This window comes from Xyrauchen texanus, chromosome 24, assembly GCF_025860055.1.
Source record: "Xyrauchen texanus isolate HMW12.3.18 chromosome 24, RBS_HiC_50CHRs, whole genome shotgun sequence".
Lineage (NCBI taxonomy): Eukaryota > Metazoa > Chordata > Actinopteri > Cypriniformes > Catostomidae > Xyrauchen > Xyrauchen texanus.
In genome coordinates this window covers 7,907,048-7,969,959 of record NC_068299.1, presented here as the reverse complement: position 1 = coordinate 7,969,959, position 62,912 = coordinate 7,907,048, and the positions used below count along the sequence as shown (strand labels likewise).

Genomic DNA, 62,912 nt, shown 5'->3' with positions numbered 1-62,912 from the left:
ATAGGAATGAAATAAAAACACTAAAGCAGAGAGGCAAAACTGAAAGAGTTATTGTTGGTACTGTCTGAGAACCATACGGTAATCATATAGGCTGAATAGATCCCATTTGTTTTATACTGTGTAAGGTCACTTTAAATAAAGTGACAATCAGTTTGAAACTATTAGGAAATGTTCTGCTCATAAGATTCCAATATCTGACAGGAGCACAGACAGATGCGCCAATAAACTGCTGAGATGATCTCATTGCATGTCTGTGTTCTTTCTAGTTTAGATGAAATCAGCTCTTTCCATCAGGGCTCAGGGTGAAGCTGTTCCTACAGTGGCAGTGAATAGAGCGGTGCTCACATACAGCACTTTGCTGACATTTGTTAACATCTGGACATTCACAGAGAACATGCCAATGGAACAGACATATGGCCTAAGAGGAGAGGCCCGACCATATATTAGTTCTAAAAAGCTTTTAGAGAGCAGGTGCTTTAGTTCAATTAAATATAAATACGAATTATATTCATATTTCCCTTTTCAGCTTTCTCATCTACTTTTAAATGAATAAAATGTAGTCAAATAAGTAAATTATTTCAACGTAACTAATCTCGGATCATGGCTTCATGTCATCTACACACTCAGGTGAGGCACTGTCAATAATAAGTCACCTTGACTCTGTGAAGTATCGGCACTATTGAGCCACGTGTTTTTTTTTTTTTTTTACTTTTACAAATGTAATACCTTAAACATTGCACTACCTGCTATAAATATACGCTGATGTGAGTGAAAACACTAGAGACCGGAAAGTGAATACAGTTGAATCGTGGAACAGGAATTCAGGAAAAAAAAAAAAAAAAAAGAGGATAGAACATGTAATATTACATTTCTATTCTTTGTCATTTTAATATAATGGAGGAAAAAACGGCATAACTGACATGAAAGCTGTAAAAGTGGCACTTTGTACTGTTCATGATGAGGTGAAAAACCTCCACAATGCTTTGAAATCTGCAAGCTTTGACTTGAGACATCGGTATTGTATCCATTAAGGCTGCACAACTGACTGATTAAAAGAATAAAGAAATCGCCATATGTCCTTGCACAATTCCAAAACGGCAAAAGGCTGCGTTTTATTAAACAGTCATAGTTCAGCACTTCCGCGAGTGTGCTGGGGCAGCACAGCCATAACTGGTCATGTTTATCATATTACAATTCAAATAGTCTTCCCTAGAAAGACATCTTTGATAGGTCCCGGTTTCCTTCTCTCCTCCTCCGTGCGAAACATAACTGTATGTCAAACCATACATTCTTTGCATGCCTTATGTGTGTGTGTGTGTGTGGAAAGTGCAGGTGCATTCTTAATCATCTCTAGGTAAGAAACAGTTTTGTGATGTGATTGTTAATCCGGCTTTGAGGCTCATTGCAGCGCATGCAACTTCCAACACACGTCCGGAGGTAGTTCGACCAGAGGCATACATCTCTCACAATGTTTCATTACTGAGGATAGCAGAGTAGGCACATTAATATAGACCAGTGATTAAAATAGACCGAATAGACCATGGCTGACTATGCTTGACAAAGCCAAAATACTGTTATTCTACATAGTATAGGGTTTTTTCAAATTCCCTAAACCAAGACCAAAATTATAAATTCTAAATATCAAAGATTTACAGTCACAGAATGTTTATGATTTCCAACTAAAACGGTCCTGCCAACCAATGGTCCACATGTCTATCCAACCAACCAGACAAACAACCATCCAACCATCCGGCCGTCCATCTGTCCAACCAACCATCCATTCCAGCAACCAACAAACCAATGGTCCCACCAACCAAGCAAACGTGCAACCAACTCTTTAATCAACCAACAATCCCTCTAACCAACCAACCAACTGCTCTACCAACCAACCAACCGGCCATAAGTCTAACCAACTAACAATCCATTCAATTGTTCAACCAACTGTGCCTGTGTGTTTGTCTGGCCTGTATAACCTTCAAACAAAAAAAAACAACTATTTTTAAAACACATTTACAGCTTTACAGAAATTAGGGCCTTAATGGGGTACTATTGTATATTATTTTATACATTTTCCCTCAGACAATTAACAAGTTGTTAATCAAACAGGTTTTTTTGTCATACCGGTAATTTAGTTTTATTTCCCCATCGTCTCTCTGAGCCTTAGAATAAAATGTTTTGGGTTTTTTTTTAACATTGAAAACTAAATAAATGCACGCACGCACGCACGCACACACACACACACACACACACACACACACACACACACACACACACACTTTGATTGAAGATTAAAAGGGTAAACCATAAAATAATATGCACGGATAAATCGTTTATAATAAAAACAGCAACATCTAATATGAAAATAAGAGTAGTCAATTTTGAATTCATTGTGACTAAGTAACGGATAATGTATAGTCAGCTAGTTATTATAGCCCAATAAATCGCAACAGGGTGACTAGGACCCTGACCCGTAGCTATTGGCTACTTACATTTGATATTGATTTGCGATGAAATTGTGTAATTATGCAAAATGAAATAGCTGAACAGCTAAAATCCACCTCCTGATTTCTGTTGGTGTTTATTTTGTGAAAATGTCTGTCTGACCATTATTTAGCCAATTAAGACAACTTGCCAAATAAACTACTGAACAGCTGAAATCCACCTCCGTTTTGGGTTGGAGTTTATTTTGTAATAAATGAACGTCTGAATGGAGAACGCACAGTGATCCGAGAAGCAGAAAATATGGCTCACAGATACCAGTATGAGCTGTCTGATTTGTGAATATGCGGTTGTTACAGATAAATATCAGACCACTAGATGGCGCCATTGACCAGTCAGAATAGTTTTCCAGACAGCCGAGTGATCAAAGAATATAGGGCATGATTCGTATTGACTACTTTTACTGTGGATTTATTGTGAATATAATTTTTCAAGCAAGACAGACCAAGTTCTCTTTTTACTTACCAATAAACCATGTAAAGATCTTAAACTTTACTTAAAATTCCATAGAAGAAATATATTTGTACGAGTTTGAGAGACATTAGGGTGAGTAAATAATGACAGATCTTTCCTTCTGGGTGAACTATTACTTTTAATATTGTGTGACCATTTTTAAGAAACATCCACCTTTAGAAATGTAGTGGTTTACTGTTGGTTCCCAGATCTGGTAAGTAACTTAACAGATTTACTTCCTACAGTGTAACTGGTAAGGTAAAAAAATTAATATATAGAAGATCAGGTAAGTGTCTAACCCAGAGCACTTAACCAGACACAGGCATGGAGCATCCTCGATAAAAATCCAGACAGTGGCACGACTTTCAAAAAAAAGCCATCTGTATTTACACATTTCTGGATGAATTTATTGAGATCAAGGGATCATACAGTTGCGGAAGAAACAGTACAGAGCAAGCAAGATCTTATTAGAGGGAAATCTTCATGTTTCTGCTTGTTACGTACCAGCTTAATCTTGAACATGATTCTTTCAATCATTATACAGAGGAGTACATTTATTATTTAAACAATCATCCTGCAGTGCTTTCAAAATAATTTTTTTCAACAAAAAGAGGATGAACATGATTCAATCTCCATGACTTACTCTTTGGTTCCTGGCCGGATTTAGTTACTTCAAATATTATGGTTTGACTGCTTTTGGATCACTCCTCTCAAAGCTGACCATGTTGGCTTTGGCTAGTGGTGTTTAACCTCAGAGACTAACACTGTTATTTTGGTGTATGTTGCAGGATGTTACATCCAGCTCACAAATCTAAATATGTGCAGTTGCAATAAGCTGTGTTGTAAGACATGCTTAGCAATGTTAAGAAAGGTTTCAGAGGGTACAGTCCAAGGATACTGCATGTTGTTTGGTGATCTAAGGAAGATATTGACCTGTTCAATGCCTTTGACTCATTCTATCTAATTCATAAATAACCAGCCCGACCACACACACACAGTCTGAAAAACCTTGCACAAACCCATACCTTCTGAGTTAACCACTTAACCACTTCTGAAATGTAAAATGTCAAACTTAACCAATGTCAAATGGGATGATAATTCTGATTAAGGGATATTTACTAAAAACAATTATTAAAGAAACAGTTCACCCAAAAAGGAAATCTCTGTCATCATTTACTCACCATCATGTTGTTCATGATGTGTAAACTAGCCCTTTAATAAATAAAAACATTACTGCTGTTAGAGAACTACCTGTAAGCTAACCAGAGTTGTCAAATCTAACCCGAATTTGACAAAGGATATTTGTATCAACCCATTGGGTTTCATATTTGTCTAAACAAATCAACAGAGATCTTAGTAAAAGTAAAATGTCACTTTTTTATTCCATTGTTGCAAAGTTACGTTGTATGTCCTCCAGTTTTTTGATTCTCTGAATCAAGCCATTCTGTTTTGAGGAACGCCAATGGCAGCAAACACATCAAAGTGATGTTCAGACCTCCCAAGCGGAGTTATTCATCCATCAAGAAAAGATGCTAAATTTCAGTTCTATTTTCTTCTTTTCCAATCCCATCTTTAGTTTAGTTTATCGGGCCAGTACTGAATTGAAGCCAAAGTGTCTACAGAGAACAGCTAGAGGGAATTTAAGAAAAAATCTGTCCAGGAGATTAATGATATATTTTTATTAAACAATTGACTTGACAATGCACAACGGTCAAATACATCCATCTAGAGCATGTTTAAATAGAGAGACAATTTAAAACAGCAAAGATGGATGCAAAAGAGTGTTCGGTTAAAAAAACATTGACCAGTTCATTTGAGTCTATGCACATGGACTATGAGACAATAAGGCTTTTTACAAAAAATGTTAATAGCAAAAACATTTTGCTCACCATTATGTTTTCAGTTTATATTAGTGTTTTTAGGTTTATTGGTTGCATTTAGGGTAAATTCTCTTTAATGCTGTCCTCCACATTGGGATTCTTGTTTTTTTGTTGTTGCCTAGCTTTATTGTTATCGTTTTACATGCAAAATGTTGCTTATACAGTATACCATCTATTATTTACCACAAGATTTAAAAAGACATTACCACCTTAAATGGCTTTCAATAGCTTAACATTTTCTTAGTAATAATGTGTAGTGTAATTACTGAGAAAACGCTTCTTTAAAAGGGTAGCTTTACTGTTGTTTAACAACTTGTACAAGTATTTTGTACCTTGGAAAGCTATAGTTTCCAAAGTTGCTTTTTGCCACTGGTATAAATTGCCAATGTTGCAGCATTCCTCAATTGTAAGTAGCTTTGGACAAAAGCATCTGCTAAATGAATAAATGTAAAATGAAATGAAAACAAATGTCATTTCAACAATGATTACTTTGAATGGTTAAGCAAACATTCATAAATGTTTCACCATTTGATCATATAGCTGAAACTGTTCCCAACTTTCCACAGACATTCAGATGCTAGAAAAGGTCAAAGTCACTGTGCAGTGAGAAGAATTCCTTCATGTATTTATGATAAAGTTAGATCATTCTCACTTCTCATGAAACCATGTTGATGTATACAGTGCGGCTGGTTACTTCGTAAATGGAAAAGACATTATAACCATCCTGATGAAAAGTTGACCTGTGTGATGTCTTTCAGTCTAGTATCTGCATACAAGGTTTCAAATGTACCTTGTTGGCTGATCGCCCAGTAATAGCCAGAGGAGAGCACCTGGATAAACAGGTACGTCAGTGGCGTGAGCGCTATGTTCTGCTATATTTAACCATGAGGTGCATGGCCCAGTGCATTCCTACATTCACCCCCAGCACAGTGCTCTTTGAAACCCTGACCCAGCAGTAGGAATCTAATGTTGCATTTAAAGACAACAAACATGCACAAACCTCATCTCCACAGACTAGGACCGTTTGCCTTCCATTCAAAGATCCAATCTTGCTCATTTTCTTCTTTTGATTTCTCTATGCCTGGTCGCTCTATTTTTCTCTTAGACTAACTCCAAGTCTGAATATCTGAAATGTCTTAAAAACCATTTCAGAGCCCTTACCAGAGATGAATTTCAAACAGCCTCAGATAACCTGGCTGAGATATACATTAGACATGCCCTTCTCATAATTACCCAAGCTATATTTAGTTTTGAGAAGCTGAGACTTCCAGGCTCATTTAGCACTTAATAAACATTCAACTCTAAAAGCCTCGGGTTACCCATATGCCCAACCTAGTCTGAGATATGGATGTGCTCTTCTTGAACGTACACTAGCTCCATTCACCTGTTGAAGTTTGCATTTGGCTTTGAGATGTTCAGGCTTCCTGGGTCAGTTAGCACTGAATGAACATTAAAACCACTCATGAATGTACAGATTTATGCGTTGTTTAGAATTTGAGATTAATGACACAAAATGAAAACTAACACTGAAAAGTTCTCAACTTTATTTTACATATGGATCTGAATTTTTTGTGAATTCAGCAAAAAGTAACAACAATTCATTAAAATAATGAAAGGTTGAAATAGTTTACAAAAATATGAAAATTCTATCAACATTTACTCACTCTTATGCCATCCTAGATGTGTATGACTTTCTTTTATCTGCGGAGCTCAAATTAAGATTTTTAGAAGAATTTCTCAGCTCTTTTGGTCCATACAATGCAAATGAATGGGTGCCAATATTTTAAAGGTATGATAGGTGTGCATGAGAAACAGATCAATATTTAAGTCCTTTTGGCTATAAATTCTCCTCCCTGCTTAGTCAATCTCCACTTTAACTTACACAATAATCTTCTTGTATTTTTGGTGATTCACATTTGTTATGCATATCGCCCCTACTGGAGAGAAGAATTTCTAGCAAAAAAGGACTTCCATATTGATCTGTGTCTCAACCACACCAATCATATAATTTCTGAAAATATGGATTAAAACACTGGAGTCATATGGATTACTTTTAGGATGCCTATATGTGCTTTCTGGAGTGTAAAAATGTTGGCACCCATTCACTTGCATTGTATGGACCTACAGAGCCAAGATATTCTTAAAATCTTCATTTGTTATCTGCAGAAGAAAGAAAGTCATACACATCTGGGATGGCAGGTGAGTTAATGATGAGAGAATTTTCATTTTTGGGTGAACTATCCCTTTAACATTGCCACCTTTTCTTTGAATATGATTGACTTGCATGCTATTCTCGTATAAAATATTCCGACATAATGACCCAGAGTTGAGGTGATGTAAACATCGGTAGCGGTACATTGTATAATCTGATAAGGCTCTTCATTCTGTAATGATAGTGTGTAATTTCTGCGCCACTTGTACAACCGAACAGAACTGCAAAAATAAACATAGTTTTCAAATAGCTTTCCTAATATGCCCCCGTATTTTGTGTTCGAACAAACAGATAGCCCCTCCCCCAGCTCACAATCATCAATGCTCTTCGACAAGCCAAGATCTTCAAGGTCAAGAATTTCAGGATCTCCATGAACAGAAGTATCACCAAACAAATACCTTAGACGAACAAAAACATCAGTGCATTACATCATAACTTTTAGGCGAACTAAATGAAGACTGTTCGCCCGCAAAGTAAAAATTGGTCTTCAACTAGCTTCATTTTCTTGGCCAACCAGTTGCACCAACAAGACCATGTTGGTTAACCACCATTTTTGCAGTTTAACAGCATTGCTTTGCTGGTCAGCCAGCTAGACCAGCACTAACCAGCATAAACCATTCATGCAAGTCTTTTTAGCAGGGACCGTTATAGCAGAAAACATGAAGGCAGAGCAGTTTTAAATATCATGACACGTGTTTGAGATTCTACAGTCTTCCCTCTCCTAATAAACATGACACTGAAATAAGCTGTAAACTTGACTTAATCTGCTCTGTACTTGTACTATTTAAAATATGATTATAGGTGTCATCCATCAGCTATTGTTTGCTGTAATAGCTGCCATATTTTGCCCATGTCTTGCCTGAACCACAACATGAACATTTTTTAATAAAATACATTCAATTCACCTTGGAGTTTAAGGAATATTTAGCCAATGCATTTTCTTGAGTTATGATATGCGTGGATGTGGATTCTGAACTCTTTGGCAACCCGTATGCACAGAAATTGAATCTCCTGTCCATCTAGTCCAATTCGGTTGTTAAGAACAACATTTTCATCCAAAGCTAACTGGTTGGCAAGACATTTTCATTGCACATATGGTTCATTAACCTATGGTGAATGTTCTGCATAGAGATCTGTATTATCTGACAACTTTAGGAACACCAAAAGAACTAAATTAACAAAAATGAAAAATGTATAAAACAAAATGTCTAACATAATTATGCATTTACTATTTAGTCTAATGGTTTGGAGCAAGGGGGAAAACCAAAACAGATAAAATATTGAATTTCAGTCAAAGCAATTGTATGGCTTCAGAAGACTTGGACTATGACACACAAGTTGGTCTATTTGTATGTTACTTCAATGGTCCTTATAGGAGCTTTGCATGGAAAAAAGTCATTTGGACACTCAACAGCATCTCTGTTCCACAGAAGTTCGCAAATCACATGTTTGTATCAACATAAGTGTGAGCGTAAATAAGGACGTTTTTTCATTTTTTAGGTGAACTCTCGCTGGAGAAAGACTGTATTAAACTTAAATATTAAACTTTTCATGACCTGCACTCAAATGCTGGCAACAGCTCTGTATTTTATTTCAACCCACCAAAGTAATAATCAATCCTAAGAATTTATACTGTAATATTTAAACCTGAGAATGTCTCAACTGTACTGTATGATCAAATAAAAAAAATATAAAAAATAAAAGTTTTTGATCACAACATGGTTGTCTGGTTTTATGGTTTTGCAGCAAGATCACGGTGGAATTTAAATTTGGTAATTGAAACCTTATATGTGTTCTGCATATAAAAAATATGCACCAATACTGACAGCAGTCACATGTACTATTGAGGGTCAAAAGTGTGTGGTACAATTTTCTCGTGAATGTATTACTACTTAGAGCTCAAAGAATGTAACCCTGCATGAAACAGATGGCTGGGCATATGCTCTTCTGAAAAGCCTGCTAACACGCGGTTGCCTGGCAGGACTCGATGTGTGATTGAATTTGCTAGAATTCATGTGAACCCTTGACCGATTGTTTGCGTGCTTGTCCCACGCAGAGACACTGCCTTCTATAAAGATCATTCCAATTCCAATTTCACCCCACATCACAGCTGACAAATCTGATGCAAAAAGGCTGCAGAGTGCTATGTACTGTATTTGGTCAGTTTTTCTCGGTGGAGTGAGAATGCTTTGTCCTAAAACAGGAATCATTTGAGGCTAAGAATTATTTCAACAGATCTGATTGGCTGTGTTTAGACTGCAGCAATTAAATTTTTTTTTTTTTTTTGCATATCTGACATTAATTTTGTTTTTTGTAGTCTGAACCATAAAAAAATATAATGATTGAGATATATATATATATATATATATATATATATATATATATATATATATATATATATGATACAAACCACATCCGTGTGTGGTTTGAAATCAGATTAAAATAAATTTTTTGGAACATGTCGTTCAGATCGGAGTAGTTTTCTCACTTGGGATACAATGTATATGTAACATTATACAAAGTATGCAAGAAGTGTGCAACTAGGAGACGTAAAAAGCATAGTGTAATAAAAACATTATGTGTAAAATGCCTCTCGTTTATGTTCTCTCATGTACCTCGTGAGTTCAGCATTGTGGCTGGTCATTATAGACATGAGCAGAGGCAAAATTTCCAGTTTTATTGACAGTTGTTGTACGAGTAAGTCACTTGGCATTGCGTTGACGTTTACGTAATCACTATAGCAACAAATATACGGATGTATATACAAAAGTTATTGACTTCACTGTCTGAACAAATGGATCAGATTTCATCACTTGCAAAATGCCAGTGTAGGTCAGTCGGTCAGTCCTAAAGGTCAGTCCTAAAGATCAGATTTGTGTGCATGGTGAACAAAGCCTTTAGAGATGGCAGTTCTTAAGTGAGCCATTGCAGGAGTGACAGGGGATGTGACACGTCCATGGAGAGTTCATTTAATAGTCGACCCCCAAACCTCTCAGTGTAGAAAAAGAAGGAAAGCAGTGAAACAGAGACCAAGCAGGGTGGCAGATGTCAGGAGAGCCTCTGTTGTTCATGCCCACAAGCAGGGAGTGAAGACAGAGAATAGAGCATGTACAAGATGTCCCAGAAAGGGAGCCCAGAGTTTGGAGGCTGAGGATCTGTTTTCTCCAAAATAAGCCACCTGAGCTGCAGAGTGAAAAAAGGGAAAAACTTTTTTTGAGTCACTATTTTCAATCAAGTCTAACAGTCTGTGAAATAACAGGAAGAATTTAAGTAGTATTAAGAGGAAAAACTGATGGCAGTGTACAAACGGGTGCCTTACAAAAGCTTTTGGCAGTTGACCCAGAGGAAATTTTTATTTAGTTGTTTTTTTTTCTTCTTTTTTTTTGAGAGGAAGAGTCATACATCTGTGCGCTCTATTAGCTAACCCTAACCCTTTTATCCAAAGTGACTTACAGTGCTTTCAAGGTATACAGTACATTTTATCAGTTGGTGTGTACCCTGGGAATCAAACCCATGATCTTGGCGTTGCTAGCGCCATGCTCTACCAACCAGTTGAACTAAAGGATTACAGGATTACTAAATGCATTACATACTTCTATAATAGCTTCTAATGCAATAATGTTTTTCCTAAAGTTAATTAGGAGATATTCGAAATTAAACAAATTTGACACTAGTTAACATACAGTAAAAGAACGGAACTATAACATTTATATACAAATGTAAAACATACAGATCAGATAATTTTGCCCTGGACAATTTGTTAAGAAGCTGATGAATTGAGTTCATATTGAAATCTCAGATTTTTATTGTGACATTGTTGAGATCTTTTCTGAAACTCTTGAGACAGACAGACATGTGACACTACTAGTGACTTTTTCTTAGGGGACAATTAGAGTAGGAGACTTCAGCAGTCTTAATTTGCTTTCCATTTAATCTCATTGATGTCCAGGAGAAAGAAAGAAATCTCAATTGTGATTATTCTTTCATTTGGGAATGTGTAATGCAAACACAGGTCTAAATTCAACTGAAGCAGGCCAAAGTTTGAAGACTACATTACTGGGAAATGTGGGCAAACAGCTTTTCTCAGGGACTTCTTAATGCCCTAAAACATCATTCCACTTAAGTCATCTGGCTTTAGTTCCAACTCACCTACACATGCTGTGCCCTCATCATTGGGCTCGAATCCCTGGTTACACCTCTTGTTTGCACGGCACTTGAAACTCCCGTAGGTGTTTGTGCAGACGGGTCGCTCAGGGGGACAGACAGACGGGAACTGTGTGCACTCATCTCGGTCTAAGGAGAAAAGGGGGAATTAAACATAAGGTAACCACAAATCAATCAATATACACTGCACGTTTTCAGGAAAAACAAATGCATTGATTACAGGAGTGAATCCCCAAGTTATCATTCTATGTGTGAACTAAAGGAAGTACAGACTACATGCGTTGCTCCACTGTGATCTTGCCAACTGACATAGGCTCTTTTCCAAAACCAATGGTATTAAGCTGTATTGGTGTCTGCTGCCTTCATAGGCAGCTACTGTACTTTTTAAGGCAGCTTCCAAAATGAAATGGAACCTCATAGGTGACCAAATACTCTACATAGGCAGCAAATCAGCATCATGCAAATGTCGCTCCTCACATGAAGAGCACAGGAGACTATATTCCTAATTGATTTTAATAGGGTTTAGCTTAGCATGTTGCCAAGCGAGCAACACCGTACTCTTTAACAAGCATAACAATAAGAATGTTGTATTCTTTTTTCCACTGATTCATTCTTGGATTGCTTCTCCACAATGGACACACATGATGCTGCCTTAAAAATAAATACATTTGAATGTTTTTTGGAACATTTGTCAGAATTGTAAAATTATGCTTTACAATGCTGCCTATTTAGGCCAGTTTTTCCCAACCTTTTTTTCACATTGCGTTAGACTTTCCTCATCATCCATCATTTTGACAGACAGGGTTGTAAAACTTCAGTCATAATCTATTATTACCAGTCATTTTAATTTTCATATTTTAATGATAATAAGACATTTAATAGCTTTCATTTTCATTCACATTTCATTTTTAATCATGAACTTACAGGACGAGCATATAACGGAGTATGCATTTATTTATTTATGAAGAGAACAGATGAATAACAGAGACGCCACATGAAGCAGAATAAAAAAAAAATGTCCCTGCAGTGACAGCAGAGGCCACTAAAACACGACATATGAACTACGCACTATTAGAAAAACAAATATATATATATACATTTTTTTTTATTATTTTGTGGAACTTGCCATGGCACAGTGGTTGGGAAAACACTGATTTAGGCAGCTAACTAGGTTTTGGAACAGGGCCACAGTAATAATCATACAGTAGCAACATTTTTGGACTGTAAACAAGAAACATAGATACCAATAGTTTAACATGTGTGGTGTTATTTTTGACCAAACTAAAGTTTGCAACTGGAAAAATATTATCATCTAGCAAATGTAATCAAACTGCTCTCAATAGAGATGCCATGGTTTATTTATGCTCTTTAAGCTATTGCTTTTAAAGCATGTATATATTGTCTGGACATAACAGACCATTTAGCAGAGATGGACCACTTGTATTAAAATGTATGGGAGGCCCAAAATGGTGGGTATAGAAAATAGAAGTCCTGCCTTATGGGTAAAAGAGCCAATCAGCTTTTTGATAGAGACATTGCCTGTCAGATAAGTCAAGAATGTGCATGTGTATTACATGGACCAGCGTAAAAAATATGTTTTCTTTCGTGATCTGAGATAAAACACACTTTATTACATATTACTCTCAGATTGAACTGCTGGTTTGAAATATGTTATTTGATCACAATCGTGACCAAACATTTTGGAGATTTTGGTGTTTCCCCATTCAAGACGTTAGGAGCTGTACTTGTACTTGTATCCCAGGAAAATAACTGTCCTAGAGCGTTCCAAAGATGGCCACCGAGTGGACTGACTTGCCTTGAAAGAGCCTTTAACCATAATGTATGTTCAGTCCTACACCGCAGGTCTAATATCAAAATGTGCAAATTAGTAAACTGTATTTATTGTACTAGTTACAATTTGGTTCTGTACACACTACATGGACTTTGTAACAATTTGGTTGACTCTACCTAATTTTATAGACAGCGAATTCAGTTGTACATGTAGTTGTTCACTACCTTGAAAAACGAAACTGTGTGAACAGAACTAAACAACATTAACATTCTCAGCAGAGAAGTGAAAACCATACTTAGCAACAGTGAGCAGCCTATGAGAGATAAAAAATGTTTACCAGTGCAACGGCCATTTTCATTTACTTCAAATCCTGGTCCACACTGTACAAAAGAAAGAGCATTTTTATGAGTACAACAATTGCATCTTTCACAGAAAAGAAACATGTGAGCAAGGCAAAGTGGTTGTGTACCTCGATCTCTAACGCTGGGGTCGCAGCCTCCTCATTTTCAGGGTAATGAATCTCCATAACTCTGTTCATATCACTGGGTTCAAGTGGCCTGGCCAAAGAACGTCCATCTGGCCAGAACACTTCCACACTGGTGGCCACATCTTTCCCTGCCAAGGAAGCAGGCAGGAATCCTTTCAGTACTTCATGAACAGTCTTTCTTTATAACTTTCCCTCAGGCTTAGGAGACATAATGAATGATTTCTTTTCTTAACGTACAGCACTCCATGGAAAAATACCATTCTGGAGAAAGAACTCTCCCAAGAAGTTTCTCGGCAAAGGCCAGGATGGAATAGGCACTGGTTTGGCAAGGAGGACGCAAGCTCTTAAACAAATGCACAAGAATGCTCTCTGTCTGAGCCATGGGCAGCGCTATGAGCACTGAGGCCTAAACAAGTCTCATTTGATAGAGGGAGAACTGTTTTTCCATAATTGCTGGTGTGTGGGGTTCACAGGCCAAAGAATTACTGGCATAGCAACCACTGAGGCATTAAAGCTATGAGCTACTCATATACCAGACTTTATACTTAATCTGTATTTTTTTTACTTATTTTCCACTAAAATACATATTAAATTTGTATTGTTTTAAGGATTTATTTATAACAAATATATAAGATTCTGTAACTTACTAATATTAATGTCATTTCAAACACAAATTATATTTTTCCTTCAGTGGAACACACACAGCTATTTGTTTGACTTCCAAGGACTTCGAGTATAGTGCAAAACGTAATTTAGACACATTTTATAAAAATTTTTATGGTGCTTTTTTTGTCCTTTTTGAGCTTGACTGCCCCAGTACTCATTCACTTATTTTATTAAAAAGAGTGACTGGGATTTTCTTAAATTTTACTTTTGTGTTCCACAGAAGAAAGACACATGAGACTTTCATGAGGGTGAGTAAATGATAATGGGATACTGGGGTGGCTGTGGCTCAGGTAGTAGAGCGGTTTGTCCACTAATCACAGGGTTGGTGGTTCAACTCCCGGCCCACACAACCCCACACGAACTGTCCTTGAGCAAGACATTGAACCCCAAGTTGCTCCCAATGGCAGGCTAGTGCCTTGCATGACAGCTCTGCAGTCATTGGTGTATGAATGGGCGAATGAGATGCAGTGTAAAGCACTTTGAATACCACTAAGGTTAATAAGGCGCTATATTAGTGCAGACCATGCCATAATGGTAAGGATATATGTTTAGGTAAAATATCCTTTTAAAAGGGAGCAACATCCAATTATTGACTGCCCTCAGGTCTCCAGAAAGAATCGGTTTGTAAGAGACATGGCAGGAACAGCAGGTGACAGTTAGAGGAGACATTATAGCAGTGTCATGATCATCTGAGAGACCATTCAAGGGAAACAAATGTGGTGGACGAGAAGGCAAAGCTTCAAAGGGGCTGAAATGAGGAGGGACAGAGTGCACCGCTAGACTTTTTTTGACGTTATAACCTTTAGTCAAGCAAAATAGAAGCTTTGACTGTGTTCACAGATCTTAATTAAACCAACATTTCTTAGGTAATCAGATCCACAGGGTTCCTGGCATAGCCCATGCTGGCTCGGGTGCTTCTAAAGACAAAAAGGATGACATTTCAACAATGGTTAGTAAAAGAAACAGTGTAGCTGTGGAAGAGAGCCATACTGAGCATCTGCACGCACTGTATGATTTTTATTTTATCAGACGATGTTGACTGAGGAAAATTATTATGCAAGGTTTTGGTCACTGCACTTGATAATGCTGCACTTAACTTGACCTTGTCATTGCTAGTGCCATGCTCTACCAGTAAAGACACAGGAATGCTCAATTTAGAAACACTTTTACTGATAGAGGCCATCTATGGCAGCCATGAACATGTACACAATTATTAATAAGCCTGTGGGGATTTCCTGTAACAACTGATAATTTTGTTTTTGACAGCACATTCTGGACGATCAGAGCTTCTAGCTGGCAGTCTGTCCCTGCAAAAAATGTGTCCCAATAGCTCCTTCATGAAGCCATGTGCTGCCAAGCATCTGTAACAGAACCGACTCCAGGGGAAGGTCTCGGTTGGCTGCCACCGGCTGTTGCACCTGCAGGCTTCTCTTTGCTTCCCACCGGGACTCCAGTCTATGAGGATATTCAAGGAACCGACCTCCACATGGAGGATTGTGTTTCTGCTTTATAACAGAATGTGACCCGAGCCCCCCACTGAACATGACCTGGAGTTACATCATAATTGTCTCTCTGTAATGAATCAGCAGAGCGAGCGCTTGTTTTCCCTGTGCTCGCCAACCCTGAACATTTCCGTGACTGATTCTGCACAGTGGATGCAATTACAGAATGGATCTTTCACATGTGTGGTCAATTTCATAACTAACTTTTTTTAGGTTTGCTTTAGTAGGGATGTATAGAACTCCATCATTTCAATGAAAGAATATGAATTTTCAATTTGCTATCCCTTTAAGGAAGCCCTGTATTATTAGGATGTTTTTGGGTTCACCTGTTCCTGACTTGATGCGTTTCTCTGGGGGCATTTGCATAAGATGTGTTCTTGCATTCCAATACAGTTAGACAGACCACAATGGATTTGAACCGATTTAAGGGATTTCGAGAAAGTTAGAATATTTTTAACTTGCAATGGGATGCTCAAATAAACAAAAAGCATTCACCTGAAAGTGTATGGTTGTAGCTCCGATGTTTGTCCATAGGGTTTTATCTCACAAACTGTCTAACAGCTAAAGCAGTGCATGCTAATTACAGCACCATCACTAAAATTAGCAAATATATATATATTGGTTCACAATTCTTGAGACAGTGCTGTAATTAGCATGCTGACAATGATATACACAGGGCTGGGAGGGTTACTTTTGAAATGTATTCCACTACACATTACAGAATACATGGTGTAAATTGTAATTTGTATCGAATTCCATCAGATTACTCAAGGTCAGTAACGTATTCTAAATACTTTGGATTACTTCTTCAGCAGTGGTAGAATTTTTTACTTGTTTTGACTATAAACCTCTTGTTTTAAGGATGTGTAATGATATTTTTACAGGAAAACAATACAAAACTTATTATCAAGAATACGATTTTTGCCCTAATATCAAAAGGTCTTCCTAGAAAAAAAAGAAAATTATGATCTAAAGTGAATATTCTTGATTAAAAAAATATTATCATACCTGGTAACATGGCATATAAAATGGCTAGAAATAGCATTTTAGCTTCGCGTAAAGCTGACAATGTACACAAGGTTTATTTCTATTTCTGCTGCCCCAAACCTACTTCAAACTTACTTCTCTGTCTGCTCGCATCATTTATATGTATAAATGTTTTCCATCTGAAAGGACTAAATATTAAATGAAACAAATGACAATAAAATGCAAAGTAATCTCTTTAGTAATCAAAATACTTTTTAATGTAACTGTATTCTAATTTCTAATGATTTAAATTGTAACTGTAGTGGAAACCGTTACTTATATTTTGTATTTTAAATACGAATTCCCATTACAGGTATTCCGTTACACCTCAATCCTGGATATACAGTATACTGTATTGTAACGAAGTTCAATGGAAAGGAGGAGGCGAGAACCGGATTGTTAATATAAATAATATTTTAATGAATAACTTAAACAAAAGACAAACACACACACACACACACACACACACACACACACACACACACACACACACACGACAGACATGTCCGTAAACTATCTCTCTCTCCCGCACCACCGTCCGCAATCAGCCTTTATCCCTATCAGAGGCTTAATTAGCTTGATAAGTGACCGGGTGTGTAGAATCACGACCCGGCCCGCCCTCCGCACTGCCACATGTATGTATGTAAATAAACGCTGAGATATATATACATTTTAGGTAGACAAACTAGTCTTCACTAATCAACTAGTCTGTTGTTGGACAATCATGACACTTGTCCATATTTTTGTGCTAGACTGAATAAGAAATACTTACCTAGCCCAAAGTGAGCCACGGGCTCCATTTCACACAAGTACCCTGATCCTCCATCTATGATGCGTGTGTGTGGGCCGTTTCTTTTGGTGTAAACTATCACTTTAGCCCCACGAGCAAAAGCCCCAAACTGTGTGCGTGGAATCACACGGAGCCATTTATTAGATGAACCCTACAATAAGAAACCCACCATTAGAAACTCCCTGTCCAAACAGAACCTACCCTGCCTACCACTCCTTGTGTTCCCGGGTCAAATGACCGACCCATTTACAGTAAATGGCTTATCAATCTCACATAATCCATATAGTTTCAATATATATTGCATTGATATTTTTTCAACTTGATTTCTAGTAACTAGAATAGGTTTTTGGAATTTATTGAAAATAGGCCTAAATTAAATGAGCTAATGGATCTCAATTTTAAATTTTATAAAAAAAAAAAAAAAAACATTTAATGTTTTTTACTATAATATCATACATACAATTTTCTAGTATGTTTATCGCACTGCTTTGTTTTAATGTTTTTGTTTTTTTTATTATCATTTAATTTTTCACTTGTAGTTTACCCAGCCCATTTAAATATACATAAATCTCTCATTATGAATATATTTTCACTAGATATCTAGTAATTATAACAGGTTTTGAGTGTACATACACATGCACATATGTGCTCATCAGATGTTTGGACAGGCTCCTGAATACTTTTTTTTTTTTTAGCCCCACCCATTTATTTCCAATGGCCGCTCATTTTTGACCGGGAATACAACAAGTGAAATAAAACCTAGAAAATGTAAAGAACATGGTCTATATCTGCCATTGCTCAATAAAACAGATAGTCTTGCCACACACCATTGGTTGATCAATTTTTGCTCTGTTGGGCGATCCCATTCACATTAAATGTATAAATATATTCAAAATTCATGTCAATCATCTAATTTGTGTCTATTTGTATTTCTCCCAAGTAATTAAGGAGACAATGCGGAACCAATAAAACAACTGGATCATAAAGGAATAGTTCATCCAAAAATTTTAATAATCGTATTTATTTACACACCCTCATTCCATCCTAGATATGTATGACTTTGACAAATTAAGATTTTTAGAACAAAAATATCTCTGCTATGAAATTTGAAGCTCAAAAAAGCACATAAAGGCAGCATACAAGTCATCCACATGACTACAGTAGTTAAATCATTGTCTTCAAAAGCGATATGATGGGTGTGGGCAATTTTAAAATGGTCATGCTTACCTACAAGACTTTGCATGGTTTGGCTCGGTATGTGTCTGATCTTTTAACTCTATACCCCAAAACCTTCGCTTCTCCAAATCTAGTCTCCTAGCTGTCCCTCAGACACATCTACCCTCTATGGGTGACAGGGCTTTTTTTTTTCCTATGCTCCTAAACTGTGTAACTCAAATCCATCAGATATTAGACAAGAACATACCCTGAATTCATTTCAATCATATCTTATCTCTATTGTGTATATTTTATTTATTTTTTCCTCTTGCATTTTTATTCTTATTTCTTGTACTTTTCTGTATGTAAAGCGCCTTGAGAAGCTACCTTTGAAGGCGCTATATAAAGATAAAGTTTATTCTAATATTGAAGTCCTCTTTTGCAATAAATTCTCCTCCCTGCCCAATAGGTGGCAATAATATGCATAAAAATATTTATTGCCAAAAACAAAAAGAATGTGAAAGTGAAAGTGGTCAGTTATTGTTAAAAAATATACTTAAATATTGACCGGTTTCTCTCCCACACCTATCATACTGCTAGACTTAACTACTGAATTCATATGGATTACTTTTATACTGCTTTTATGTGCTTTTTGGGCTACAAAGTTCTGGTCAACATTCAAATGCATTGAATGGACCTACAGAGCTGGGATATTATTTTCAAAAATTATTCAGTTGTGTTCTGCAGAAGAAAGAAAGTCATACACATCTGGGGTGCATGAGGGTGAGTAAATTATCGTTTTTGGGTGAACTATTCCTTTAAGTCTCATATGCTCTATAATATCAACCTCTGAGCAATAACATTTTCTCTTTGAGAAGCCTATTGTGCACTGCCAATTTAAAAGTGTCGAAAACATCACCAGTTTAAAACGCATGTCCTTACCTGTGTGACTCTATACAAAGAGATGGGCTGAGCCGCACTTTCCCCGTGTGTAATCAACAGATCCAACTGTCCATCTCCATCAAGATCAGTCACAGCTGCTCCTGAAAGAGAAATATATCTCCTCAGACAGGAACTGAATCACAGATATGATAACAACTGTTGTTTCCCCATCTTAAACAACATATAACGTAAAATCTTACACTTTAGACTGATTCTAGCATTTCAATTATTCCAGTGACTTTCTTATAATGATGACTTGATCAAGGGTGGTGTTTGCGCTCAATACTAAATGCTGACTAAAGGTGTTATTCACAACTACAGTAACACACAAAACTGGATTTATAACGCCATCTAGTGGCAAGAAAAAAAACTCCATAAAGCTATTTAAAAAGAAAAACCTTGGAGGAACCAGACTCAGGCAACTGTCTGTGGAAGCTCATCCTCCTCTACTAGGCACATATATATAAACACACACACACACACACACACACACACACACACACACACACACACACACACACACACACAATGTATAATTTTAACCCAACACACACACACACACACACACACACACACACACACACACACACACCTTATGTATAATTTTAACCCAACAACAACACACGGAATATGTGCAGTGCAGGCCAGTCCCTGCATGTAACCTGCAACATTTAAAACAATTATTGATTGACAAGTGAGTAGGCGGTTCTCCGCTTTTATCAAGAATGTATTGAGACATGAGAGTTTACACAAAAAATGTGATGTGGTCACCATCATTTAAACAAAAAGTGTTGGATCCTGTTTAGCGCTGACCACTTGTGATCTGATCACCTGAGACGGATTTTAGCACCACATCAATCTCTGTTATATAGCTCACTCCTAATCCTTAATAAATCAAAATGACATTACACATCCTGGATCATTTTCAAGTGATTGTATGGGGAACCATCTTAAATTTATAAATTCCAAAACTCATGGATTTTATTTATTTATTTTTTGGCAAAAAATTTAGTTTTATAAAATAAACAGCCCTAAATTTCGATGGAATGACTGAGCCAAACCGTTCATACCAGTTCCACGTCCATCTGGTTCCGCGGCCTCCCCGATGTTCAGCTCCTCAATCTGTGGATCTCCATGTTCTCTCCGTGAAACTCTGCCATGGTAAAGATGAATTGCTTATTCTGGCTTTTGGTTTGAGACAGCTCCACACAAAGAAACAGTCAAAGACAAACGCACCTTGTCAGCTCCATGTTATACAACAAGTCCCAAAGGAGAGATTCATTTACAGACTCATGAAAACCCTCACAGTATTGAATTAATGAAAACATTTCTAAGTCTGGTAGTTCATACTTTCTAGTATTTGAATGACTAAAAAAGCTAACAGAGTTGCTTCTATGTTTTTTTATACAAAGTGCTAAAGGCTATGCTTTCTGAGAACTGGGGGTCTAAAATGTTTGAGTATGGGATTAGAATCAAATTAGAAAAAAATATTTTGTTTAATATTACAGTGTTCTCATTAGAAAACATGTGTAATGGTGAGGGTTAGATGTACAGGGACTTTCCCATCAGGTAGAGTTGAGGTCGGGGTGTTGGACTTTAGCATGTTGTACAGACTGGGCTTACCACCAAATCCTCAAAATGGAAAGAGTTTCCATAATTATTTCCTGCCTTACAATGTAAATGTTACAGAAATACATATATTACATAACTATTATAGTGTGCTTTGGAAGATCATTTTGGCTGCCAATGTATATATATATATATATATATATATATATATATATATATATATATATATATATATATATATATATATATATATATATATATATATATATATGCAGTAAATAAACATATACATTTACACACATTCATATACACACACACAAATACATCTCTCGCTCCTTCTTGCTCTCTCTCACCAAATAGACATGCAAAGTTGTAACCTCCGCTAATGCACCTGTATGGCTCTGTAGATTGACACACACTGCCTGTGTTTCAAGTGGGTACATTTTCTACAGAGAGAAGCTGTCCTATTAACTGTTAGTATGTTAAATCAGTTGATGACATCACAGTTCTGCACGCGTTAGTTGGCAAAATGGCAAGCGGAGAAAACAAGCCGCAAGAGAGAAACCCCTGCGTCATTTAAATCTCCTATCTGGGAGCTTTTTCTTTACGCAGTCAATTACAACAGCGATGGTCAAAAACGTTTACAAAACAGACACTTGTTGCAGACATTGCTTAACACAAGTGCCGTATACCGGTAATGCATCGATATGTGATTAGCTATTTATGCTGACATCACCAGAGGATATACAGCGCGCGGTGCGCACAGAGCCTCAGGTGAGCCCGAAACTGCACACAGACACACTCCCTTCTCTTTAAGCAGGCACTCACTGCTTGTTTGGACCGATAGGAAACAAGAACTAAAGCGCTTGGGGTGTTAACAGCCAATGTTATGTTGCCCTTACTCTGTTGATGAAGATGTGGGATTTCTGCATATGATTAAAAAAAACTAGTAAAGCACTCACTTTTTTTGATGGAAAAAGAGAGGTATTCACATGGTGATAGTTGAAGAGTTTGTCAGGTTAGAGACATGAAATCTTTTAAAGATATTCTGTTTCATTTGAGGCACGTCGAAGCAAGTAAAGTGGACATCCATGAGCAGAACTTTATATTCTGCTTTGATTACGTAGTTATATCTGTGAAAGTCTAATCTAAGGTTTTCTGTGCAGTACTTAAGACTCTGTAAATGCAGTACTTCATTCTGTGCAATCGCTCGTGGAGACTGTCATGCCTTTTATTGCGGTACAAAATATCTCAGATAATCCAGCCCTTAAACTCAACATAATGACACAATTGACTGTGACCGATCAGATACATGTCAGTTAGATGGCTCTTTCTGTCTCTTTGGCCAGATCAAACTGCAATATATTCCAAACCTTTGTCCTTTTAGTCATGAGAAAATTGTTCTGGGACCACATAATTTACAAATCAAGCTAGATGTCCTTGTAATGTACCTGAACAGTCTGTTGGCTGATGGTCCTCTGTAGGCAATGTTGTTGAAAAAGACCTCCAGTTCATTGTCATTGTCAAAGTCGGCTGCGATGACTGTGCGAACAGGAGAAGGCGTGGAAAACTTCTGCGAGGCTATATCCTGGAACAGAGAAACAAAGATGTCAAAATATCAAACAGGCACATTGACACAGTCCCTTTTATCCAGGACTAGTTCAAGCTATCTCTGCCAAGGAGAACAAGTTCACAAAAGACAAGCATTGGCAAAAAGTGCCATATCACTTTAAAAACATGCAAATGAGGTTGGGTCAATGTTCCTACACTTAGACAGGCTGGTCGAGATGCTGAAAACAAGGGGTCAAGGTTTGGTTTTGACAAATAGAGCAATGTTGAAAATGCCACAGTATTTACACATTTTGGATAAATCAACCAACCAATGGCTTACTGTTAGTTGCCTCTGAACATTACACTGGGAAAGGCGAATGTATTGTACCATCAACAATTACAAAAGGTCAGCTTCAGGAATGGGATAGTCAGATCTGTGATGTCTATGACACAAATAAATAAGCTGCAGGTAAATCACAGCCTAAAAACTTCAGGGAGTGGGAGCAGAGGAAAGTAACTGCTGTCATCACGCTTCAGTAATGCAGCAACGAGTCATAGAAGAGTTATTGAGCATGCCTGCACTTTCTCAAGTATGAACCCCAGTTTTAATTATAGGGCTCATAAAACCTCCAAGAGAAAGCCCATGATGTGACCTTCTGCTGTCTGTTTGAAGAAGACGTGATGGCCATCTCTAGACAGAACCCAGAAGAGGAGTGACAGTTGAGACTGAGTAAATACTGATCATCTCTATTGCTAATGGTCCGCAATGGATACACTTATTTCGGAGTGAATATTTGCACTAGGTGTAAATGGCATCTGCCAAACTGTGTGTGTATTTGCACTCCAATAGTATGATGTAAAACACAGAAATTAAAGACAAACTGTTTCTCTAGCAGTGTTGTTGCAGTGGTGTGGATGTGTTTTTTTCGAGCATGATGACCCAGGTTCGATTCCACCTTTTGTCCAACTTTTTCCTTTCTCCACTGTTAATGTTCCCATTAATACTACTTATAATAATACATGGAAATAAATATAAGGGTTGACCCTACGTCTTAATGCACACTCTGTATATCATGTTTCGTCTTCTATATAAGCCATGCATATTAATTTAATTTAAACTGATTGATCCAAGTTCAAGACATTCTGGGAAGTGATTAAAGAGTTAAAATTATGAGGCACCGAGTCATGTTACAAATAAACATTGCACTGATCTCAGCAGAGTTTGACTTTGGGAGAAACACCAACTCTTCATCTCACATGAGTGGTCATGATTTTATCCGTATGTTTCAAAATTACAGTTTATGTAATTAGAAGTAGTAAAAAATATAAAAGAGGAAAAAATTAGTGTGTGCATCTTTAAGTTTATCTTTAAGTGGATCTGAAACCCATTTGAGTCAAAAGACTAGAATTTCAAGTTTTATACTATATGTCAAGTTTTTAAATTGTATTGCTAAACAGCACGCTGTTAAACACAATGATCGTGGAAGTGGATTATAGGGCTTCCTTTCCATAGAAATCCTATATTTACTATGCATTATCTCATTAATGGAGAATAAATGGGTTCATCCAAAAGTTTACAATTTTGCTTTAAATGGAGTTAGGCTGAAAATAAGTTGCAATTTAAACTGTTCTGAGGCACAGCACACTGGCGGTTAAGTCATTCTAGAAATAGGGAGCATCCTATAGCTTACCCAAGCAGCTAAGTGCATACACTCAAAACTTCATACACTTCAGTTTCAGGCTGCAGAGTATGTTTGCACCACTCAACATGGTTGGCAGACATGGGAAAAATCAGTAATTAGAATAAGAATTTATAATGCAAAAATTATTTTAACATGTTTGGCAGTGAATGGACGTTGCTGGCCATTACCTTGTATAAGAATTATTTATGCTAATTTCTGATTAGTAAAATGCTCCAGCACTGGCTATCACTTCTTTGCTTGAATGTGCAAAGAGAAACCACTGATATTTTGTAGCCAATTTAAAAAATAAAATAAAAATTATTGTAACAAAAAAGTTCAAATCAAATGTATTTTTTGTTATTTATTATTTGCATTTAATTTTTTTTTTTTTTTGCTTTTCCTAATAAACATTGTTCTAAAGTGGCTTAACAGAAAATCAGCTGCAATGTCTCTTGGACACATAAACAGTATCTGACTTTCTATTTCTTGGTTTTATGAGGACATCAATTTTTAGGAAAACTATTTGCTCTTCAAATAATTTTATATATGTGGAGCGGAGGGGGGCGGGGCCGGGTCGGAATATCGACCACCTTTATCCACCTTTATCCCTCACGCGCCTCATCAGGCCGATTGGGGACCTGGCGCGCAAGGGATAAAAGTGGCCGGTGACAATGAGAATTACGGGCATGTCCGTAATGTGTGTGTTTATGTTTGTGTGTTTTGGTTTTTTAGTTTAATTAAATATCATTTATATTGACAAGCCGGTTCTTAACCCCCCTTACAATATATTGTTTTGCATGTTTATTAATGCCTACTAGTTGCAAATCAAAAAAGGAAAATGGAAAATGCACACAGCTGTTGCACTCAGGTCTCAGGAGTTTAAAAATTCTACGTTTTTTTAGGGCCCAAGCACTGAAAATGCAGGTACCCTATTGTTCTTCTATGGATTATTTTTTAGGGCCCAATCACTGAAAGTGCAAAGACCCTTTTTTTCTCAAAAAGATTATTCTTTTTAATATTATTCAAGGCTTTGGAGGGTTTTGGGGCATTTAACTTGCTCAAAACCTTATTAAATTTTGCACAAGCATCAGAGTCATCAGCCATTTGGACAAACATTCATAAATGGGCATATAGAGGGAGCTGTGTAGCAGCAACTAGAATATGGGCATGTTCGGAGGGCTCTGTAGCACATCCCTTTTGAGCTACAGTCACCAAACTTTGTACATGTATAGATCTCATCAAGTCGGACAACTTTCATGCAGACACTCATAAGCTCTGCCCAACAGAAAGTCATCCATTTTAGAGTGTTTGAAAAATGCATGCTCTGAAATTTGAAATACTCCTCCTAAGTGATTCATGTTACATGCACCAAATGTGGGCAACATCACGCCAAGACATTGACGATGCTAAATGCAAACAGATTTTTGATATATTGAATGGTGTTGCCATGGCAACACGATAAAGTAACATAAAAAAAAGAGAAACAGGATGTGTCTCATATCTTCTGCATGCATTGTGTGGTTTACATAAATATGTAACAGTATGTATGGCCTTGCGAGCTGATCACATTGAAGTGGCTATTGTGGGTCACGGTTGTATGTATGCAGGAAGTATGGCACTTAACAGACTTTGAAATGGCCCTTTTATGTTTATATTAGTTGCCTAAAAAATCTTTAGAATAATGTCAAGACAATGTTGATGTAAATTTGTAAAGGGATATTTGATATTGTAAAGAGCCCATATTATACACATTTTCAGGTTCATAATTTTATTTTGGAGGTCTACTAGAATAGGTTTACATGCTTTAATGTTAAAAAACTAAACATAATTTTTTGATACTGTAATTTTTTTTTCCCTCTCTCCTTCCTCTGGCTCAAATGCTCTGATTTACCTCCTGTTTCTTTAAAGCCCACCTTTCCGAAAAAGCCCAGTCTGCTCTGATTGGTCAGCTGGCCTAATCTGTTGTGATTGTTCAAACGCATAGAGTGTGTGTCGGAAATGTAATGCCCCTTACCATAAAGTTTCAGATCCTGAGTCTTCGTGAGCATCTGTAAACACTACTGTAACTATGGTAACAGTGCCATCCAGCTCTAGCCCAAGTCCAATAATGAATGAAATAAGGAAAGCTTGAAAGAACAAGCTGATCGACCCGAATCGCCTTTGCAAGCACGGCTTGAGCAGGATGTTTCACATTGGCAAGTTTTAACTTTGTAGCTTTCTTACAAGTACACTGTTGATTATTGTGAACCTAACAAGCTAGTAGACAAGTTAGTCATCTTTTTCTGGAATGGGTTAGCTGAATTTTTTTTTCGAGATCTGAACAGAGGCTTACTCCCAGTTGGCCATTACCGGAGGTATTCGAGAGTTAGTGAGCAAGATAGCTCTGGACTACCAATAGTGGCCAAAACATTACAGCTGGCAATTATATAAGACTCTTGAGATCAACCATTCTGTTACACAGTTTTAGGTAAAACCGGCCCAGAGCTGAAGAGTAAACCCTTACCAAAACAATAACATTACATGGCACGTTAGCAATACCGTTGATTGCAGATGTAAAATTACCATTTCTACAAATAAATTCATCTCCACACTTGATCACCATTCATGATAGTAAGAACGACAAACAATCTGCATAATTCTAATTAATTGTATGTAAAAGTGGACCCCCAGCCAATTAGCAAAACTATTTAAACACAATAACATTAGCTAGCAGGTTAGCAGAGCCCTACAGCTGTGCACTGGGTGGACACCGTAGCTACAATACAAAACTCTGAATTTGAACTCTCGGTAGCAGATAAATCCACAAATAATCAAGCCTACATACAGGTTGTGATCCTGAAGCACCAGATTGTCCCAACAAAGTGGGAACTGCACCATCTTTCAGGAGTAACCATCTTGAAAATGTGGCATTGGTTGTAGTTTTACTGCTAAATAATGAAAATACATTTTAACTACTGATTCTTCAATTTGCTTCAGAATTCCAAACAAATAGGTTTTGCTTTTGCATTGAAGAAAACCGCATCCTCTGGCATGGCGACAACACTAACCAAACTCATCCTGGCCTCGGCTATAACTACATTTGTTTGAGGGCGGGCCAAAGTAGCCCTAAGGCAGGCATTATGCAAATGTGTTACACAGTGACGTAGATACTTTACGGAAGAAATGGCTGGACTACAAACCAGTTGTTTCGTGTAGTTCTTGAGCTGTGTTTTCTTTGGGAGAGAATAACTCCCTTTTGCATAGACTTTGTGCTTTGTAACTTTGCAGACCTTTGACATGTACAAAGAGCTATGATACACACTAAAGGAAAGGTAAAAAAAAAAAAAAAAAACACAAAAAGCATAAATACTGTTGCCATGGCAACACATTCATTGTTATTATTCCTTTCTTCCTATATTTGGGTGTTAAGGCAAATTTCTTAATTTTCATCATTGAGAGTCATTGGCCATTACATCTGGATAAAAGTTAACTTATGGGCCTGTGTGTGTGTGTGTGTGTGGGGGGCTCTATAGTGCCCCCTTTGAAATGGGTGTGTAAGATGGCCTCTGTAGCACCCCAATTTTCAACTAGTCACCAAAATATATACATATATTCACACACTTCTCATTACAACAACTTTCATAATTACAGTCATTAGGTCCAACCAAACAGAAGTCGGCCATTTTGGATCTTTTAAATATGTTAGTCTCTGAATTTTCAATACTCCTAGGTGATTCATGAGACTGTCACCATATTGTTATGCCACACATTAAGACATTGAAGATGCTAAATTAAAAAAAAACAAATATATATTATATATATAATTCAAATGATAATAAATAAAAAAAAATTAAAAAATAAATAAATTGCACGATGTTGCCACGGCGAGGCATTAAATTAATGAGGCTAATTATTAAAACATATCTTCTGTGTACAATGTGTGATTTCGATAAAAGTAGAGATGTATGTTTAGTCGTAGGGGCTAATCACATTGCTTTGACTATTTTGGATCACAGTCATAGCACCACCACCTGTCAGCAGGAAGTGTGGCTCTTACAACAGACTTTAAAATAGCCCTCTTATATTTACTCAAATTGCTTCAAAATAAAGTAAAATGCCAAATGCATGTGTCCACCTTGCATTATTTCCAAAAGCCCCCGGGTGGAAATGGAACAGTTGTGCTTGAGCCAGTCATCAGTGCTAGCAGCTATATATATATATATATATACACACACAGGTGAAACTCGAAAAATTAGAATATCGTGCAAAAGTTCATTAATTTCAGTAATTCAACTTAAAAGGTGAAACTAATATATTATATAGACTCATTACAAGCAAAGTAAGATATTTCAAGCCTTTATTTGATATAATTTTGATGATTATGGCTTACAGCTTATGAAAACCCCAAATTCAAAATCTCAGAAAATTAGAATATTACATGAAATCAATAAAAAAATAAAATAAAAAAAAAGGATTTTAAATACAGAAATGTCGGCCCTCTGAAAAGTATAATCATGCATATGTACTCAGTACTTGGTTTGGGCCCCTTTTGCATTAATTACTGCCTCAATGCGGCGTGACATGGATGCTATCAGCCTGTGGCACTGCTGAGGTGTTATGGAAGACCAAGATGCTTCAATAGCGGCCTTCAGCTCTTCTGCATTGTTTGGTCTCATGTCTCTCATCTTTCTCTTGGCAATGCCCCATATATTCTCTATGGGGTTCAGGTCAGGCGAGTTTGCTGGCCAATCAAGCACAGTAATACCATGGTCATTGAACCAGGTTTTGGTACTTTTGGCAGTGTGGGCAGGTGCCAAGTCCTGCTGGAAAATGAAGTCAGCATCTCCATAAAGCTTGTCTGCTGAAGGAAGCATGAAGTGCTCTAAAATGTCCCGGTAGACGGCTGCGTTGACTCTGGACTTAATAAAGCACAGTGGACCAACACCAGCCCGATTACATGGCTCCCCAAACCAACACAGACTGTGGAAACTTCACACTGGACTTCAAGCATCTTGGATTGTGTGCCTCTCCATTCTTCCTCCAGACTCTGGGACCTTGGTTTCCAAATGAGATGCAAAATTTGCTCTCATCAGAAAAGAGGACTTTGGACCACTGAGCAACAGACCAGTTCTTTTTTCTTTAGCCCAGGTAAGACGTTTGACATTTGAAGCCCATGTCCAGCACCCATCTGTGTGTGGTGGCTCTTGATGCAGTAACTCCAGCCTCAGTCCACTCCTTGTGAAGCTCCCCACACATTTGAATGGCCTTTTCCTGACAATCCTCTCCAGGCTACGGTCATCCCTGCTGCTTGTGCACCTTTTTCTTCCACACTTTTCCCTTCCACTTAACTTTCTATTAATGTGCTTTGATACAGCACTTTGAGAACATCCAACTTCTTTTGCAATTACCTTTTGAGGCTTTCCCTCCTTGTGGAGGGTGACAATGATGGTTTTCTGCACAACTGTCAGGTCAGCAGTCTTCCCCATGATTGTGAATTCAACTGAACCAGACTGAGAGACCATTTAAAGGCTCAGGAACCCTTTGCAGGTGTTTAGCTGATTAGAGTGTGACACTTTGAGCCTACAATACTGAACCTTTTCACAATATTCTAGTTTTCTGAGATTCTGAATTTGGGGTTTTCATAAGCTGTAAGCCATAATCATCAAAATTATATCAAATAAAGGCTTGAAATATCTTACTTGGCTTGTAATGAGTCTATATAATATATTAGTTTCACCTTTTAAGTTGAATTACTGAAATTAATGAACTTTTGCACGATATTCTAATTTTTCGAGTTTCACCTGTATATATATTTATTTTTACCTTGCTTATTCCAACTGAGATATGGAATATTTGTACTTTTAAAAAAATCAATTTGTTACACTGCAAGATTAATGGCAAACAGCTAAAAGGTTATTCAAAATTGTGAAAAGAAATGGTGACCAATCCCAGCACCAAATAATAATAATAAATTCCCTTAATGCATATTGTAAAAAACTTTAATCCAAAAAAGTTTGTTGTTTCGTTAAATACCAAGTTGTCCAAATCTACAGAAACAATGTGCTGTTATTTGAAGCTATTTGCATTTGAGTTGGTTCAAAATTGAGCAAGACAAAATAAAACTGTAGGGTGTTACCTAGAAAGAGGGCACCTAGGCTTAAAACACACTAGACTTAAACTAAAGATGTGGCATTATCATTACCATAAATACAATGAAATAAACTAGTGTTAATCCAATCATAGTTTGAAATATGGGTGGGTGGGAACCTCCCACATCCCATTAAAAATTCACAGTTCTAAAATAATCTGGTCACCCAGATTGTGTGATGACTTAAAATCGAATGTGCTTGGGCACATGAAACAGAGTATCTTCATCACATCTCAATTATAGATGGCAAAGGTCACAATATTCCGTGCTGCATTTCACCAGCACAGATCCCTCTGTAAGTGTTCCCATGAGACATTAGCCCAACAATTGACCCCCATAAAACAACTCCCTGCTGACATGTATCTCTCTGCTAAATGAGTCAATCACTGCTGCTAACACAGGGATAAACCAGAGAAGAGAGAAGTCAGAGAAGATTTACACACATAGCCCTGCTCCATCCATAACACACACACACGTCAAACATACTGTACATTCTTCAATGAAATATACAGTCAGTCACAGACAAGTCAAATGGACACACACTGGGGCATTCATACTTTCATCTTGGGCATTGAAAGTCATAAATAGCCTGCACACACGCATCTGTAACCACACATCTTGGCAACCTCCAGGTAAACTTAGGGGTTGTTCACACCGAATGAGTCCTTGCGTAATAGCTTCAGTTCAGCAGTTCAACTTTTAACTTTTCTTTTAAATTGACATGTCATCTAAACAATGCTACACAATGGTCCGCCTAACACATGTAAACATACAGCAAAAACACACATTATAAACCGTGCAGGGGATGCAAAAATATGTTTGGTGTGAACGGTCCCTACAGAACTGTTCTGACAGATAAATTATTATAATTCCTACAGTCCATAGCCAAATACATTTAAACTAAGTTTTTCACAATTCCAGACATTTAATTGTAGAAAACATTCCCTGTCTTAGGTCAGTTAGGATCACTACTTTATTTTAAGAATGAGAAATGTCAGATATACAAAATAAAGATAATATATAATAAGATATATCTCTAATTATAGAGATAATTATATATTTCAGCTATTATTTCTTTCATCACATTCCCAGTGGGTCAGAAGTTTACATACAATTTGTTTGCATTTGGTAGCATTGCCTTTAATTGTTTAACTTTGGTCAAATGTTTTGGGTAGCCTCCCACAATAAGTTGCTGGAATTTTGGCCAGTTCCTCCAGACCAAACTGGTGTAATGGAGTCAGGTTTGTAGGCCTCCTTGCTCGGACATGCTTTTTCTGTTCTGCCCACAAATTTTCAATCAGACTGAGGTCAGGGCTTTGTGATGGCCACTCCAATACCTTACCTTTGCTGTCCTTAAGCCATTTTGCCACAACTTTGGAGGTATGCTTGGGGTCACTGTCCATTTGGAAGACCAATTTGCGACCGAGCTTTAACTTTCTGGCTGAAGTCTTGAGATATGTCTTGCTTCAATATATCCACATCAATTTCCTTCCTCATGATGCAATCTATTTTGTGAAGTGTACCAATCCCTCCTGCAGCAAAGCACCCCCACAACATGATGCTGCCACCACCATGCTTCATGGTTGGGATGTAGCCTTTATTCCATCATGACAGCATATTGGCTGATGGCACTTAAGCGATGCACCCTAGTGTGCTACATCACAGGCTCCAAAATGTGCTAGCTTTCACGCCATCGAGTTAGATTTTCTGTTCTTCAGTGCACGATCTTGTCTGGCCCGTGTTATACTAGCAACTCACGTTGAAGCTAGGATTATTATTTTTCCCTTTTGAGTGGCAACACAGGATCGATTTTAAGAAGTTGTCGGTGAGGATTCCCACAACGCGCGTTTCCTGTTTGGGGTTTCACCAAGCGGAGGCCACGTTGGAGGTTTAGGATTGCCCGCAGTGTGATTTGATAAATGTCAGGACACCCCGCAAAAGGCTTGCCTCCTTTGAAAGGGATTCTGTCAAGCTGAGTGCTCATGCTGGCCGCGTGTCTGCCAGCACCATGTGGCTGTGTGACTTGTGGGAGGCCAGCGTGGATGCAGAGGAGTTGGGAGCTGAGCAGCAGGCCGACCTTCGGTCCGCTCTGTCACTCCTCCCTGATTCGGCTCGATGTTCTCCCATGGAGTTTACACTTGGGCATTTGCGCCCTAGCCCTGAGGCCTGCACAGTGGTTTCCTTTGATGACCATTGCAGCTCCAGTTCACTCAAGTTCAGGCTCTTCAAAGTCATACCAGAGAGCCGCATAAAGTTAGTTTTGCACCCCTCAGAAGAATTGGGGTCCTCGTACATTCCCGCCATAATGGGCGCATCTGCGTAGGCATTTGGATGTTGGCCCGGCACCTTTTAAATGGCCGACAGGACACTAGAAGCATGCCTGATGGACTTGGGGTGAAATATAGGGTGAGCCCCCATTCAGTGAATGAAACAGGACCATACAAATGTATCGGTTTCGGTCTTGTTTGCCCTTCGGAGAGTATCAGGATGTGTTCACTGTTGTACACCCGGCAGCCAGAATATGGTTCAGTATCCCCCCACAGCTTGTGCTTTGTCTCTAACACAACCGCAAAAAAAAAACGCATCCTGAATTTAGCCTCTGTATCCATGAACAAAGGTCTCGAGAATTCGACGTTCTTCATGTACAAGTGTACACAAAACACACAGTGAACATAAGCACCACACGTTGTCCCCCCATAAAAAAATGCTGGGGCCTTTGTGGCGCACCAGTTTTCTCAAATAAAGATCCCCCAATTCTCACACACTCTTCCCCATTCAAAATGCTGTAAATGTATTTCAGGGTGCTCATTATTTATGCCTGAATAAAATAAAAAGGCAGAAACATTATTAAATCCTAATTCAATTCCATTGAACCAGCCACATTAGTATAGGCATGAAGGCCATTGCATGCCATGTCGGTCAATCCTTTGTGTATGGATTTTGTGCCAGGGTATTCAAAGGTTGTGTTAAGACCTCGTTTGGGCTATTTACCCAAGGTTATTTCTACATTGTTTCACTTGCAGACAATTCATTTTCAGGCTTTCTGTCCTCCCACATTTGAGTCGGATGCGCATGAAAGGTTACATATGCTTTGCCCAGTTCTGGCGCTGCAAGTTCATGTTGACCGTACTAGCCAGTGGTGTAAGTCAGAACAGTTGTTTGTGTGCTTTGGTGGAAGCAACAGAGGTGTTTCAGTGTCCAAGCAAAGACTGTCTAATTGGCTTATTGATGCAACCGAGTGCTTACAAAGCACACGGTTTACCTTCGCCTTCAGGTTTTCAAGCCCATTCCACGAGGAGCATGGCATCCTCATGGGCTTTAGCTAGAGGTGCATCCTTGGAAGACATTTGTATGGCAGCAGGGTGGTCCTCTCTGCATACATATGTTAGATTTTTAATCAAGATGAGGGACTGACACCTGCTTCTCAGGTTCTCTCTGGAACAGGAGCAAATTCATAATTCCTTTTTATTCAGACACTTTAGCTCTCTTGCGCACCACTATATGCTTGCCACACTGGCTTAGACATTTGGCAGCTACTGTTTGCAAGGCATGAATGGATTCATTCCTGGGTGTTTTCTCCTGTGAGTCTCAGGAAACATAGGGAGGTCCGAGATCGTAACCTGTGAGATTAATTACAATTACTGTGATCTACCAGCTGAAACAAGGGTCTTGTCATTTGCAAACAATAGAACATTGATTAGAAAATAATTTAATACTCCAATCAGGCAGCAGATGTTATTCTGTCTTCTGTCAGAAGGATTTAATTATATAGCACAAACTACAGGGATCACGTCTTGTTCTGCATGACACTATAAATAATTGCACAAATGAAAAGTGAAGGCTACCAATCAGTATATTCACATCTAATAAAAGCAAAACTAGATTTGCATGTGATTAAGGAATTTTTTTTTTTTACCAGTGCTTGCAATTACATTTTAAATGCATAACTTTCTATCAATCCATGTCTGGGGTGGATAACATCCGGTATCAGGGTCGTATAAGTCCTGCGAGACCATTTTAATTTGATAAGCAAAAAAATATATAAAAAAAATTAATAATAATGATTACAATAATTTTTAAATAATAACAAACGCAAAATATTGTATAATACAAAACCTTTTTACAGGTTTTCTTGTTGCGTGAGCATGTAATTGAATGCATACGTTAATTTCAACCTACAACCCCAAATACAAACAATTGTATGACCCGCAAATAATTTGTAAATACTCAAATGACATTTAATAGGAAAAAGGTTCCCCATCCTAAAGTCAATGGGAATTCAAACTTTACTATTACATTTATTAAGTATTAAGAAGTTTCATACTTAGCACTTCTAATTATATGGCTAGTTATAATTATTTTATCAGCATCATTTGATCAGCATTTGATGAATAAAGCCCAAAGTATACTTTGCACAGACGCAGATGTGTATGTGTGACGCAAATCTAGTCATCAGCCGAGTGCCCGAGCACTGAACGCGGGCAGCCAGGTTTTTCTAACCACGCATCTTTGAACATGAAGAATGCGCATGCGCTCACGAAGAAATGCTTAAAGATGTAATCGCTGGTAAATAACAGGAGATGAATTTAAAAACAACAACAACCGTCCAAGCGCACATTTGCCAACTGCCTGTGTATCTGCGAACCATCAAATGGAGTATACTTGTCAGACTCTCGTTCGACTGTACGCAGAGCGTTCGTGTCAAAATCTATCAAAAGTATCAGACATGTGGACTTGTGACTTGGTGACTTGGACTCGAGTCGACTCGAGTCGCTATTTTTATGACTTGTGACTTGACTTGACAAAAAATAAAATACTTGAGACTTGACTCGGACTTGGAAGTTAAAGACTCGGGACTTGACTTGACTTGAGACACGAAGACTTGAATGACTTGAGTGTTAATCACATCATGTTTTCAGTTTGAATATAAAATATATAAATTATTTTAAAAAATAAAGTTGATCCAGCTGGAGCGCAGGCTGAGAATAGTTTTGTCATGATTGGATCATGACACTATAGGCTATCATCAGCCATGCCCTCTCGTACCTTACGCACACCACACCCACTTAGATCAGATAACATCAACATGTCAGCCGGAGGAGTAACGTTACCGAGGGTCATCGCTTTCGGCTTCAAAAATTATTATCAAGATGGCAAAAGACGAACAGCGCTTTGCAAGACATGCAACGTTAAGATCGCGGACAGCCAGACGACAACCTCCAATTTCGTCCGCCATTTGAAGAGCCATTCTGCCCAGTAAGTGCTTGTCAATTTGTTAATTTTATCTGGTTAGTTGGTAGTTAGCTAATGTAATAATAGCAGGGTTCCCACGGGTCCTTGAAATCCTTGAAAGTTTGTGAATCTGAAAAATAAAATTCAAGGCCCTGGAAAGTTCTTGAAAATAAACATACATAGATACAGGTCCTTGAAAGTGCTTGAATTTATTTTGTGCAAGAAGTTTTCTGGAAAAAAAAAATCTGTCCATTAATTTTTATATTTCGCCAACACTTCGTGGCTTATGCTGCATAGCCTGCTTGATTTACGTTAGTTACGCGCATTTATGTTGTGTTTCCCGCGCGAGGTACTTTGTTTTGTACGTTGCCATGACGTTCACGCGCGCTGGTACCTCAACGTTTCCCACTCACAGACACTGCAAAAATAGGCTTATGGATATACTCTGTGTGAGTGAGTGTGGGTGTGGGAGTGTGAGAGCGCGAAAGTGAGTGTGTGTGTGTGTGAGCGCGAGAGTGAGTGAGTGAGTGTGGGTGTGGGAGAGAGAGTGTGTGTGAGTGTGGGAGAGAGAGTGTGTGTGTGTGTGTGTGTGTGTGTGTGTGTGTGTGTGTGTGTGTGTGTGTGTGTGTGTGAGAGAGAGAGAGAGTGAGTGTGTGTGAGAGAGAGAGAGAGGAGAAATGTAACAAAGTTTAATGTATGTAACTGTGTTTGAGAGAGAGAGAGGGAGGTGTTCAGAGAGGAGTCTGTTGGATGTTAAGCTGTTATTTGTTTTATGGACTCAATGTTGAAAATTTAAAACATTTCAAACACTGTTGGCAGAAGTGAAAAATAAATAATTTTATGAAGTTACAATTTTGTTTGATTCCATGATGTATTTTACTGAACATGAGTATTGTAATTTACTGACAGTTACTTATATCTTGTCTTTTCACTTTATTATGATCAGATTCTGCAGGTAAAATTACAATAATAAGGTGACTTGACTTGGACTTGACTTGACATAGCCTGTGACTTGACTTGGACTTGACTTGACTTAGCCTGTGACTTGACTTGACTTGACATAGCCTGTGACTTGACTTGGACTTGACTTGGACATAGCCTGTGACTTGACTTGACTTGCCCAAGAAAAAAATACTTGGGACTTACTTGAGACTTGAAGGTTAAGACTTGAGACTTACTTGAGACTTGCACATGTGTGACTTGGTCCCATCTCTGAAAAGTATACTTTGGGCTTAAAATGGACATGAAACAGAAAGTTGTGACCGACTTCCGTATCATGACGTATTTCCAAGTGAAACAGCTTATCGAACAAGTAAAAATTATTTGGCAGGTGATTTGAGTTTATCCATTGGTTGATGATTGGATTGTGAAAATATGAGTGTTGCATAGTGGAATGGAGGCAGATGTGAATTAGAGTTTGCAGCAGACACGCACACCCCTACCACCATGCTGCTAGAGTCAGAGCCGGTAATCAGTGAAACAGAGCTGTGATCTCAACACATTTATGATCAAAACTTTAACAAACGCACAAGCACATCGCGGTCTTTGCTTACGAAGAGTCTGTAGCAGTTGAAAAACGAATTAATAAAAGATAACCATATTTTAACATTTTGAAATCACAATACACTAAATATAAAATTAAAAAACGAAAACACTTACTCATGCTGCACATCCCAAGATAACTGCATTCAAAAATGTAAATAAACTCCAGCGGCATCCAAAGTGTTGTTTTCATTAGTTATCACCTCAGCAAATCAGACGTAAAATGTTTCTAACACAACCGCAAATTTGCCGTTAATCCTCCTATTCTAAATGTCAATTCAAGTCAGCTGACCTATAACCAAGGAAGTTTGGGTTAAGGAACAATAGTTTTGAAGGAAAAGAGATGAAAACACCTTGCCATCTTCACCAACATGCGATTGATGCTTCTTTCAACTCTACGCAAGGTTGTGGTATTTATAAGACAGGGGCAGGGTTTAAGCGGACTAAATGATTGAAGTCCTGCATACATCACCAGAGAGAAGTCTGTCGTTTCACTGGAAGATCAAGTTTTTAAAATTTGATTAAAGATTAAGAGGTAAAAAAAATAAAATATTAAAGCATATGCATGGATTAATCATTTCACAATAAGATCAATAATATGCATTTAGAAAATAAATAGAGTGAATTTTCATTTCATGCCAACTTTAAGGGCTGCCATGATCTATGGACATTTGAGGTATTTGCAGAATTTTGTGAATGAGACAGGATCTATAACGGGCTTAAATTTACAAATAAAGTTTGCGCTAAAAAAAACAATTTCTTACTGTAATTGAAATATTCGTGGGGCAGCACTATTTCAGCTATTTAGTGTTTGGTAAACTGGGTTGCGTATGGTTAGTGAGGAAAATCGAAAAACCATGCTCAAAAGTGATGCAACTGTTTTGTGAATCTCCCCTTACAATCTTCATTATAGCAAATGGAAACTTAAGTTGTGATTTCACCAACCCCACCTTAAACCTTTGCTTGCGATTGTTGCCGAGCTGTAGGAACAGACGATGCGGCCCATTCCAGTTTCCATAGACGATGTCTGTCTTCCCATCCCGATTAAAATCTGCTAACGCCACTCCACGACCATGCTGCATCGGGTCATCGACCCCTGAGACAACAAAAAGCAAAACATCCCCCATTTCCAGTGTACTGCAAAAAGGTTTAATGCATTCCAAATTTGTCCAAGGAATCATTAAGAAATAGAAACGCAACAGCTCTCGCTTACCTGCTTGTGCCGCCACGTCCGTAAATGTACCATCTCCGTTGTTGCGGAACAGGAAGTTCGGGCTGTACTCATTGTCGCAGAATATATCAGGTAGAGTCTGGCTGAGGATTGGGCCAACCACGACCCCCCGTCCCCCTATAACACACGGCAGAGACGGTCATCATCACTACACGCACAGCAGAAATCGTTAGTAGCTTTCCAGCTCATTTCCTCAGCTCAGGCTCTCTGCTGCTTTTGCTGACATGGACTCTTGCTGCACACAATCACATTACAGGGAGTGCGAACATATGCATTTAACCAGCTTTTCTTCAACACATCTTACATGGCGATCACTATTCCACAACTTTGACATCTAGCTGACATAGAGCAGCACGACTGGCTGTTTTAGCATGATCGTAACATTTATCATTGCTCTCATTTTCATTCATATCCCATCCCTTCCTTAAAAAAAAATAAAACGTTTAAACCAGCCTAAGCTGGTTTGTTAGTTTGGGCTGGTCTAGCTGGTCTCCCAGCCTCACCAGCTGGAAAATTCCCAAAACCCCTTTAAACCAGAAAAAAGCCCAGGCTGGAAGATCAGCTAAAACCAAACGTTAAATGTTTTTTTAGGATTGTTGTTTAAACCACAAATCACACACAGTTACAACCAGGGCTGCAGTTCGAAATTCTTGGACCTGGTACAAAATATATTCAGTGGCCCCCCTCCAGATGTGTATAGTTCATCCATCAATGTGCGCTGCCCAGCGGCTTAACACGTTATGATGCTTAGAAGACGATCCAAAATGGCCTTTCTGTAACATTTGGAGGAAAACCTTCCAGCCTGACCACTTGGGATCACCATACTAAACACTAGTAGCTTACTGTACTGTACCCTTTATTCCCTACTCAGTCTTCCACAAGAGTGCTTCCCCTGAAACAGTTCGGAATGGTGGTTCAAAACCCTGCTCTCCCATAGTGATAAATAGAATGGTTGCTTCATTGAGTTAGTCAAGAGCTGAAATACGGCTCACTCGTCCTTGTGCCTTCACATGACTTTCAGTGCTGTAAACAGCCGAGTAGGCCAAAACCTCCATCTTTTTTTCATCACTGCCTTCCAGGACCCTGTTCTCTCTATTACTGGCTGCTTTAGCTGATAAACACTGCCTATAATTCAGTGATTCAAAGCCGATATGAGCACTGAGCTCTGCTGTAAATCAGCCACAAGGCAAAAAAACTCTGATCCAACAGCTCATGGCCGTTAAAAGAGTCTTGTGTAATATATTCACTGACATCATGCTTACACACCAGAGTACGAGAGTGCAGTGGAGTGCAAGCACAGTTGCTTGATTTTGCCAGGAGCATTTTTTTTATTTTATTTTCCAATAATGTTCCATCGCGAGCATATAACAACACATGCTAATGCATAATGCAATTGCACGTCAGCAAGAATTCATTACACATTAAACACAATTTTAAAGACCCCATGAAAGTGGCTTGATGAGTGAAATGCCCACTGTTGAAATGTTTAAATAGACAATAGGCTTTTGTTTCATCACAGCCATGAACCAACTAGCTGTTTGTAATGGGGTAAAATGGAAAGGAGGCGAGAAGCATCGAAGTAATATTTCATTAAACAAAAACACATAAGTATAAACACATACAGGGCAGCGGCCTGTAGCTCTCTCTCTCCCAAACTGCCTGCTCCGGTGGCCTTTAACCCTCTCGTTGGCTTGCTTAGCTTGATTAATGGCCAGGCGTGCGTCACCATTGCCTGGCCCTGCCCTTCTCCTTGCCACACTAGCCTAGATTCCTTCCACCTTTCGCGCCATTTTGTTATCAACAAAGTGAAAATGCATACAAATGGCCTTTTATCAATAAAAATGGTGTGCGTGATGACGTCATGCCTAAAAAAACACTTTGTTGAATAAGTTTTGGTTTATCGCAAAAGAAATATGCGCTTAAGCCGTTTCCATACAGAAATGTGTTTATTGCTAATTCGACTCCAGATGTCCCAAATTTGTTTCCTCCTAAGTTTTGGTAAAATATGAAGAGTATTGAGAAAATTCATTGAAATTAGCCAGCTTAATGTCATTTTAATTTCACAAATAAAATAAATCAGAAGACAAGGAATTGCAATCAAAAGGGAGCACTTGCCCTTCTGATAGGACTGTAATATTGTTCTGATGTTGTGCCTATCGCAGGTTACCACCGGTCCCGACCCAAAAGCGAATCATCATGGCCCCGTGCAAGCTGGCAACCTGCACCAAGTAGTGGGGGAAACTTTCAGTCTTAGTATAAGGACCATCCATCAATGTCTACTGTATATGCTGGGTGTACAACTATTAAAGAAAATTTATTCTGAGAATGTCATTCGACTTTTTCGTCTAGAGAACAGGGAAAGGCTAATTTAAATGTGTGTTAAGAAAAGGCATATATAGGTCAAATAAATTAATACATTTAATTTGGTAATTAAATGTGTTTAATTTAACGCTTTTTTCATTTGGTAATTTAATCTAATAAGAGATATTTTTGTTAGCACTCCTGGAAGTGTCATGTTTGCAGCATCGGATCTATATGCCCTTAAGATCAATCCATAATCACGTACAATAAATTGGCTTTCAAGGATGTATACCGTCATCATGCTTACTACAGGCTAAGGATTGGGGTAAATTCTGTCACGTGACACGTGGCAGTAATGCCAATTTTCTCAACAAAAAGTGTTTCCAAACCATTTTTTCGCGACATTTGAAGTATCAAAATTTTTTACGTTTATGCGCTAGTTAAATGGAAAAATATTATGTCGACACTTACATTTTTGGGATAATTTGCATTTCCATCAGCTTTATTTTGATGCAATAAAACTTTGCAAAAAAAATAATTGGATGGAAACGTAGTTACTGTTCCAATGTGGTTACATTAATGCACTTACAATGGAAATGAATGGTCTCAGTCCAAACATATTAAAATAAGTATCGTTTCAAAAGTGCTGACACAAGATGTATACATTACACAGAAAAGGATAGTAAGCAACTATCACACTAAATTTTAGAGTGATAAGTCAGTGTTTTCCAATGACTTATGACTTGATGAATTTATTTACTGATAAAATTAAAATAATCAGAAATAAAATTGGAATTATGCAATCATCTGTCACAGTACCACAAAAAAAACAGTATCTCATAATTTTCCTCACAAGCAACTACAATCCTTCACTGCCCAAACTTATTGAAACATCAAAAGCACAACATGCATTTTAGATCCAAGACCAACCAACTAAGAAACATTCCCTGTAATCTCAGAACCACTTCTTAATATTATAAACTCCTCATGTCCCAAGAAACTTTACAGTTATCAAACCATTTATTAAGAAGCCACAGCTTGATCCTGGAAAACTGGATAATTATATACAGATTTCAAATATCCCGTATAGGTCAAAAATACTAGAAAAAGTAGTGTCCTCTCAACTATGTCAAATTCTACACAGAAATAGTATACAAGAACAATTTCATTCAATTTTGGCCCCATCACAGTACAGAGACCGCACTTATCACAGTTACAAATGACTTGCTCTTATCATCTGATCGCAGCTGCATTTATCTTCTAGTGCTTTAAGATCTTAATGATGCATTCAACACGATAGATCACGACATTCTCTTGAATAGGCTGGAGAATTATGTTAGCATTTGTGGATTTGCATTATCATGGTTTAGGGTCTATTTAGCAGACCGCTACAACTTTGTGTAAAAAGAAATTGTCAAATCAAACAAAAGTGTATGGAGTGCCACAGTGATCAGTTTTAGGGCCTCTGCTTTTCTCCTTATATATGCTTCCCATGGGAGATATTATCAGGAATCGTGGAATAAGTTTCCACTATTATGCTGATGATACCCAACTTTATATTTCTTTGAAACCCAACAAAATTTCACAATTCTCCAAATTAGCAGAGTGTATCAATGAAATCAATGATTGGATGGCCAGAAATTTCCTTCTACTCAATTCCGACAAAACGGAGTACTAATTATTGGACCAAAAACCTCTAAAAATAAGCCACTAAAATATAATTTGACTCTCGATGGATGTACAATTACATCGTCTTCTGCAGCGAAGAACTTGGGTGTTATATTTGATACCAATCTGTCCTTTGAAAATCTAATTTCCAATATTTGTAGAACAGCATACTTCCACCTCAGAAATATTGCTAAGTTTCAACACATGCTCTCTGTTATGAGTGTCAAAAAAATAATTAATGCGTTCATGACCTCAAGACTAGATAATTGTAATGCATTACAGGATGTCCTGCCAGTTCAGTAAATAAACTTCAATTGGTTCAAAATGCAGCAGCCAGAGTGCTGACGGGAACCAAGTAATATGATCACGCCCCATTTTGTCATCGTTACATTTGCTCCCTGTTAAATTTCTTATTCATTTTTTTACATTTTGTTAACTACAAACAAAGCTTTGAATAGTCTAGATCCAAGGTACTGAATTGACCTTCTCCAGGCTATATTCCATCACGTTCATTATGATCGCAAAATTCTGGCCTGATAATAGTTCCTAGAATATCAAAATCCACAAAAGGAGGTAGATTATTTTCCTAATTGGCTCCTCAAGTATGGAATAGTCTCCCCAACACGGTTCGGGATGCAGACATACTCACACAGTTTAAGTCTAGACTAAAGACTAATCTATTTAGCTAGGCAAACTCCTAATTGATCCATCAACACACAATGAGACTGGTTTCTCCCAAAGCTAATTTTCTCTATTAACCAACATCTTATGGAGTTTTGTGTTCCTTGCTCATACATTTTTATACAACATTTACAAAAAAAATGTCATCCTACTACACAATGATGACTCTTAAGACATTATAGATATTACAGGTTTTATTTTCTGTAACATTTTCTGCATTAACAGAAAGCTGCTTTGAAACAATGTGTTGAGAAAAACGCTATACAAATGACTTGACGTTACACTAAATGTATGCATTTGGCAGATGCATTTATCCAAAGCAACTAAGAGTGTATTCAAGAAATCTAACACATGACTGCTCCACTCACATATTCTGTAAGTCATTCAGAAATATTTTCACACACACACACACACACACACACACACACACACACACACCTGTAAGCTTGTTGACTCCAGCTTGCTCAGCCACGTTTGAAAGTGCAATGATTCCTCTGGACGGGTCACTCGAACTTTCATCCATTTCAATCAGCGCATGTGGACCTACAGTCCCACTGGCATAATTGGCGATGTAGATGGAATACAGACCTGTTCCCTAAGAAAGGAAATGATGAAAACATTGAGTTTATAGTAATATCTGCAATAATAGCTCTATTCCAAAACCTAGTGAGCTACCTTGCAGCATTACTGCCTACACTGGCTGCTGCCTTCTAAGGAAGCATCTTAGCTGGTTTGGAATGTTTTACTGTAGGCAGCTTCTCCGTATGCCACCTCACAGAAAACTTGAATTGCTATTGATTTCAATAAAGTTTGACATCAGCATGTTGACACAGCGTTCAAAGAAGCACTTATAGCCAGGCTTATACAGAGCACAAACAAATATTAGCTAAACTATTACATTATTAATTACACAAGTTCAATACAATCAGTATTTAATTAAATATATGTTTATTTAAAAATGGTAATTTCTCTTGTCTCAATTGCATTAAGAGCATGCTTATGATGTCTTAATATGCTGCCTACATGGGCAACTCACTAGATTTTGGACCAGCTAGGGCAAAGGTGTAATTTTATAACCAATTCAACAGAGACTTTTTAAAAGTCCACATACCGCAATCACATCACATCACATCCACAACATACACATACTCACACATTCCATAGCATTCACACACACACACACACACACACACACACACACACACACACACACACACACACACACACACACATATATATATATTTCAGCCGCCTCCCTTGGATATTAATTTCACACCCCATTATCAGAAAGATTCCCTGTGGACATGAAGTCAGTGAAGTAGCCAACCAAATGAACTTACGCACACAGTTTCAATAAAGACACCCACGATCCAACAGCATGGAAACCGTGAAATAAAGAAATATATACATAAGTATATAAATATCAGAAGCTCATGACCAGAATCCTAATGAGGCACAACAATGAAAATGTCAAATGCTCTGACTTACATACAACTGCCACTTCAGGTCAGGAAACACAGATTAAAGAATAATGTTACAAGAGTGACAACACAAGCTTGCACATAGTGTAGTAGCAGTTCTGGTTTTAATCTCACTGTATTCATGTTTTACACACATAATTTATTAATTAAGAAGGAGATTTGCAGAGGTTTTGCTGGTATCATCATCAAGTATCTGATGTCAATTAGTATGTAGCTAATCCTAATGTTCCCAAAATATGTTTTGGGCCAACAGTGTTCCACTTGGGGTTGAATGTTATGGGGTGGAAGATGAGTGCAAAAACAGCTTACCACTAACAAATAGTGTATCAACACAACACAATATTCACGGTCTACTTTTTTTGTTTTCAAGAAATCAGCAAAAAAAAATATAAAAAATCTGGATGGATGGATGGATGGATGGATGGATGGACGGACGGACGGACGGACGGACGGACAGTGAAGCACTTACAAATGGAAGTGAATGGGGCCAATACGTAAACGTTAAAAATACTAATTTTAAAAAGTAAATAAATTAGACATTTACAATGTCTTTTAACACGATTTTAGTGTGATAAAGTTCAGAAAAGTTTAACATAATTTTGTTATGACGAATCCTAAATAAACCATAAAAACAACAATTTAAACAACTTCACCACTCAAATAATTACAATTAAACACATTTTAACAGAATAATGAATTCAAGTGTTTTTATAAAACTATAAGCTTCACATTTCTGCCCCAAAATCTTCATAAAATCTGCTCCATTCACTTCTATTGTAAGTGCTTCTCTGTAACCTCCATTTTTCCCCCTTTAAGAAATGGAGGGACGAGTCAATTCATTTATTTGGTAATCAACATTATGCCACAAATGCTGATGATTGAGCTCAACTTGTATTGAACCCAGAATATTCCTTTAATGGGGGAAATGTCACAGGGCAAAGAAAACTTCTGAAATTTTCTCAGAAAATACACTGCTGTTCAAAAGTTTTAGAACACCAAGATTTTTTTGTTCATGTTTTTGGAAGAAACTGATGCTTCTGTTCATCAAGGGTGCATACAATATATCAATAATTACATACAGAGAATTACAATTATGTGAATAGAAAAAAACAAACTTAAATTCAGTAATTAAAACAAATTACATAATAATATATCTTGATTATAATGATGTTACAAATGACTATTTCTATTTTAATAAATGCTGCCTTTTTCATATATTTTGTTCATCCAAGAATTCTCTACATGGAGCTTTGCCATCACGGATAAAACATTTATTTTAAAATAATTAAAGATATAAAACACAGATTTCAAATAGTTATAATAATTTGCAACACTACTAACACTTTTGCCAGTATTTTTGATCAATTGAATACGTCGTTGGTGAACAGAAGCATCAAAAATGTCTTGATGCTCTAAAACCATTGAACGGTAGTGTACAGGAAGCATTTTAGAGGGGAAACAACACATGACATGAAAGCATGATATTGAATTGACTGTTTTCTGTATAACCTCTTAACATGTTTAAAGATATTCTGTATATTTAAAAAAAAAAAAATACAATCAATGCAATGTCTATTGAATAACACTAAAATACATGTATCAAATGATGTGACCAAGATTAGCATCCTTGTATATTATCAGTAGTATGCCATTAGAAGATAACTAGCCTGAGAATAACCCAGTACACTTACTTTGGCACAGTCTGAGGTTGCAACAACCTGAGGTAGCTAATAGGTAAGTGTGAGGACCGATCCATCTCCCTATAGAAACAATCCCATGAGTCTTCCTGTCCACTCAAGAGACAAACGATGGTGCTTCATTTTCAAGGTGAAATAACTATGCATTGAATTTGAATATTGATGTCTCTGAAGCTTGTGAATTTCTGCATGATAATACTACTCATTTAAAACCTTTGTGACCTTGTCTTACTAGTTCAATCTGAAGTGTGTAATTTCTGCACCACAAGCAATGCCAAATAGAAAAAAAAAAAAAAACATGATTATCTTCTAATAGATTTTGATTTACACTATTGTTTGAGCCCATGATCGTCAGGTCTGGATGCTTAAACAGAGCAATGTTTTTATAGAGACACAGTGTACACTTTGTGAAATCAACCTACAAATGGTTTACTGCATATTTAGCTGGGATAAAAAAAACTAACGATCTGCATCAGCAGCTAATCTCAACTCTCCAAAGAGTCTCTATAGAGATCGACTTGTGGACAACATCTAATGAGAGGGTGATATTTTTTGGTTCCCACTTCAATTCCATGAAGAACAAACACATATTTTTGTATCGTTTCTCTCTAAACCCATTATAAGCCAGATCCTAAATCATTTAAATCATAAAATCATTGATGAAGGACTTTTAAGCTGCACCGTCTCACTATCATTAGCTCAGTCAAATGACTGCGGGTGAAAAAATCAATTTCAATCCCTCGCAACTCTTCCCCTGGATTACTGAGCATCCTTCACTGTTGACTGCTCCACACAACAGCATGCAGTCCACAAGTAATTACAGAAATATGCTGTTCAGCTTATTGTGTTTTGGACTAAATACAAATCATTGACATGTCTTGCCATCCATCATGCCGTTTGGGATTAGGTACCACTGAAGCACAGTCAGACAGTGGGAGCCCCGATAACATATGCGCAGAGAGACAAATTAACACTGCACTTCCCTCATAATACGTCTCCGTACAAAAACAAATGAGGCCTTGCATTTTCTAATCATCACAGCACATGGTTCACTGTCAGAAACAAATATTGCAGAACGCTGGAAATGAACAATCATATTGGCTATCCAAGTCCATTGTAATGGTGACCAGTAAATGATGGCCGCTGAGGATCCTTAACTCGACTGAGTGAAACGTTCAGACAGTAACGAGATGTAAAAACTCTCTCAACAGCCCCAAGAAATCACTTTTCCTTAGATTGCACTGCTCCCATTCTGCAGTCTAGTTGAAGTGCAATATTTACCACTGGCTTCGACTTACTGTTCATGTTTTGATTTCAACCAGTCTGCGAGATCTCAAAGTCTAAAAAAACAAATAAGGAGCCCCATTCGGAATGTACAAATGTACAAATTGTGTAAATTTACACCAGTTTAGTTCACCTGAAGTGAGTGTTTTTGCCATTGGATCAAGAAACAAAAGATTTGAACCATGTCGTAAACCAGTACGTTGTGAAGTTGCATAGTTTCATACACCTATGTGGCCTATGTGGTGCAGAAGTTTGAACCAATGAGATTTCACCTTGGGCGGGGCTACCCAGTTCAACGGCACAGAAATAGAAACCAAGCGACAGATAAAATGTCTTGACAGTTGTCGCACTTATGGCTTGTTAAATTCAGATTTAAAGGGAAAGTTCACCCAAAAATGAGAACTCTCTCATCATTTACTCACCCTCATGACATCCCAGATGTGAATGACTTACTTTCTTCAGCAGAACACATAGATTTTTAGACCAATATCTCAACTCTGTTGGTCCATACAATGCAAGTGAATGGTGACTAGAACTTTTTAGCTCCAAAAATCATATTAAGGACACTTAGAAGTAATCCATAAGATTAAAGTGGTTAAATCCATATTTTCAGAAGCAATATAATAAGTGTGGGTGAGAAACACATTCACTCACACACTTTCATCTAAATCTCCACTTTTACATTTACATCTGAAAATTGCATGTGGTGCACGTTTGGTTTCATTTTCACATCTGAGAGTGAAAGTTAATGTGGAGATTTAGAGTAAAAAGCACTGGTATTGTTCTGTTTCTCTCCCACACCTATTATGTTGCTTCTGAATATACAGATTTAAACACTGGAATCATATGTATTACTTTCATGTTTCCTTTATTTGATTTTTGAGGCTACAAAAGGTCTGATCACCATTCACTTGCATTGTATGGACCTACAGAATGGAGATATTTTTCTAAAAATCTTTGTGTTCTGCTGAAGAAAGAAAGTCATACACATCTGGGATGGCATGAGGGTGAGTAAATAAGAGCATTTTCATTTTTGGGTGAACTATATATTCAAGAGGCATTCACATTGAGCAATTAAATGGAGGTGGTCAAGTCTCTGCAGGTGTTCCCACTCAACCGCATTATCCAACTGGATCACTGTCTGCACTTCCACTGGTAGTCACTCAATCTCTATGCTTTGTGACATCATCAGTGCTGCATTGGAAATTGCATACTGTCAGAGTATGTACTGCTTTTAATGAAGAAGCACTTTTCGGATGGTAAAAAAAGTATGTTCTTTAGGTATGCAGGTGAGTAGTATGCATCGATTCTGGACATGCTTCATCCATGAACGTCGGCATTGTCCCGAATAGATGACGCAAAAATAACAGCTATCAAAATAATCTGCTCTGCTTTTGTTAAACAAGCACCTTTTACATTTCTTGGTTAATACATAATTTAGTTCAAAAGAGACATCCGACTCATGGTTCACTGTTTTTTTTTACTCAGTGTTTTGAACTTGCCATCTCCTCAGCTCCCGTTGGATTGTTGGAAAGTTAAGTGTCCAGTTGATCTGTACTTCAGAATCTGGCCGAAAATAGTAGGTAATCTAGGAATTCCTCGCCTACTGTTTTACAATAACTGAAGATACAGACGTACTACTCCATTGGCATACTGTTTTTTGCATACTATATAGAAGGGAAGTATGCATATTCAGACACAGCTCAACTGCTGCGGTTACTTATGTTGCCAAAAACGGCAATCCTCATTGAAATTGATTCACTTCAAGTTGCTGCAAATCACAGTCAGTGTGAATACCATTTCACATGAAAATTATAGCTTTTATAGCTTGTCGCCGTACCACATCACACCTGGTTATAGGACACTGTATTGCTTTCAATGCAAATTGAGAAGAGAGGGTTACCTTTCTATCCACACATGCTACTGATCGCCCAGCGACACGATTGGCAACGTCTCGGTGTTCATTTATCTCATCGTTCAGGAGATCCTCAAATCGGCCATTACGAAACTTGAAGAGCTTATCAGTGTACGTTGCTCTCCCTGTATGAAGAAAAATGGCATGAAATTTTACATGAACTAGTATCCATTTACCATAGTATTTCATTCAGAGACTCTTCAGTGAAATCGTTTCATACCCGAGAATGCATTATTCGTGTTGAGGACGTAAATTTCCTCTCTGCCATCGCCATCTATGTCACATGCTGTCACACCTATAGCGTTGCCATGTCGATCTCGAAGTGCATAGTACGGAGAACTTCTGTTGTCAACTGCAATGTTAACAAGCCTCTTCTTAACCTTATCGTACTTTAGCACCAGGTTTGGGCCATTGTAGCTAAAAAGAACAAAATGGAGCATAAATAAAAATTTTATGAAGCACTTAAAAATCTGGTGCAACATGAATTAAAGTCAATGAACAAAAAAAAACTATTTCGGTGTAAAGTTATAGCCAATTTTACAACTTTGTTGCCATGACAATGTAGTCAACAAACCTTAAAATGACTGTAAATATGACAATTTACAGTACTTTACAGCTCAAATAAGACATGTGTTTTTATGCATTATCAAGTGTTTTTATAAAAATATAAGCTTCACATTTCTGCCTTTAAACCCTCCAAAAATTGGCAAAATTAAATGATGTGGTAATCAACATTCTGCTACAAATACTGCTGAGCTTAAACTGTATTGAACCCAGAATATTCCTTTTAGTATCCCGCGTTTCAGGAGTAAAAGGCCCCATGTCACATGTGTCTCCTCTAGAGGATATCTCACCAACAAAAATAGTGATGCTACTAACTTAACTACATTTCAGTAGCGAGACACAAGTTCAGTTGTTTTCAAAGTACCTTTTACCATTTAGGGGCTGATTACACTGAATGCATTTTTGTGTCTGTCTGTGTTCTTTAATATATGCCGTGTCTCACTGTTTTTTCAGCATCTCGTGCAGGAGTGGTCTGTTTTTTGTAGAAGTGAATTTTAAGGACTTCTTAATATTTTAATTAAATATTATGGTTTAAATAAAAGTGAAGCTCAGTCGACAGTATTTGTTGCATAATGTTGATTACCATACATTTATTTATATTTTTCTTTTCTTAAAAAAAAAATAAATCGGGATTACAGTGAGGCATTTACAAAGAAAATAAATAGGACCAATCCGTAAATATTCAAATATGGTTTCAAAAGTATAGCCACAAGATGTAAACAATATGTGTGATAACATTATTTAACTGATAAAAAAAAAAAAACAATTAAAAAAAAAAAGATATTTGCAATTTTGCTATGACAACATACCGCTGTAAATATAGCGATTAAAGTGTTTACAGCTTAAATAATACACAAGTTTTAACAGAAGTAACGCAAATGTTTTTATAAAATTATAAGCTTCACATAACTTGATTTTTGTTGGATAGTTAGTCAAAATAATTTTTTGTGGTAATCAACATTATGCCATAAAATGCGTCTGTTGAGCCCTTGTGTCTGAGAAGGATACAGCTGCAGGCCGATCTCCAAAAAGGGGTAGAAGCTCCAAAATGCAAGCAAAGATATACAGAGCCCCTAACCTAACTTTTTCCCTACCCCTAACTGTGTGTGAAAGTGTCGTCCCCTTTTGGAGTTGTTCCAACCCCCTTCTGGAGTTACCCCGCCTTTTATTGAGAAATCTCCGGGCTGCAGCTACACCTTCTTGCTGCATTCTGCTCCATTCATGGTGCTGCGTCCAGCTTTTTAGCACAGGGACACGTTCACAGTGAATGGCTTTTAACAAGCTACTTTTGCAAATGAGTGGAGTAGTAGCGTCAAAAAACGCTTTTTTGTCACATTATATTTTTTTCTCAAGCTCTACAGTTGAGCAAACAGAGACAATCAGATGTGCTCACCTGTAGCAATTGTAAGTCCAAAAAATGTAAGTAAATTGGTTAGTTTAGACGGATGAACTGAATGAAATAAACTATTTACCAATTCGCTTTTATGTCAAGTTGGGAAGACCAATCCATTTTAGTGATTCAGTTTGTTCGAGTAAATTAAACTGTTCAAATAACCGATTCACCAATTCACTTGAGCCCAGAAATTATAGACTTCCTTTTTTTTTTTTTTTTTAAGTGAAACATTTAGTTAATTGTTCCACTTTATCACCATGTTTTCTTCTCGATTTTATTTAATAGGGCGTTTTCTAGTTATAAACAGTAGGTATACATTTATTTGTGGTCAATGTTTGTGTAAGCATTTATTTTATATTTATGTTCAGTTTATTGTTGTTGTCACCCAAATTGTGATCTTTTACAATATACTGTTCTTATTGCACATTCATTTTAATATCATCATGTATGCAGCAATTGTCTCATTTGTGTCCATTTGTATTACTCCCAAGAAATTAGAACCATCTGGAGAAAATGTTGATACTAAAATGTTAGTAAAATTGTCCTCTGGGAGATGCAATAAAGACAAATAAAAAGAAATGCCAGTACTTTATTATTGTAGGACCATATTCCCTTTTTTTCTCCCCCATCTCCAACAAGTCACATCCTTGTTGGTGCATTTTTCTGATCTGCTATACCACAATTCAATATCAGCTGTCATTTACTAAAAGGAAAAACAGACTCCCTAGAGTGCCTTTGTCAGCCACACTCCATTTCACTCTGAAAAGTGTAAGCACAACTCCAAAAAAAGCATTGAACTCTCAAAATACATCAATTTTCATCAATTGAAATACACCCAAACAAGTCACAAATGGTTTACAAATAAGCCCAACTGATTGCTATGACATTTCTGTTTCTAGAACATATCACTTTCAAGATCAGACTTGGGTAATGGCATTTTCTTGGCCAACAAACTATTACTTTACTTGAACAACATCCAATCCACCATTTAATTGCCAGACATTGATCAAGTATTGTCCCTAAAGAAATGTAATGTAATAAATTGATCATTTCTCAATTATTCTACTGAAAACAATAGATGTGGTCTGAAATCCAATCTGGCAGAGGAACAGAACACTCACCCTGATACGAACATCTCCAGATCTCCATCACCATCCACGTCCGTGACAGCCACGCCGTAGTTGAGCTGTGTGGGGTTGTTCTCATAGTCAGGAGGGAAAATACTGTGAGTTACTGAGGCAAACATGGGTTCAGATCGCTGACCCCAGGACAGTCCAGACACGCCCATGGTGAGCAGTAATATCCACGCTGACATCGGCATCTGTGGAATCAATTGTAAAATGAGCACTCTGAAACCTCTGGATACTGTTTTTTGCATTTTTTATATGCTTTTATGTTCTATACTCAATGTTATATGTATTGTTCTGGTATGAAGTACAGTATGTGCAATTGTTTTGTCTATTTTGTTGTAATGGCAAGACCGAAGACTAATTTACAGCCATGGCTGGACAAAAAAAAAAAAAAAAAGAAGTTAAGCACACTAAATTAAATTACTCACTCTCATGTCTTTCCAAACTATTATGTTGTTGATTTTTCAATGGAACACTGAAAATGTGAAGAATCTTAATGCAGCTCTTTTCCATACAACAGTTCTTATTGACTAAGCCCATCAAGCTCTAAACAGGACAAAAACAGCCATTAAAGTCACATAAAAAGTAAGTCCATATGACACACTTTATTCAGAATCTTTTAAAGAAAAACAAACTAAAATGTATTTTGTCAATGATAATCTTCCCCTTTGCCAAAGCTCTGAAATCACATTCAAAATCTCATTTGCGATCTTGTTCAAGTAAAAAAAAAAAGGTGCCCTGATGTGTCAGGCCACATGACATTGATGCAAAACGTCAGTGGATCTGTGCATGGCAGTTTGAATATGCTGCATGGAGGACGATATTTGAGAGCTGCAGTGGAGGTGAAAATTGTTTGTGAATAACGACCTAAATTTCAGTCTGTTCCACACACAAACCAATCATAAAGATGAAGACTCGGAATATAGCACACGAGTCATATGGACTACTTGGTGTACTTATGGTGTCTTTATGTCCTTTTTCCTGCTTGACAATCGTTCACTCTATGGAAAAAGGGGTCAACAATTCCTTTACATTTTCTTTCCGATTTGTGCAGTGGGACAAATGTGAAGTTTCAATTAAGATGTAAGAGAATGATGCCAACATGTGCAACATGTTCCTCTGTGCAACATTTCAAATACAGCCCCTCCAGGAAGAAAGGTTTAAATTGAGTGCCCAAATATGAGAAGGTCCTCTTATACGTACCCCTTGATGTGTGAAACTCTTTTTCATGGCGGTTATGACTCACTCAAGTGAGAGGAACTCAAAAACACCCAGTACTGAGCCACACAGATGAGATATTCCACTTTCATAGAGTTTTAGAAGGCTGAATGGCGTTCTACAGTGTTAAGAGGCAATTACCTTCCCAGAATCCCAGCATTACACAGAGGACAGGAGGCATACATACTGAGACTGCAGACATGTGACAAGTTAGAATGGACCGAATTCAGATCTGAGAGTAGAAGTGATTTCACTGCACGTGAGAAAGACAGTTAAGACGGCAAAATCCATATGTGAGAGAATGCAAAAAAAAGGGGAACACATGATCCTATACACTTCAAGATCCAGTCAACCAGTTCAGAAAGGGATTTCAAAATCAGATTTTAATTGGATTACAAAAACATATGAATGTGGTTTGGATCAGTATTGTACAAACATGCCACCTACAAACATCTAAACCGATTTTAGTTGGACATTTAAAAGAAAAAAATCACATATTTTCAACCGGTTTAAAAACTATTAGTCCAAATTGTTTAAGGAACAGTTTAAACAAAAATGAAAATTCTGCCACTTTTTATTCATTCCAAACCAATTTGCGGTTATTTTTTCCAAGAAACAAAAAAAAAAATGTTTGTTCTTCTTCATCTTCTCACACACAGTTATAAAAAATAAATGTATTAAAAAAAACTTAAATTCTCAGTTCCTAACAAATAACAGCATATGGGTTTGGAACAACATAAGGGTAAGTAAATAATGCTACAATTTTCATTTTTGCATGAACTATTCCTTTAAAATGCATTTTATGGGAAATACAAAATCATGATTTATGCAACAGCATGATCTCTATTCCTTGTGTCTATAGGTGCAGAATATGGCAAAAGGTAGAGAGATTGTATGCTGAATGAAGCTTGTGAGAGACAGAACGAAGAGACAGATGAGTGTGCGAGTTCTCAGTGCAGATTAAAGGAAATGTGCATGTACTCACTTCACTAATCAACCCATTGAACTCTAACATCAAAGCCATGTAATTAATTTAGATTAAGGTTGTCTTAATATATTCACTGATTTTTGAGATGAAAGTGTAATCAAAGCTCTCAAATATGTATTGCATTAGTCATATTACAGGAGCATAGGTTGGAGCACAGTGATAATTTGAGTCCAGATGACAGTATACACAGTAAGAGAGATTGCATGAATACAGGGTGCGAATTATAGGAGATCTGGTATTAAAATTGTATTAGTTCTACATACACAAGTGAATATACACATTTCAATAGAATTTTCAAGCAATGTTTACATATAGTCTCCATAGCAACAACAGGCCGCTCAAGCTGCATCTCGCTTTTTTATCATTATCTCATGCCATGAGTGACGCATATCAAAGAAACAGTGTCATTTTAGTAACATTTAAACTTCTAAAAATGCATTTTTATTTTACCTGTATTTGGTTCCATTCCACTGTGCTCAATCTAGATTTTTTAAATAAAACACAAGGACATATCCTGTGTGAACAGCCCTTTAGGATCTGTATTGGATGCTTTATCCACAAAACACAAGTACTGTCATTATTTATCACTATAATGCAAATTTAAAGATTGTATTGCATTCCTAAATCATATAAAGAAAAGTCTTGAAAGGAAGTTCACACAAAAATGAAAATTCTCTTATCATTTACTCTCATGCCATCCCAGATGTGCATGACTTTCTCTCTTCTGCTGAGCACAAAGATTTTTAGAAGAATATCACAGCTCTGTAGGTCCAGTGAATGATAACAAAAAAGTTGAAGCTCCAAAAAGCAAATAAAGTCAGCATAAATTAATTAATACAACTCCAGTGGTTCAATTAATTTCTTCTCAAGACATCCAAACGATTTTGGATGAGAACAGACCAAAATGTAACTCCTTTTTTCACTATAAACCTTGATATCAGCCGTCTCCTTGGAGATCATCATTTTAAGCTTGATTACATTTCCTAGGGCCATTCAATACTATACTACATTAAGAAGTGTAATCAAGCTTGAAATCATGATTGTGCCTAGAACTGTGATGGCAAGATGGACAGTGAAGACGTTATGTTTTAGTTTGTTCTCACCCAAAACTGACTGAATGGCTTCAGAAGACATGGATTAAACTACAGGAGTATAATGGTTTACTTTCAAGCTGCCTTTATGTGTTTTTAGAGCTTCAAAGTTTTGGTCTCTTTTCACTTGCACTGTATGAACCTACAGAGCTCCTTAAAATCTTTCTGTTCTGCAGAAGAAAGAAATGAAAGAATTTTCAGAGTATTTTTGTTTGGCAAAATAAGAGTCGTTTGCACAGGTTGAACAGACTGCACCCTGACAATTACTGACAGAATATGTAAAGTCAAACTATCTGTCATTCAATAACAAAAACTAATGTTATTCAATAATTTGCACACCGTAATAATCAGACTGAATAGCAGAGGTCACTTTCTTCATTTCCTATGTTATGGGCTTTATATTCAAATAACTCAAGTGCAGAAAAGCCGGGACAAAAACAGAAAAAGCAGAGTACACATGTCATTATATTATAATTTTAGTGTTTATAGCTTTAACACCCGAATGGTTGGATAAGGGCAGTGGAACACCAGTGCTCTAAAAGTACTATATGTACTGCCATCTGTCATCGTAATATCATGATGTAAAGGCTTCTCGGATGAGGTGAGAACTGGAAGTGTTCCACACTAAAAAGTCCTCACAGCTACAGGGTCATAAATCCAGATAGTGGAAAGCAGAGGAACCAAAGTAAGAGGTGAATCTGTCCTTGCACCATCTCTGCATCTTGAGGCAGTTTGACTAGAAATGGCTTCATCTCACTGCAGTTACCATACAACAGAGATACTGCAGTTACTACAGACATGTCAGATGATATGCATTATGATGTCACATATGAACATTTCGGTGTATTCATACAAATATTAAATCAATGTGTTTTGTATCTGTTTTAGCTGAACTATTATAGAATATATAAATCCAGAACTACTGCACATAATTTGTGCAATAGATCAAATGATAGTGAATACGAACTGTAAAGACCATTGCATTTGACCTTCACAATGACTTTAATCTCATCTTGAGTGTGTATTCATGCATTTCTGGACTTGGCAAATCAGACTGCGACAAACACCAGCTAAAACAGTTACTCAAGCATCTCTCTCATCTTATAGCAAGGACTTTACACTTAGAGGAAATAAAACTTCTAACCCAAAATAATAAAACTAAAGAAAATTGGTGTCTAAAGGAAGGTGATGGAAGTGTCCTTGTTTGATAAAATGTCATAATGTAGTTCTGGAAGACAGTTTTCTCTTTATTGTGCTTTCTTATAGCCTAAATATATTATAGGCTACAACTGATTGTTATTCTTAAACAATTAACACACTAATAGCCTAATAGTGATTATGTTTATTATGCAAATGCTTATATTACTACCCCTAAAACAGCCAATAAAGGAATAAAATATAAAATTAACTGGGAAAATAGAACAAATTTATTGTGCTGTATCCTACAGTTTGTAAAAAAAAAAAAAAAAAACTGATATCAACAAAAAGCTAAAACTGAATTGAATGCCAGCAACAACAACAGCAAAGACTATCATGAATGTGCATTAATTATTCTCTTAGAATGAAACTCCAATCTTTTATAATTACACTCATCACAGTTATCGCATCTCATCTGATCGACTGAGAACAAACAGAGCACATTCAATTAGATGCGCAGTGAAAGATCAGCTTGTGAGGCGCAATGTTTATCAGATTAAACTTTTAACACGCTGCGGCAGGTTTAAAGCACCAGTACTTACATGAAAGCGACTCCGGCGACGAAAAGAAATGATTTTCTTCCTCGGAGATTAAGAGATTCCCTGTAGACCTTGAGTCCGTCTTTTACTGGAATTTACACAACTTCCCAAGAATTTGCTTTATGAAATCAGTTGTGTGAGAATCTATCCAATAAGAAGCCCCCGCAGTGATTATTTAAAACATATAGCCAATTACTGCATTGGAGGGCGGAGCTATGTTTGCACTTACCTGAGGCTGTCTGATTAATAATTCATAAGCATGGGTCTGGCATGCAGTAGCAGAGGATTTTATTGACATAATTTTGAACAATTTAAATAATCAAAATAATTTTCCTCAAAATACTTAAATATTCAAAACATTTTTCAAAATAAGGTTCGATAATCAAATACACATGGACGAAACAGAAAATGTGTTTGCACAAAAATTACATTTGCATCTGTTATGGTTCATTTACTTTGAAAAACTACTCATATTCAATTATGTACAGTACATTATCCTATTTTTTTAATGAGAAAATAGACAAATCTTAATTATATTACTGTTTGGCTGTCTGTATAACAGAATCATTTTATAGAGCCATGGATCCATGACATTTACACTACAGTGATAACTATCTGCAAATGGTGGTGGCGTAGTGGGCTAAAGCACATAAATGTTAATCAGAAGGTTGCTGGTTTGATCCCCACAGTCACCATCATTGTGTCCTTGAGCAAGGCACTAACTCCAGGTTGCTCTGGGGGAATTGTTCCTGTAATAAGTGCACTGTAAGTCGCTTTGGATAAAAGCATCTGCAAAATGTGTACATGTAAATGTAACTATATACGTGTAGTTACTTTATTTTGTCAGTTGGACAAAACGTGCTTCACTTAGCATTAGCATCACCATTTAAACACACACACACACACACACACAAACACACACACTAAAACTTAAGGTTAACCTCACAAACTATGTATGTAGAACTAAATAAATCCTTAAAGGAATTGCTTATCATTAGGAATAACATGTTCCTTGATCTTTTGAGATAAAAGGGTTTATTGTATTATGAACACAAACTTTCAGAACTTGGTTCAAAATGACACCTGGTTCAAAATGACCATTTATTGAAATTCTGAAATCCTTGGAATGTTGTTTGATTAGAAACGTGTAATGTAATGCAGACTTTGCAAAGAGGCTGTAATTGAAGGATTGGACAGTGCAAACTGGGTTGCCAACTCTCACGCATCTGGCGTGACACTCACGCATTCAGCCTCAATCTCACGGTGAGGCTGAATGCGTAAGTGTCACGCCAGATGCGTGAGAGTTGGCAACCCTGTAATAGATCTGACAGCAAACCTGCAGCTTGTGTGCGAGTTCTCCATTTCACATATGTGCTGGCTTTAAGGCACATCAGCAAAGAAATGGCCCATTAAATTTGAAGCCAGATTTGAAGCAAGGATGCACAGTAAAAAAAAAATGTAAATATTGCTGGGACCAATGGTAATGTTTTAAGGATCTGTCATTGAAAAATACATATTTATCAACCCTTGGGGGTAGGGGTGGAGCTAGGGGGTGGCGAGGGGTGGCCATGTCAATGTTGAAAGAAGATGTCATTATTTGCTATTATATAATTAAATATTTATGATTTCTGTGTTGCTTGCAAAAAACAAAATTATATATGCATACGCACACATACACAAACACACAGACAATAAAAAAATAAGAGGCCACTGCAAAATTATTTCTCTGGATTTACTATGTATAGTTATGTGTTTGAGTAAAATATATTTTTACATTTATTCTATAAATAACTGACAACATTTCTCCCAAATTCCAAATAGAAGTATTGTCATTTAGAGCATTTATTTGCAGACCTCGAATAATGCAAAGAATACAAGTTCATATTCATTTTTAAACAACACAATACTAATGTTTTAACTTAGGAAGAGTTCAGATATCAATATTTGGTGGAACTACCCTGATTTCCAATCACAGCTTTCATGCGTCTTGGAATGTTCTCTACCAGTCTTTCACATTGCTGTTGGGTAACTATATGCCACTCGTGGTGCAAAAATTCAAGCAGCTCAGCTTTGTTTGCTTGTGACCTTCCATCTTCCTCTTGATCACATTACAGATGTTTTCATTGGGGTTCAGGTCTGGAGGTTGGGCTAGCCATGACAGGGTCTTGATCTGGTGCTCCTCCATCCACACCTTGTTTAACCTGGCTGTGTGGAATGGAGTATTGTCCTGCTGGGAAAACCAAACCTCAGAGTTGGAAAACTCTGTCATTGTCAGAGCAGCAGGAATCAAGTTTTCTTCCATGATAACATTGTACATGGTTTAATTCATGCGTCTTTCACGAAGACTAATCTGCCCAATTCCATCTTTTCTGAAGCGCCCCCAGATCATCACTGATCCTCCACCAAATTTTACAGCTGGTGCGAGACACTGTGGCTTGTAGTGTTTTATTCCAGAGCTATATATATATATATATATATATATATATATATATATATATATATATATATATATATATATATATACACACACATACATATTTTTTTTTATAAGCTTGAATAACTTTTATAAGCTTGAATATAAGCAAGATTGAAGTACCACCTGTTTTCTCCAGGTGGCAGTATAGACAACATGCATCTTATAAAGAGAACAAACAACACTAAAACAGGGATCCCAAGAAGTATTTTTCTAAATTTCAAAATAAGTTTAATGTGAAACATTGATCTAAAAATAGCATATTTATGACGAGACAACCAAAGTGAGTCGCTCCAAAAATGTAAGTCTGAAGCAGGTGTACATTGTCCTTGTTTGCCATTGAATGGAGATTTTGGGAAGAGCACCTGCTTATAAATCTATTTAATCTATCATTAGATCTTTTAATAGATTCATGTACCACATTTCATTGACAGCACAATACACTGTCCTTGGCAGGTCCCCACATTCACATGCTTTTACTGTACCTGACGGTTGATAGATGCGGTGATACGTCTCCTGCTCTCTCCAAACGCACAATCATCTTTGGCTCTCGTAATGCATGACATTAATCTGTGCAGATCCTATTAAGAATCACTGAAAAAAATGAGTCCTGCTGGGATGAAACCAGGAAATGTGACGAAGCACTTTAAGTTAATTAGTGCATTGTAAGCTACAACTAAACTGTGACCAAGTAATAGGTTTTTGCTGTTTGGATTAGATGCTAGGTCATTTTAGTGACTACATCATGTTGTTCTTAGTCTGTCTGTCTGTTTCATATAAACTTAACTGTAACCTGTTAAACTGTAAACTGTTAATGGGATAGTTCACACAAAAATGAAAATGTCCTTTTTACTCAGCCCTATGTTGATACAAACCTGCATGTTTTTGTTTTATTTTGTTTGTGGAACACAAAATTAGAATTTTTTTAAAGAATCGTTATGCATCTATTTTCCATACTGTGACCGCTCACAATATCCACATCTGTAAAGCTTTAAAAAGGACTAAATAAAGCAAAAACGTATAATAAAAGTAGCCCATAACGTCAAATCATATGAGCTTCAGAAGTTTCAGAATACTTGAGTTGTACACTGCAAAAAATAAAAACACCATAAAATCCATACAATGCATAATACTAATACAAATAATTTCTTAGTGAGTATTTTTGTCTTGTTTTCCAGCAACATCCTTAAAACAAGCAAAAATTACAAGATATTTTGTCTTGTTTCCAACTTTTTTCTTTTTTTTAAATCAACTTTTTTTTTCTTACCCCATTTGCAAATAGTTTTTTCTTGTTCTAAGCATAAATGTAAAAAAAATAAAAAATTAAAAAATATTGTTAGTTTTCTCTGAAAACAAGTCAGGTTATCTTGTCATTTTGCTTCTCAAGCAAATTTATCTTGTTTTAAAAGAATGTTTTTACTGGAAAACAATACAAAACTATTCACTAAGAAATTATTATTATTATTATTATGCATTGTATGGATTTTATGGTGTTTTTATGGTGTTATTTGTCCTTTTTGGGGTGTGACAGTTGTGGTCATTGTCAACTGTTGTTGTTTGTAAAAGAGTTGTGTTAATATTCTTAAATTTGTTTTTGTAAAAAAACAGCATAGTTACAATATTACGGAGTAAATAATTAATACATTTTCACTTTTTGATGAATTATTCATTGGCTCACCTTGCTTGCCTTTTACCCTGCTTAATACAAGAATTCTGATTAGAAAGGACTTGAGCAAGTAGAAAGTGGACTCTTCTAATTAATTATGAGGAATGCCCTTTAATTAGTGAAAAACTGAAATGGGATAACTCAGTTTTAGAACTCAGACCTGCCACTAATATTTAATCTGCATGTATAACCATTTTTTTTTTCTCACATTCTCCCTCTCTAAACACCATCATTCACTGTTTTAATTTAATTTATGAATATGTGATACATTTTCTGATGGCATGGGGCATAAATCTACTTTGCGGTGTGATAACAGAGATGATGTCCATCACATCGATCGTGAGCTTAACAGTGTTTGTTCTTTATATCTGATCTCAGGAAATAAGGGGAATGTACAGTTTTGAATTAGTTCTCCACCGACTTTGGGTCATGCTTTCAGATTACATAGCAAATGTGTGTGTGTGTGGGTGGGGGGTATTTTATAAGTAAATATAAAAACAAGTATAGATGATAACATTACATTGTTAGGAAAAATACATTTTTAAAATAAAACCTCTTTAATATAAATGGAGAGCAATCTTTTGCTGAAGTCTCAACAAAGAGATCTCAAAAATGTCTCAAACTGTGTTCAGATTTGCCAAAAGTCTGCACTTTAAAGTTTGAGAGTTCAATCTGAACAATATTTCTCATCCAATTCTTCCAAAACCTAATTTTCTGAGCTAAACTCAGAAAAAAATAAACGTTCCTTTTTCAGGACACTGAACCATAAACAATTAACGAACATACACCTGTGGTACAGTCATTAAGACACTAACAGCTTACAGATGGCAGACAATTAAGTTCACAGTTATAAAAACTTAGGACTCTAAAGAGACCTTTCTTCTGACTCTGAAAAACACCAAAGGAAAGATGCCCAGGGTCCCTGCTCATCTGCATGAACGTGCCTTAGGCATGGTGCATGAAGGCATGAGGACTGCAGATGTGGCCAGGGCAATAAATTGCAATGTCCGTACTGTGAGATGCCTAAGACAGTGCTACAGGATTGGTACATCCGAAAATCACACCTGCGGGCCAGGTACAGGATGGCAACAACAACTGCCTGAGTTACACCAGAAACGCACAAT

General features: G+C 37.1%; 1 protein-coding gene across 1 annotated transcript; it reads right to left on the bottom strand.

Moving 5' to 3' along the window:
- Positions 1 to 9,602: 9,602 nt before the first annotated feature.
- Positions 9,603 to 53,139, bottom strand: LOC127618036 (cartilage acidic protein 1-like). The gene is made up of 15 exons (XM_052090256.1): positions 53,045 to 53,139; positions 52,608 to 52,807; positions 49,750 to 49,946; positions 49,518 to 49,654; positions 43,591 to 43,747; positions 38,485 to 38,619; positions 38,222 to 38,367; positions 22,589 to 22,725; positions 20,639 to 20,721; positions 19,569 to 19,669; positions 17,454 to 17,622; positions 13,470 to 13,615; positions 13,338 to 13,380; positions 11,194 to 11,337; positions 9,603 to 10,227 (listed from the first exon to the last, which is right to left on the bottom strand). Exons 1-15 carry the CDS (start codon positions 53,048 to 53,050, stop codon positions 10,112 to 10,114), a joined length of 1,917 nt encoding a protein of 638 aa, XP_051946216.1. The 5' UTR covers positions 53,051 to 53,139; the 3' UTR covers positions 9,603 to 10,111.
- Positions 53,140 to 62,912: the final 9,773 nt, after the last annotated feature.

Bases quoted from the DNA above. Each gene is read 5' to 3' on its own strand.
- LOC127618036 (XM_052090256.1), bottom strand. The intron at 38,368-38,484 runs GTAAGCGAGAGC...TTGTTGTCTCAG, and splicing joins GGACGTGGCGGCACAAGCAG to GGGTCGATGACCCGATGCAG. The intron at 17,623-19,568 runs GTAAGGACATGC...TTCTTATTGTAG, and splicing joins CTTTGTATAGAGTCACACAG to GGTTCATCTAATAAATGGCT.